Here is a 72089-nt window from a genome sequence, read left to right as displayed (position 1 = left end):
ATCAAAAGCACTTCTTGTATAAGAACTCAACATCTTTAGCTTTAACCAGTTGTTATATCCTATTGCCATTGCTTAATAGAGATCACAGAGTAAAGCACAGTAAGAACAAAGTTCTTAAAGATTGTTCATTCCAATGGGAGAGATGATATAATAAATTTTTTTCAATTTTTAGATTTGAATGGACAGCATGTCCTGCAGTTTCATTTTTCTGTGTGACCAGAAACAGAAGTGAGCTCAACAAGAAATTCAATAAAGTACAATCTAAACAGCATTACTAGAGTAGGACTTCTTAATCTTGTGTGTATGTGTGTATGTGCACATGGAGTGACAGACCTCTTTGGCAGTCCAGTGAAGTTTATTAACCCCTTTTTAGAAGCACAACTTAAAATGCATAAAATAAAATTTCAAAGGAAACCAATTATACAAGATGTCATTTTTTTCCATTCATGTTTATAGGTCTCCTAAAATCTGTCCATGCTTGGGGGTCCATGAACTGTTAGGAAGATCATAACTATAGACGTTTGTCTCTTGTTTAATAATCTCTAATAAACTCTCCACCCACAGCTTTTCATTTTCTGCCAAAGATTTCATTCAGCTTACCTGGAAGACAGGAAATTCAGTTTGGGCAATGTCTGCCTTTAGATTCTGTTGCTTCACAAGTGTACAAATAGATAAAGCAAACATTCTATGGTCTGAGCTTGAGTTTCTTCTTAAGACACTGGAGCCTAGAGAATGAGTAGGTATGTTAGAATATCTTAATGATTTGTTTTCTGAGATGTTTTTAGGAAGAGGAAGGGGACAAAGGGAGCCAAGATATATGAGGAAGACTTTTTTATAGACTTAGCATAAAGGGATACAGTTTCAAACAATTTATTCCTTAATCCAGTCTGAGTCAATCTATTCAACCCTACTAGATAAATCTTAATATGTTCCTATTTTCTAGGGAAAGAAATCCCTCAGCCGATGTCCCCCAAATTCTCTCCATTAGAAAAATATAATTAAAATCCCCAACAAAAGATCACCACCATGTACACTCAGCAAGTAGATGTCATAATTTCCATGATCTACCTCTTATGCTTAACTTGTGTATCTGTTGTTCCCTCCCTGGCAAATAGTATGCAAATTTCTTGAGGGAAGGAACAGTTTTATTTTTGTTTATTTGTATTTGTATCACTATCATCTAAATTATTGCTTTGCATAGTGCTTTGCACAGTTGCTACTTGATGAACATTTGTTGAATTTTTGAATTGTTACCTGAACTATACTTTACCTAGGTAATTTTGGGCAGAATTCCATTTCTGGGCCTCAAATTTTCATTTGTATATAAAGAGAAAGATACAGAAATAGAGACAGAATCACAGAGAGATTTGCCACATGAGAGGCAAAGAGAGAGAGATGGAGAGATAGAGAGAGGCAGAGACTCTGTGTTGCCTGAAAAAAAGTCACACTGTCTTTCAGAGTTCTCCAGTTGACATGGATATTGCATTTTGCAACTATGCAAGGCAACAGAGAGTCTGCTGCAATGAGGCTAAAAGCCTTCAAACCACAGTATTTATCAATTTCTTTTCTAAGTAAATAAAGTCTTTAAGAAATTTACTCCAGTCAAGATATTATTAGATAAAACCAAAGAACTGAAATTAGTTTTTGACCATAAGTTAGGCAGTACCAAGCTAGAAAAATTAAGAGAAAAGAACAAAGAAATCAAAAGAAGTTTGTAGGAACAAGTAACAAATGAGTTTTAAGAAGAGTTCAAAAGAATATGTCTTAGCATAGTCTATTATTCATTTATTGTAGTCTGGATCAAGAAAAGAATGCCTCATAGCCACCAAGTTGAAAATGTAGCTAATGTATGATGCATTATCTTTTCATTTCATTGCTTAGTTAATTTGGGCAAACACATGAGTGCTTCATCATTATCAATTCTATCTGTTTAATTTAAGAGTTTATTACATAGAATATCACATAAAATGATAAATACATTTCTTATAGAATTGTTATTGTTTAATTTTATATTTTTGTATCTTGTTTCCTCTTCCCCTCTCCTTTCTACCATTTGAGATCATAGCAAAGCTTATCATAATCATGAAAACTTCAACAATTTTCTACAAAAGCACTACATGAATCTAAATCTCTCATCCCCATCCCCAAATATTTTATGTCTGGAAGTGATTGGTTAATACAAGTAAGAATAGTAGACAATAAGGAGACCCAAGTTCATTTCACATTTATTTGTCTTACCTCTGGCAAAATCCAAATAGAAACTACAGTTTTCTATGGATCTCATATAAAGCAGACATATGCTTTCTCAGATATAAACTGATTCAGTTTTCCCAAGTAGAATCTCTTCTTGGATTGTTCTAGACTCCAGGATCCAATCCTTTCTTTGATTTTATCTTCCCCTTCCAAAGTAGCCCAAGATTTGTTTCATACTAACCTGTACCTAATGAACTTTATCTTGTTATTAGACTGATATTGTTTAAAGGAAAAGCAACATCAAATAGTTGGTGAAAATCTGGCTTCAGAGTTAGAAAAATCTAGATTCTCCTGTTTCTGACATATACTGACTATATGACCTTGGGCTAGATAGATAACTTGATAAATGGTGTACTTAGCATTTACTATGTGCCATTCCTTTTACTATAATCAGAATACAAATGGAAACAAAACAATCTGTCCTCTTAAAGAACCATATTGACATCATTCTTCCCCAATTGTCTTCCTCATACTTAAATCTTGTTCTGTTCTGATATTATGACTAAACATTGTGTAACAAAAAAAAATAGCCTATGATTAGTGTTAAGTGAATAACATAGAAATATAAAAGTACAAGAATAGCCAGGTGGCCCAATGGATAGAGCACCAGGCTTGAACTCATCTTCCTGAGTTCAAATCTGGCCTCAGAAATTTACTAGATATGTGACTCTGAGCAAGAACTTTAACCTTCTTTGCCTCAATTTTTTCATCTGTAAAATGACCTCAACAAGAAAATGGCAAATCATTTCAATATCTCTGCAAAGTAATCCCTAACTAAAGTCACAAAGAGTTTGACATGTCTGAAATTACTCAACAACATCATCTAGACTGGAAGTCATGGCAGGACTCTTAAGTAATGTAAATGTCATCTTGGAAAAGCCCTAAGAAGTAAATGACTGGAATGTGGGGTGTGTTTATCTAATAGCTAGATCCAAATATCCTTTTGGATAACTTTGTCACAGAATATGCCTGAATGTACATAAATATTAGTGTATTAGCCAAATACTAATTAAAAGCAAGGAACTCAGCCTTTCCATATTAAGTTTCTTTCCTCTAAGTGTAAAGTTATACATATTTATTTTATATTTCTAATGCTACAAATATAAAGCCATCTGTACTAACAGTTAAGTGACACAGTAAATAGAGCACCTGGCCTGGCATGAAAAAAATCTGAGTACACTTCCAATTTTGATGTCTTCTGAAAACTGTTTATTCATATCTTTTGACCATTTATCAATTGGCAAATGCCCTTTATTTTTCTAAATTCAGCTCATTTCCCTATATTTTTGAGAAATGAGGCCTTTCTCAAGAGAAACTTGCTATAAAAATTCCTCCCAGTTTCCTATTTTCCTTTTAATTTTGTCTACATTGATTTTGTTTATGTGAAACCTTCTTAATTTCATGTAATCAAAATTATCTCTTTTGCTTCCTGTGATCCTCTCTATCTCTGTTTGGTAACAAACTCTTCCCTTAGTCACAGAACTGACAGATACATTTTCTAATGTTTCCTTATTTTACTTAAATGATAATCTTTTATGTCTGCATCACTCACCCATTTTTATCTTATTTTGGTATATTGTATGAGATATGAGTCTATGCCTAGTTTCATAAAACTTCTTTCCTATTTTCCTAGCAGTTTTTCCCCCCAATAGTGAATTCTTGCCTCAGAAATTGAATCTTAGTATTTATCAAAACATTAGATTACTATGGGTTTTTTTTCAGTGCTGTGTATTGTATACCTAATCTACTCCATTGATCTATCACACTATTTCTTAGCCAGTACCAAAATGTTTTGATAAGTATGGCTTTGTAATACATTTTGAGATCTGGACTGCTAGGCCACTTTCCTTCACTTTCTTTTTCATTGATTCCTTTGATATTCTTGACTTTTGTTCTTCTAAATGAATTATTATTTTTTTCTATAAAATAATAAGCTCTATAAAATAATTCTTTGATTATATTGTTTTGAATAATCAAATTGTTTTGTGTAGAATTATCACTTTTATTGTACTGACTTAGCCTACCTACAAGCAATTGATAATTCTGCAATTGTTTAGATCTGTATTTATTTGTGAATAGAATGTTTTGCAATTGTGTTCACAAAGGCCCTTGGCAGTTAGATCAATATCTAACACCATATACCAATATAAGCTCTAAATGGATATATGAAAGATATAAAAAGTGCTTTTTCATATGTTCAATGTCTTCCTTACTATTCCTCTAAAACCTACCTGATATAAAACTATATCATTCCATTGGTTTTATCCAATTGGTATTGTACCCCATGGTTCTGATCTCTCACCTAAACATTTGCTGATCCATGCTGTGTACTGCTATCTCATAGGTGACTCAAACTTCTGGCTTTTATACAGAGAATTAGGATGTGTCAATCTATGAAAAATGAGTTGCAATGGTCTGTGCTGCTATACCATGATTATAGCTTGCTGTAAGGCAGATTTCACCATCTAGTTTGCTTCTGTGTCCAATTCATGCTAACCCCTTTGGGAAAGTCCTTTGCTTGTGTCTTAAGAATGAATTTTCCTAATTACACAAGTTACAAGCTTTGTAGTAGGTTTAGGAATGACTATCTCTGCTTAGAGTTCACAAGGAATGGAAGATCCTAAAGTACTTTCAGAGAAAGTAGCTGGTACAATGGCTAGAATGCTGAAGTCAGGAAAAACTGGGCTCAGATTTGATCTCAGATACTTTCAAGAAACTTAAACTCTTTTAGGAAAATCACTTAATCTCTATTTATTTCACTTTATTTTCTTATGTGTAAAAGGAGGATAATAATATCCTATCTTCCAGGGTTGACATGAGAACCAATTTTCCATTTCATATTCACCACTGTCACCATAAATTTGGATTTCATTCAAAAATGATTTCTTATCAAAAATATTTGTGCTTTACACATGTCCAAACTCATGTAGATTATCTTATTTTAAACTGTCACAACATGGTAATAAAATTAAATTTTACTTTTTCATCCTTATTGGTACCATGGTATGATAGAAAGAACACTAATACTCAAACAACAGGTCTTGTATTCAAATCTCTATTCTCCTATTTCTTACCAATTCCAACATTGTGAAAGTTCTTTATCTTCTCTTGGGCTCAATTACTTGGTCTGTAAAATTGCTGACACAGTTTAGGGTTTCTTAACATTTTTTTTTCTGTCATGGAACCCTTTGTCAACATGGTGAAATCCGTGAGTCCCTCCTCAGAATAATGTTTTAAAATACAGAACATGAAATACATAACCTTACAAAGTAAACTAATTATATTGAAAAACATTCTAACAATTTAAAGAAAAACCAAACAAATTCATGGACCCCAGGTTAAAAACATCTAGAAGATCATTTTCCCCTTTCTTTTCTTTTCCTCCCTCCCTCCCTCCCTTCCTTTCTCCTTCCTTTCCTCTCTCTTTTCTTCTTTCTTTCTTTCTTTTTTTCTTTAGGATCAGTTTGTGCAAGTCTTACCAGATTTTTTTTGGAAATCTGCTTGCTTATTATTTCTTATAACATATTCCACTACATTCATTTCCTTGATCAGATATTCCCCAATTGACGGGCATTCTCTCAAATTTTAATACTTTGCAACCACAAAAAGAGTTGATATAGATATTTTTGAAGCTGCAACAGAGTATGGATCTATTCTCTGCTGCTTGTGCTGATTTTGGCCTAACCATTAACACTAAGAAAACATGGATACTCCATCAGCCAATACCACACCACCAATGTGTGGAAGCTTCAGTTACAACAAATGGAACACTTTTGAATGCTGTGAATTACCTTGGCAGTATAATTTCCAGGGATGTACACACTGATAATAAGGTTGACATACATACTGACAGAGTTGCATAGTGTTTGAGAGGCTCCCAAGGAAAGTGTGGTAGAGAAGAGGTATTAGACTAATTACCAAACTAAAAGTCTACAGTGTCTTTGTGCTGACCTGTTGTATGCCTGTGAAACCTGGACAGTATAACAGCTCCATGACAGGAAACTAAATAACTTCCATTTGAATTATCTTAGGAAGATTCTGGAGATCACCTGGCAGGATTAGATATTAGACATTGAGGTCCTTTCTTAATCTAAACTGCCAAGCATTCAAACTCTACTGCAGAGAGCACAACTCCATTGGACTGGCCACATTGTTCAAATGTCAAATGTATACTTGTCACAAAGTCTATTTTATGGAAAATTCACTCAGACAAGTACTCATAAAGTGGTCAGAAAAAGTGATACAAGGACACTCTCAAGATCTCTCTTAAGAACTTTATATTTAATTATATGACATGGAAGACACTGGCACAGGATCACCCAACTTGGCATGCTTTTATCAGAATGCTCTATAAACAAAGCAGAATTGAATTAACTCAGAAGAAATGTGAGATGTGCAAAGTTAGACAATATATCCCAACTTTTCATAGGTACTATTTGTGTCTGACCTGTGGCAGAGCATTTTGAGCTCATATTGATCTGATTAGCCATGGTCAGATATATTAACTTGACTCTACCATATCATGCCAGTAGAGCCCCAGTCCAAGCAAACCAGGAGCAGGCTTGAATGAGCAACAGCAGCCACTGGTTCCTAGATCTCAGCCCACAAATGGTAAAGGGGTCAGACAACTAATCAGGAGATTATATGTTTCTCCTCTACTCACAAGAAGCAGGATTCTTGCTTTTCCCATACTTGGATCTGGGAAACAGTTCTGGGTGGGAGTGTAAGGGCAAGGAGTAGAACGCCAGAACTTCTAGCCAAAGTGAAGTGGGGACCTTCCTCCAAATTCTCGGGTAGAAAGTGTGCTTGGTGACTCACAGACCACGACATAGGCCAAGAAAGTAGAGAACACCTCTTTTTAGTTCATACCATCTTGGAAGAACTGAAAACTTACAGGTCCTTAGTAGTATCTCTGAAAACAGTTACACAAAATCCATGAAGCTTGGGGCACTATGCCCTCCATTCTGAAAGAAAAATCCTTCTTTAACAAAGAGTTAAAAAAACAAGTAATAGGCTGAGAAATTGAGCAAACAAAAAATTCTGATCATAGAAAGTGACAATGGTGATAAGGAAAATCAAAACATACACTCAGAAGAATTGATCTCAGGCCATGGAAGAGGTCAAAAGGATTTTGAAAATTAAGGAAGAGAAGTAGAAGAAAAATTGGAAACAGAAATGAGAAAGAAAAATGAGTCAATAGCTTAGTAAGAGAGACATAAAAAACATACAGAAGAAAATAACACCCTAACAAACAGGCTAGGTCAAACAGTAAAGCAGGTACAAAAAGTCAATGAGGAGAAAATTGCCTTAAAAGACAGAATTGGACAAATGAAAAGAAAAAAACAAATTCACTGAAGGTAAAATTCTTAAAATTGGACAAGTAGAAAAGGGGTACAAAAGCTCATTGAAGAAAATAATTCCTTAAAAATTAGAATTGAGCAAATGAAGCTAATGACTTCATGATAAATCAAAAAACAATAAAACAAAATAAAAAGAATAAAAAAATAGAAGACAATATGAAATATCTTATTGGTAGAATAACCATCCTGGAGAAATAGATCCAGGAGACATAATTTCAAAATCATTGGACTACCTGAAAGCTTTTATTTAAAAAAAAAAAAAAAGCCTAGACTTCATTTTTCAAGAAATTATCAAGGAAAAGTGTCTTCCTAGTCTAGAATCAGAAAATAAAATAGAAATTGAAGGAATTCACCAATTACCTCCTGAAAAAATCCCAAAATGAAAAGTCTTAAGAATATTACAATCAAATTCCAGAATTCCAGAATTTGCAGGTCAAGAAGAAAATAATGCAAACAACTAGAAAGAAACAATTCAAATATCATGAAGCCACATTCAGGGAAACACAAGATGCAGCAGCTTCTACATTAAAAAAAAAAAACAGAATGTTTGGAATATGATTTTTCAGAAGACAAAGGAACTAGTATTACAACCAAGAATCTTCCACCCAGCAAAAAATGAGTATTATCCTTCAAAGGGAAAATGTGTATTCTATGAAGGAGAGGACTTTTAAGCATTCTTGATGAATAGACTATAATTGAACAAAAATTTTGATTTTCAAATACAAGACTCAAGAAAAACACAAAAATGATAAACAGGAAAGGAAGATCATAAGATACTTAATTGGGTTACACTCTTTATATTTTTAAGTCATAAGAACTTTCTCATTATTTGGCCATTTAGAAAGAGGATATATAGAGAGGAGGCAAAGGTGTGAGTTGAACATAAAGGGATAATATCTTGAACTCAAAGTTTTAAAAATTAATGGTAAGAATTGTTTTCACATGAAACTGGGGGAAAATAAAGTACTAAGGAAAAAATTCCACTTAGTACAAGAAAACTTGATGTCTTTTTAAATTTTTTACTTATTTATTCTGACTAGACCCTGTTTGTACATAGTTGTTTGCATGCTGTTTTTCCCATTTATTGTGAAGTCCTTGACTTTGAGTACTTTCTTGTTGTTTTCCTTTGTATCCCAAATTCTTAGTATACTGTCTGCTATTTAATAGGTACTTAATGAATTCATCAAGATTAATCCAACTTTTTATCTCTTTGTTTTACGGATCTAGGCTAATGATTTAGAGTTTAATCTGATCAAATAAAACAATAACAGCCACAATCTACATTCTTGTGATGCTTTGGGTTTTGCAAAGCATTTTCTTCAGAACAATCTTATGAAGCAAATAGTGCAAGTATTGTTATTTCTATTTTTATTGGCCACAACACACTACCAAGAGAGGAAGGTACTGCTGACATATATACATAATAAAAGCAGAAATCTGAGCTATATAAACATAGAAAAATGAACTTTCCTCACTTTTTATTGTGATACCAATTTGTATATTGAGCCAGAGAAGATTTTTTGGAAAATCTAAGTAAGTAGAAGTTATTTGTAAGAGTTCAGTGATTTCTGCTCAATGATACATGTCAAAAAGAAAAGCCACTTCTTGATTTGTGTTAGAAGCATGTATTGGTTGTGATTAAAGAGTTGACAGCATATCCTAATCAGGAAGCAGTTCTTGCCATTATTCACTAGCCTTCTAGAGCTGAGATAGTGGTAGTGGCCCTGAAAAGATCAATTAATTCATGAATAAACTTGTATTAAGCACTTAATACAGAATACATATTGTGCTAGGCTTTGAGGATACAAAGGTGAGGGAGGGAAGTAAGAATGCCTTTATGGATCTTACATTCTATCTGATAACATGACCACATATAAGTATATAAAAATATGTGCAAGGTACTGTCCCTTTTAGTACTGCTTTTTCAAATGTGACGATTGGTGCTTTAAAAAAAAAAGCAGAAAAAAGTACTTTGCAAAAAGAAAAGAATTGAATTAAATGGTAAAGGATATAAAGCAACATATGGTGTTTCTTCTTTAGATCAATAGCTTTGTAGCTGAAAAACATACGAAAAGAACTTTAGTATAATAAAACTACTAAACTATATTTTATAAAGAAAAACAGTTTTCAAATAGGCTGTAAATGATTTGGACAAAGACAATAAATAGAAGAATTAATATAAAGGCTTGTTACCTTGTAAGGGATTTAAGATGATTTTTTTTTGGGGGGGGTACATAAACAATTTAATGGTTTAGAAAAGATAGAGCAAATTTTTATTTAAAAAAGTAATTAACTTTTGTTTATTAAATACATAAAATATGAGTATAAACAAAGGTCAAAACAAAAATCAAAATCTGGAAGACAAACATTTTTAGAAATGATTAATAGCTATACCTATAGAGAATAGTAGGGGATTATATCCCCCCCCACTTCTCCTTTGCATTTACAGCCAATCCTCAATATTTGCAAGTTTAATTATCATTAGTAACTTTACTTTTACTTTTGGAAAGGCAACACACCCATTCAAAAGAAAATTAAAGGTACCATATATAAGTTTATATTTGCAAGAAGGACAAAAGTATTCATAAGAGTTTTTCACATGTTCCAAAAAGTGTTAAAGTAACCTCTCAAATGTGCCATGAGGAAATAGAAAAGAAAAAAAAAGGAAAAGTAACTAAGTTTGTGGGTAAATTATATTGTGGTCACCTCCCACACATACTCATATATACACACACATTCTTGGGCAAGTAACTTTCAGGCAGGAGTTTCGAACTTGAAATAGGAACTCATTCCAAGGCATGTGCTTTTCACAGGACCATAATTCAACTGAAGAGCTGTAAGGGGAGGTTAGAGTTGGCAGGTTGCTCCTTTCCTTTTTGGACCTCAGGATTTTTCTGTCATCATAGTCTTTCTCCTTTTCCTTCCCACTCAGTGTTACCTTTTCATTTCCCTGCATTTATGGATTATTTCATGGTTAAGTTGGGGAAAGTGCATAATATCATAATTGATGTTTTGTTTTAAAGAATTTTATGTAGAATGCTATATTTTCAGCAATTTTTAGCAAAAGATTACAGCTTTAGGTGCTCTATTTTCCATAGGTTCAATGTCCTCTCTCCCATAAGTTCAATGTATTTTTTTGTGTGTGTTTATGTTTTTACTTTTGCACTGTTTTCTGGGAGTATTGCCTTAATAAAAATTGAAGATTGTAAACTAAAACATTATGAATTATATAGTTTCTTAGTGACTAAACCATGAAGAAGTGAGGGCTGTTGTTTTCAAAAGGGAGATTTAGTGAATTTTCATCTCATAAGTAAAAAATGAGTCACTGAATACCAATTTACCTTCTTGCATGGAGGGAGAACAGAGGAGAAAGTAGAAAAGCAACTCCATCCATCCATGTGTAAAAAAAACCAGAAGTAGGAGTTGACAAAAAGACTTCTGATGCTAGTTTGTGACTGACTAACTGAAGAATGAAGCTTATTGGAAGAGAGTGATTTCTGAAGTACTTGCTGCTCTCTTCTTTCATCACTGGTTTGAAACAGAAAAGCAGAAGAGAGAAAGACAAGTTTTTGTAAATCCTTTGATGTATAAGAAGGGATGTTGAGAACTTACTGGAAAATATAGACTCTTCATGAGTGAAGAGCTGGTTAAACCTGTCTGCCTTGCCAAGAAGCAACATGAACTACTTTGCTATGAGTTATATTCACTACAAGCTAATTAGAATTTTTAACATGCTGGAGAGGGAAGAGCTGTCTGTCCTTATATGAATTGTCCAGAGAGAGCTATCTTGATGAACTTTGAAGTTTTCCACTTCAAAGAGAATTTCTAGAAAATTCCACATTATAATACTTTTCCAATACTCTTTTGAGGATAATTATGAGTTAAAGTGATTGTCAGTGCTCCACTGGTTTAAGGATAGAAGAGGAAAGAATTTTCCCTGCTATAGAGTGACAAGTTTCAAAAGAGGAACAGATAGGAAAGAAATTTTTATGTGGTTTCAGATATCCCTGAATGGATGACTGAAATAAAGTCAGGGATCTAGAGTTGTAAGGAATCCTGAGCATATGAGTTTTCTGTAAGTGTGCACCCACTTACTCATACATAGTACATACAAACCCAGTTTTATATGTGAATTGTGATAAACTTATTATTCCTGTATTTTATTTAATAGATGAAAACTGTGATGTATTTTGCAATAAATGGTTATGTTTTAATTTTGAATTATCATCACTATGAGTGACTAGTTTGTATTAATGGAATTATATTGGTGGGGGCTCAATAGATGAAGTTGTAGTAACCCTCTTCCCAAATTGTGTTACACCCAATATTCTGAGATATTTGAGTATACCTTCATGGTGATGGTTCTCTCTAGGAATTTAGAACTCTTAGTGTGAGAGTACATTGAAGTCAATGAGGTTATTCAGACCAATTCCAATAGACTTATGATGGAGAGAGCCATCTGCACCCAGAGTGAGAATTGTAGAGACTAAATATGGATCACAGCATAGTATTTTCACCATTTTTGTTGTTGTTTGTTTGATTTTTTTCTTTCTTATTTTTTTCCTTTTTGATCTTATTTTTCTTGTGAAGCATGTTAATTGTGGAAATATGTATAGAAGAATTGCAAATGCTTAACATATATTGTATTACTTGCTGTCTAGAGGAGGAAGTGGGGGAAAGGGAGGGAAAAATCTGGAATTCAAGGTTTTGCAAGGATGAATGTTGAAAATTATCCATACATATATTTTGAAAATAAAAACCTTTATTTAAAAAAAAGAGAAAATAAATACACACACATACATACATATATGTTGTGATATGTATAAAACATGTCATGTACATATGTGAGTATATATACAAGTAATTGGAAGAATATTCATTGCTTTTGACTGGATTATATCAATAAAACAAAAAAAAAGCTAAAACTAAAAAAAAAGAAAAAGAAATATCAGATCAAAATGAGAAAAAAAAAAACAAACAACAACAAAAAAGTGAAAATGCTCTGCTTTGATCCACATTCATTCTCCAAAGTTCTTTTTCTAAATGCAGGTGGCACTTTCCATCCCAAGTCTATTGGAATTGCCTTAAATGATCTCATTATTGAAAAGAGTCAAGTTCATCACAGATGATCATCATATAATCTTATTGTTACTGTGTAATGTTCTTTTGGTCCTGCCAACTTCATGCAACATCTGTTCTTGTAAGTCTTTCCAGACTTTTCTGAAATCAACCTTTCTTTTTTTTTTTTCTATGATGTTTCTTTTTATTATTATTATTATAGCTTTTTATTTACAAAACATATGCATGGGTAATTTTTCAGCATTGACCCTTGCAAAACCTTCTGTTCTAACCCCCCCTCCCCTCAGATGTCAGGTAGAGCAAAAAATGTTAAGTATGTTAAAGTATATGTTAAACACAATACATACAGTTATCTTGCTGCACAAGAAAAATCAAACTTAGAAATAAGGTAAAAATAATCTAGAAGGAAAACAAAAATGTAAGCAAACAATAACATAAGGAGTAGAAATGCTATGTTGTGCTTCACACTCATTACCCATAGTTCTTTCGCTGGGTGTAGCTGGTTCTCTTCATTATTGAACAATTGGAACTGATTTGGTTCATCTCATTGTTGAAGAGATCCACATCCATCAGAATTGATCATCATATAGTATTTTTGTATAATGATCTCCTGGTTCTGCTCATTTCACTCAGCATCAGTTCATGTAAATCTCTCTAGGCCTTTCTGAAATCATCTTGCTGGTCATTTCTGACAGAACAATAATATTCCATAACTTATTCGGCCATTCTCCAATTGATGGGCATCCATTCAGTCTCCAGTTTCTAGCCACTACAAGAAGGACTCCCACAAACATTCTTGCACATACAGGTCCCTTTCCCTTCTTTAAGCTCTCTTTGGGATATAAGCCCAGTAGTAGCACTACTGAATTGAAGGATATGCACAGTTTGATAACTTTTTTGAGCACAGTTCCAAATTTCTCTCCAGAATGGTTGGATGCATTCACAGTTCCACCAACAATGTATCAGTGTCCCAGTTTTCCCACATCCCCTCCAACATTCATCATTATTTTTTTCTCTCACGTTAGCCAATCTGAGATGTGTGCAGTGGTATCTCAGAGATGTTTTAATTTGCATTTCTCTGATCAATAATGATTTTGAACACTTTTTCATATGACTAGAAGTAGTTTCAATATCATTTGACCATTTATCAATTGGAGAATGGCTTGATTTCTTATAAATTAGAGTCAGTTCTCTATATATTTTGGAGATGAGACCTTTATCAGAATCCTTTGACTGTAAAAATGTTTTCCCAGTTTATTGCTTACCTTCTAATCCTGTCCGTATTAGTTTTGTTTGTACAAAAACTTTTAAACTTGATATAATCAAAATTTTCTATTTTGTGATCAATAATGATCTCTAGTTCTTCTTTGGTCACAAATTCATTCCTCCTCCACAGGTCTGAGAGGTAAACTAGCCTATGTTCTTCTGATTTATTTATAATCTCATTCTTTATGTTTCTGCTATACTAATTTCCAATTTTCCCAGCATTTTTTATCTAACAATGAATTCTTATCTCAAAAGCTGGGGTCTTTGGGTTTGTCAAACACTAGATTATTATAGTTATTGACTATTTTGTCCTGTGAACCTAACCTATCCCACTGATCAACTAATCTATTCCTTAGCCAATACCAAATGGTTTTGGTGACCGCTGCTTTATAATATAGTTTTAGATCTGGTACAGCTATAGCTTTTCTTTTAGAGCAATAATATTACAATACATTCATATGCATTTATTCAGCCATTTCCCAACTGATGGGCATTCACTCAATTTCCAATTCCTTGCCACTACAAAAAGGGCTGCCACAAAGATTTTTTTCAAACTTGGTTGGATGTTAATTTTTAAGCGCCAGCAAGATATATAGGTAGAGAATATTCAGTAGGAAAATAATAGTGTGGAATCTTGGTTGGGTAGGAGGGATGGAATGTGACTAAAATATAGATTTGGGTGTTATATGCAAAGAAGTCATGAAAGTATATGGTATTACAGAAGGAGTAGAGAGAGGTGAAAGAGACTAATGACAGAGCCTTGGTGGATACTTACTGGTTGTCAGAAAGATAAAGTGATGAAAGAACTTGAAAAGGAGAAGCAGAAAATAGTAATGCCATAAACTTTTCAGAAGGAAACAGTTGGTGGTCAATAATATCAAATGATAAAAAGTCATTGTGGATGAGGACTTAGGAAAAAATCACTGATTTGGCAATTAGAATGTCATTAGTAACTTCAAAGAAAACAAAATTAGTAGAGTGATAGAATGAAAACCAGGTTGAAGAGGACTGAAGAGTAAATGGGGGATAATAAAGTAGAGGACACAATTTTAGAATGCTATATCTAGAATTTTGGCAATGAAAACTAAGGAGAAGAGAAATAGGGAAATAGCTTAATAGGTAACAAAACCAAAGGAAGATTCTTTGAGAATGCCTCTAAGTTAAAAGAAGAGGCATAACAGATAAGAAGAAATTAAAATTGGAAAAGAAGGAGAAAAGAAATAATAGAGTAAGAATTGAAAAGATATGGAAGAGAGCAAGGGTATAAGTGAAAAAGTTAGTTTTGATAATGAAAAGGACCATATAATTATCTATTAGAGAGGAAAAGAAGGGAAGAAAGGGGAAAAGAAAGGAAAGGGAAGGAAAGGGGATGGGGGGGAGGGAAGGATGCTATTAGGAAGTCCTGAAATATAGAGAAGCAAGATGGAAATTAATTTTGGATGAATGTAGTCTTTTTTCAATTAAGTAAGACCCGATTTCATCTTTTTAGAGTGGGAGCTAGAAGGAAAGCAGAATATTGAATCCTAGAATTGAGGTTTCAGGTGATGATGAGATCTGAGATATGATCATTGCCATGATCAACCAAGGAAGAGAGAGATTATGAGAGTTTAGGAAATTGGTGAATAGGAAGGGCAGGATGTAAGAAGGATTATCAGTATAAATATTTAAAAATAATTTTCTTCAATATTTTTAATATTTATTCCTTTCATTTTTCACTCACATAGAGAGTCATACCTTATAATAAAGAATAACAAAGGTGGTGGAGAGAAGTAGTTCAACAAACCAAATCAATACATCAATGAAGCCTGGGAGTACATGCAGTTTTCCAACATCTATAATTCCTACTCCCAGTCCCTTCCTTAACTAAAAAATACATGCCTCATATCTCTTATTCAAAGTTAAGCTTGGTCATTATAATTTTTCAAAACTCAGTTTTTGTTAATATTATTTTTTCTTTACATAATTGTAGATGGTTGTACATATTATCTTTTTGTATCAGGTCATACTTCTCTTTGTATCAGGTTATATAAGTCTTCTTATACTTATGTATATTGCTAAATTCATTTTTTTCTCATGAACTACAGCTCATTAAGCCATTCATTGATCAATAGAAATCTCCTTTAATTTCTAATTCTTTTCTGTCACTCATTCAGCAAGCATTTCTTAAATCCCTATAATAACTGTGCTAGGACTGTGGATACAAATATGGAAAAAGCTATCTTCATTAGCAAGCTTATATGATAATAAGGGAAATAATAAATACATATGCAATTATATACAAAACAACTCCAAAATGGTTAAATACAAATAGATGCAAACTAATTAAATACAAGGTAGTTTGGGCTGGGGAGAATCATCTATACTATTAAAATCACCAAAGAAGATGACCACAATTAAGGTGGAGAGAAAGAATGTAAATTAGATACTAATATAATAAGACAGGTTAAAAAGTAGGAATCTAATTTTTGTTTTCTTAAATTTTAACTGGGTACTATAATTAATTCTAATTTCAAAGAAAAGAGATTACTGAGTGAGTGGCAAGACATCTGGGAATATGCTTGATTGCTCTATTATGCTCTAGAAGCCAGAAAACATTAAAGGAGTATTCAAGAGAAGAGAAGGTAGAAAAAGATATAGCTCTTGGGAGAAAATCAACCAAGCTTTTATTAGTATTGGGGATTGTAAGAGTGGAGGAAGAAGAAAGCTTAGGATAAAAGGGAGTTCATTAACAACAGAGCAGAGATTGTATAAGACACAGTGGAGAAATCAGGCAAAGTTACATGTGGTGTGAAGGTAAGAGAAAAAGCTTGCCATTTGTGTGCCTCTATTCTAGATGAAGGGGGTGGTAAGAGTTTTTTAAAATGACATATTTTCTGCTTTTAAGAAGCACAGAAAAGAGATGTTTGCCTAAGCAGAAAAATAATGGGAGCAGAAAGTTGAGTTTTTTTCCACTATCAGGCATTTTGTTTACAAAATAGGCAGGAATTTATACATATATTGTCCCCAGGATCCTAATAGGTTTTTATATCATGGAACCTTTTTTGATAGGGTTCCAGGTGAAAATCTGCTCAGGTGGTTGCAGCATGGAAAGTCTAGAAGCTGCAGTAATAGGAGAGGGTCATAGAATCACAAGTATGTAGGATCATAGGTTCAGATTTGAAAAGAGTACCAGGGACCAATTAATCCAAAGTTCTTAACTTTTTATGTTATAGACCCCTTTGGCAGATAATCTGGTAAAGCCTATAGATCTCTTCTCCATCATATTTCATCAGATAAAAATATAATAAAAGACACAAATTATAATGAAATATATTTACTAAAATGTTACAAAACCAAGCTCACTAAGATGAGTTATATCTGATCTAGTCTCACTAACCACTTCATTCTACATTGTTGCTACTTGTACTTCAAGAGTGATTTGGGTTTAAGGGAGGGAGACAAGAAGGAAAAAAGGAAGGAAGGAGAGAAGGAAGAAAGGAAGGGAGGGAGGGAAGAAGAAAGAAGGGAGGAAAGAGAAGGAGGAAGGAAGGAAAAAGGGAGCAAAGAAAGAGAAAAAAGGAGGGGAGAGAGGGAGGGAAAAGGAAGGAGGGAGGAAGGAAGAAAGGAAACATGGAGGGATGGAAGTATGAAGAAGGGAAGGAAGGAAGAGAAGGAGAGAAAGAAGAGGGGAAGAAAGGAAAGGAGGGAGAGAGGGAGAGAGAAAAGAAAAAAGGAATGAAGGAGGGAAGGAAGAAAGGAGAAAAGAAGGGATGAGAAAAAGAGGGAGGGAAGGAAGGGGAAAGAAAAATAGGGAGTAAAGAGAGAGAGAGGAAGAGAGGCAAAAGGAGAAGAAAGGAGGGACAGAGTCAGACTGAAATTGTCATTAGAGGATAAAGAAGGAAAAGCTGTCTTATGAGAACTCCAATAGAATATAGCTCCTTGGGGGCATAGAGTGTTTGTTTTTCTTAAATTGACTCTTCTCTATCACCTTCCATTCTGAAAGGGATTTTTCCACCTTTGAATTCTTACTTAATTGAGCTGAAATAATTCTTGTTGATTTAAATAAGGAAAGCTTTGGAAAGAACTTTGCTATAGTAGTTCAACTTAATCATCTTTAAAATGAAGAAAGATAAATCCTGAAAAGTTATAAAAAATGTCCAATAGTACATGGGTAGTCAGGGGCAAGACCAAGATTAAAACCCAGGTCATCTAACTTCAAATTCAGCACTCTTTCCATTGTTATCATGTAGCCTCTTGAAGTAGATACCCAATTGCGATGGTCTGGTCTAGCTCCTCTGAAGGGCTCAGAATAAGTCCTTAAATGCAAAGGTCTGGACTAGCTCCTCTGAAGGGCTCAGAATAAGTCCTTGTCAGGATAAGCAAAAGTCCTTGCCCCATGTTGGGCGCCAATTTGTAATGTGCTGTCGTCTCCAGAGACTGCCGATTGCTCTCTGGGAGGAGATCTGCTGTGTTATTAACTGCCGCCAATTCTGACCTCTTGTAGAGACTCTTTCTCTTCCTCCAGAGAGCCGCCTCAAGTCTGGTCCAGACAAGACTCTCTATCTCTCGAGTGCCGCCCTCTTTTATCCTCCCAGAGAATGGGCGTGGAATAATGCAAGGGCTTCTGGGAAAAATTGCTTCAACCAATGAACTTGCTCCTCCTAAGCATGCAAGTTCTTCCCCAGGAGTTCACAGAAGTAAAACTCCCAGTAAAGGCTGGAACAAGAGAATTGTTAAGGACTTAGCACTTAGTAAGAACCTAATATCTCATTATCTCATTAGCAGTTAGTAAGAACCTAACACCCTTTCCACTTTTGCACTGCTCTAATTATTTGGAAATTTTTCCTTATATTAAGCTAAAATTTATGAATGTATAATTTATACTCATTTCATTATTATACACTTCTGAAACTTATTTGAAACATTGTTTTTTTAAAGATCTGCTTAATTTTATTTTACTTTTAAAATTATTATTTATTTATTTTAACATTCTTTTTTTTTCAATTAAGTTCCAAATTCTCTCCCTCCTTCCCAACTCTCCACCCATTGAGAAGATAAGAAAAATAATATAAATAATATATATAGACATGAAATCACACAAAACATATTTCCATATATATATATGTGAAACCACACAAAACATTTCCATATTTTTGTTATATAGCAAAAAGCAAAAAAAAAAAATTGAAGAAAGAAAAATTATACTTCAATTTGCATTCAGAGTTCATTAATTCTCCCTCTCTGGAGATGAATAGCATTTTATCATTGTGAGTTCTTTGGAATTGTTTTGAATCATTTTGTGGATTAGAGTAGCCAAATCTTTTATACTTAATCTCATTACAACATTGTTATTACTTTGCATAGCAACCTCCCAGTTTTCGCATTTTACTTTGCTTCAGTTCCTTTAGGTCTTACTATGTTTTCTTTTTCTTTTTTGGAAGCCATCCCTCTCATTTTTTCTTATATAGCACAATAATATCCCATCACAATTATATAACACAATTTATTCAATCATTCTGCATTTGATGTATATCCCCTCAATTTCTATTTCTTTGCCACCAAAAAAAAAAAAAAAAAAAAAAGAGTTGCTATATTTTTTGCACTTATAGGTACTTTTCCTTTTTCTTTAATCTCTTTGAAGTACATACAGACCTAGTGGGCATAGTGCTGGATTGAAGCTATAAACAGTTATGTAACTCTTAGGGCATAGTTTCAAATTGTTTTCCAAAATAAATGAACTAGTAAACTATTCCTCTAACAACTCATTAGTATATCTATTTTCCCTTATCTCTCCAACATTTGTCAGTTTTCATGGGTATGAAGTGGTACTTCAGAATTGTTTTGAAGTATATTTCTTTAATTAACAGTGATTTAGAATTATATTACATTAATTGCCATAGTAACCTATTATATGATAAACCCAAAGATCCAAACTTTTAGAATAAACTCATTACTTGACAAAAATTGCTGGAAAAATTGGAAAACCACATGGCAGAAACTAGATATAGACCAGCATCTCACATTGTTGACCAAGATAAGATCAAAATAGGTACATGATTTAGACGTAAAGGGTGATATCATAAGTAAATTAGGAGAGCATGGAATAGTTTACTTGTAAGATCTATAGATAAATAAAGAATATAGGGCCAAAGAAAATATAGAAACCATTATAAAATGTAAAATAGATAATTTTGATTATATTAAATTTAAAAATATATTTTGCACAGAATTATGAATATGGAAATATATTTAGAAGAATTGTGCATGTTTAACTTATATCATATTTCTTGCTGGATTAGAAAGGGGGGAAATGGGAAGAGAGGAAGAAAAATTTGGACACCAAGATTTGTAAAGGTGAATTGAATGTTGAAAATTATTTTTGCATGTTTGGAAAAGAATTTGAAAGACACTTAAAAAAAAAAAAAAAAAAAAGAATAGGCTTCCTATCAAAGGTTTTTTGCCACCTTTTTTTCTGATGTTTCTGATTGGAGACTTGAGTAGAGCAGACCTGATGACACCATCTTTGGAAAATCAGAATTTTCTAGTAGAAATGGATTGATACTACATCAAGATTTAACAGGAATTAGAATTCCCAATCACGTGTGAGTAGTTACAGAAGATTTCCTCTAATAAGAGATGAACCAGGTTCAGAAATTGCATTCCACAAATTCAGTGAACATAATTTAAATGCTGATAAGATATGGCTTTGGCTTGGTCATGGCTAGAAATGGTAATTTAAAAAAAACTTGCTAAGTTCATGACAGAGGTCATTTTTTATTTTCTGCGTTTTAAAAAGTGCTTTCTTATTAGGGGAGGGGAGAAAGAGTTGAATAATAAATTAATAAATTAATACCTAATAAATCTTTATTAATCAAAACAGTTGGATAGGCTCAAGGTATTCACACAAGAAGCTAAAGCTCTTTTTCCCTCCTTTCATTTATCAGTACCTCCATTCCTTTCCAAAGACCTTCACAACTTGAAAAGGTACTTTCTGTGAATCCAAATATGACTTTGTACAAACTATTAACCTCTTGGACCTGATTTCTCATTTCTATATCGAGGAAGTTGAAGTTAATTAAATATGTCACATTCTCAAGAATATATCACATATAATAATACATGCAAAATTCCCTTAATATTTTTCTTGCATCTGATTTGTTCAAATAGTCTTGGAGCACAGCACTAATTTAAAACAAAGTTTCAGGTTTGATCCCCTGTAAGAAGCAATAAGCTTCAGATAACAGAACTTGCCTATGAGCTTCAGATAGTGGAATTTGCCTATATGTTTTATCCTGACAATTAATGAAAATTCATTACCAATACTGTAAAAACTGCAAAGATATTCCCTTTAGATAGTGCATTAGTTGTGTCATAGTAATACACAGAAGTGAACTGGGAGTCAGAAAACTGGGTTCCGGTCCTGCTTCTGCCATTAGTTATGTAACTTTGATGTTTTATGTTTGAACCTGTTAATTGGGTAAGAATTTGATAACTACCAAATAGCTGGACCTTCTCCTGATTGCTCCCTAAAGTTATTTGTAGTTTTTAATTAGTTTAATATTTTCCTGAAACTTATGGTTGTGGCTTTCTACAAAGACCACTACAAGCACTCCTGGACGTTGGACAAATTCAATTCAATTAAACAAGCATTGGTTAAATGAGTTAACTGGTCATGGATTTAGAGTCAGGGGAAAATTCCTGTATTTAAATTCTAAATCTACTACTCATTATCTGGATAACTTTGGTCAAATAATCTAACTCTTATAGTCCTCAGCTTCCTGAGCTACAAAATGGACCAGATGACTTCTAAGGTTTCTTCCAGCTCTCTACCTATGACTCACTATGTGAAAGACTCTGTGCTACACTGTCAGGATGGGAGTCCAAACTGTCCTCAAGAAGCTTCTCAGTCTACAATATTTACCCATAGTTAAGAATAAGATAATTTGAAGAAGATAGTTCTAACAACTAAGAGAGAATGGGAAAGACTTCCCATGGGAAGGAACACATTTGCTCCCTGCTACATCACTATTGTATGAGAATATCAAGTATTTTCAGACTGAGGAAGTTTTGGTCTCCTTGTGATTATAAAATTATGTTGGTCAAACTTCCTAAGAGACAGTGAAAGTCTATTTTGATATCTATTCTTATATCTATTTCTCTTTTGGTTTGTGTGTCTGAGGTGTAAAATTAGGATCATCTAGTATTCTGAGCACATGGCACTGACTGAAGTATTATCACATGAGAAAAAACAAGCTGGTTTTATGTTTCCATTAAGGGTAGGTCAATGCTAACATTCTAGCCAGAAGAATTTAAGTTAGATGCTAATATTAAACAATGAGAATTGTTGTTGTTCAGTTATTTTCAGTGGTGTTTCACCTGTAGTGACCTAATTTGAATTTGGGTTTTCGGATTTTTGTTTTGTTTGTTTGTTTTGTTTTTTATTTTGCAAAGATACTGGAGTGGTTTGGTATTTCCTTTTCCAGTATGACAGATGAGCAAACTGAAGCAAATTTGGTGAAGTGACTTGATTTACCCAGAGCCACACAACTAGTAAATGTTTGAGGTCAAATTTGAACTCAGGTCTGACATTCTATCTGTTGCACCACTTGTCTGCCCTCCTTCCCTAAACCAGTAAAATACTGTCCTAATTATGGTGGTTAAGTGATTACATATTTATTTAAGAATAGCCTTTATCAACAGGATTCCATAAGAAAGCAAGGAATTGTGATTTCATTCTTTTCCTCTATTTGTCAAAAGTTTCCCCTCCCCCCAATTTTGCAACATGGCTTTTGAAACAACTCATTTGAAAATGATGGAGTGAAGGCAGGAATTCATTCACTTCTCCCCAAACTGCTTCAAATTCCTTTAAATAATGGCTCTAAACAAATCCTTAGAGGATCAGAACATTCAAAAAGAATATTTTCTAGCCTAAGGCAACTTAGAAACTCAGCAGAAAAGGTATGTGACGCCAGGATGAGCGGATAATCCTGATGCACGCCAGTGCAGTCTCAGCCCCAGTGCCAGCAATGTAAGACTGTTGCTGTAGCACACTAGAAATTACAGCTACAATGAGGTGGGGACACTCCTAACAATTCCAGGACAGAAATTGTGGTCAGATTCCTAGAAGGATCAATGAAAATAGTGGCACAAAACCTTTAAAGCTTGGGACAGAGCACCCTTCACCTTGGAAACAGAGCCCTACTTTCACAAAAAATTTAAAAGCCAAGTAATAGGCTATGAAAATGAACTGGCAACAGAAAAAGCTTCTGACTATAGAAAGTTACTATGGAGACCAAGGAAGATCAAAACACACTTTCAGAAACAGATGAAAAAGTCAAAGCTCCTACATGCAAAGCTTCCAAGAAAAATAAGAATTGGGCCCAGACTATGGAAGAGCTCAAAAGGGATTTTTAGTAAGAGAGATAAAGAAAAATTAGGGAAAAAATTGAGAACAGTGCAAAAGGAAATGTAAAAAGTTAATGAGGAGAAATGTGTCTTAAAAAGCAAAATTGGCCAAATAAAAAAAAGAAAGTACAAAAACTCACTGAGGAAAATAATTCCTTAAAAATTAGAATTGAGCAAATTAAAGCTTATGACTTTATAGGAAATCAAGATGCAATAAAACAAAACCAAAAAAGTGAACTATCTCATTGGAAAAACAACTAACCTGAAAAATAGATTAAGGAGTGATAATTTAAGAATTGTTGATCTACCTGAAAGTCAAGATAAAAAAAAAAGAGAGAGAGAGAGAGAGAGCCTGGACATCACCTTTCAAGAAATGATCAAGGAAAACTATCTTGATATTTTAGAACCAGAGAATGAAATAGAAATTGAAAGAATCTACCCATTACTTCCTGAAAGAGATCCCAAGATGAAAACTCCCAGAAATATTACAGCAAAATTCCAGAACAGACAAGTCAAGCATCCAGAAAGAAACAAGTCAAGTATAGTGGAGCCACAGTCTGGATAATGCAAGATTTATCAGCTTCTACATTAAAAAAGCCGGAGGGTTTGGATATGATATTTCATAGAACTCTGGAGCTAGGAATATGAATAAGAATCATTTATCCAGCAAAACTGAGTATAATCTTTCAGGGAAAAAAGTGGAAATTCAATTAAACAGAAAATTTCCATGCATTAGAACTGAATGGAAAATTTGATTTTCAAACACAGGACTCAGAATAAGCATAAGGGAGTAATTAGGAAAGTGATATCAAAGGGGACTTAATAAGGCTTATCTGTTTACATTCTACATGAGAGGATGATACTTGTAACTTATTAGAACTTGCTCATTATTATGGCAGTTAGAAGGAGTATATACAGACAGAAGGCACAAGTGTGAATTGAATATGAAGGGATAGTATCTTTTTTTTTTAATGAAATTAAGAGGCAAGAGAGGAATGTACCAGGAGAAAGGGAAAAGGATTGGAATGATGTAAATTATTTGCCATAAAAAGAGGCAAGAAAATGCTTTTACAATGGAGGGAAGGAGAAGGAGGAAAGAATGAGTGAATGAACCTTACTCTCCTCGGAATTGGCTCAAGGGGAAATAACATATACACTCAATATAGGAGGATGGAATGTAGGAAGCAGGGAGGATGATAAAAGAGAGAGCATATTAGGTGATGGAGTGGCCAGTAACAAAACATTTTTGAGAACAGATGATAGGGTGAAAGAAGAAAAGAAATAGAGTAAATGGAAGGAAATATAGTTAGTAATAGTAATTGTAAAAATAATTTTGAAGCAAGTTTCTCTGATAAATCCTCATTTCTCAAATGTAGAAGGAACCAAATTAAAGTTATAAAAAAATAAGAGCCATGCCTCAATTGATAAAAATATGATCTATGCTCAAGGGGCTATAAATTCATTCATATTCTTTGACCAAACAATATTACCACTTGACACAAATACTAAAAGAATTTTTTTTTAAAAGGAAAAGGACCTATATGTACAAAAATATTTATAGCAGCTCTTTTCAGGGCATAAAATTGGAGGTTTAGGAAATGCCCTTCAAATGGGAAATGCTGACTAAATTGAGGTTTATGATTAAAATGGAATGTTATTGTTTTATGGGATATGATGAGCAGGATGCTCTCGGAAAAAAAAACATGGAAAGCTCTCTATAAACTCAAGAAAAGTGAAATGTACTGTATACAAAGTAATAACAGTGTTCTGGGATGATTAACTATAAATGACTTTGCTATTCTCATCAGTACAATGATCCATGACTACTCTGAAGGATTTATGATGAAAAAATTCTATCCATAGCTAGAGAAGGAATTGATTGTGTTTGAATTCAGATTGAAGAATTTTCTCTCTCTCTCTCTCTTTCTCTCTCTCTCTTTCTTTCTCTCTCTCTCTCTCTCTCTAATTTTTCTTGACCTTTTCTGTTAGTTTTTTAAAGAGGAAGATTTATATTTTCTTTCACAATATGGCTTTTATAGAAATCTTTTGCATAACTTCACAGGTGGTTTCTTAATGGAGACTGAGGGTGGGGATAAGGGAAAGAATCTGGAACTCAAAAATTTTGAAAACAAATTAAAACTTTAAAAAGTTTTAAGTGTAACTGGGGAAAATATCGAATTAATAAATTACAAAAAAAGAAACAACTTTCTTCTGGGTGAGGGTGGTAACATTTTCTGGATATCTTAAAAACAAACTTTTTATGCAATTGAATTCATGGACTATCTGTTCTATATCATTTCAGTAGTTAATATGGTCCATTGAGTTACTTGTTAAAAATTAGTTTAAAATATGGGATTGTTTTCATGGCAACATAAATGCCAATATTATAGGTAAGAAAATCAGTTATATAGATTGTATCTGGGGAAGCAGAGAGTGATTGATATTGATACATTGCACAATACTCTTCCTTTGTAGTCATTCTTGTTTCTGGATTCTTCCTCAATGCATCCCCCTTACCCTCTCATGTTATCAGCAAAGCAATCTTGTCAGTTCTACTACCACAATATTTACCTTTTGCATGTCTTACATCTGTTCCTTCTCTTCATTTGCACAACTTCTACCCCGGGTCTGTTTGCCATCACCTTTTCTGATGAAATGTTGAATCTTCTAGTTGTTCTATCTCCACAAAGTTACATACCTAAAGGACAATGTGTAATGTTCGGGCTAGCTTTCTGGAGGATCTGGGGACCAACCTTGATCTTAGTGCAGAAATGCAGGAGGCAGGAGAGCCACCAGGAAGATGGCCAAAGATAGAAGATCTCTCTTCCAGTCCTTCTTAACCCTTGTATATCATTGTAATTTACATCATAACAGCATATTTAATATGTGTAAACTAGAGAACCATTACATCACCATACTAAGTACTAAGTATACTTGTAAACTACAGAAGCATTATCTCATTAATTCTACTGTTAACACCTTGTTTCAAGATATACTTCTCCATGGAGGAGCCACAATAAGGATTACCCAGGATCTAGCAGCGTCCACATTAAAGGATCAAAGGGCCTGGAATATGATATTCCGAAAAGCTAAGGAACTTGGTATGCAGCCAAAAATAACTTACCCAACAAAAATGAGCATCTTTTTCCAGGGAAGAAGATTGACATTCAACAAAATAAGTGAATTCCATCTATTCTTGATGAAAAAACTGGATCTACAGAGAAATGCAAATTAAGACAACTCTGAGATACCACTACACACCTGTCATATTGGCTAAGATGACAGGAACAAATAATGATGAATGTTGGAGGGGATGTGGGAAAACTGGGACACTGATACATTGTTGGCGGAGTTGTGAAAGAATCCAGCCATTCTGGAGAGCAATTTGGAACTATGCCCAAAAAGTTGTCAAACTGTGCATACCCTTTGACCCAGCATTGCTGTTATTGGGATTATATCCCAAAGAAATACTAAAGAACGGAAAGGGACCTGTATGTGCCAAAATGTTTGTAGCAGCTCTTTTTGTTGTAGCTAGAAACTGGAAGATGAATGGATGTCCATCAATTGGAGAATGGTTGGGTAAATTGTGGTATATGAAGGTTATGGAATATTATTGCTCTGTAAGAAATGACCAGCAGGAGGAATACAGAGAGGCTTGGAGAGACTTAAATCAACTGTTGCTGAGTGAAATGAGCAGAACCAGAAGATCACTATACACTTCAACAACAATACTGTATGAGGATGTATTCTGATGGAAGTGGAAATCTTCAACATAAAGAAGATCCAACTCACTTCCAGTTGATCAATGATGGACAGAAATAACTACACCCAGAGAATTAACACTGGGAAGCGAATGTAAATTGTTAGCACTACTGTCTATCTACCCAGGTTACTTATACCTTCCGAAGCTAATAATTAATGTGCAACAAGAAAATGGTATTTACACACATATATTGTATCTAGGTTATATTGTAACACATGTAAAATGTATGGGATTACCTGCCATCGGGGGGAGGGAGTGGAGGGAGGGAGGGGATAATTTGGAAAAATGAATAAAAAAAATAAAAAAAGAAAAAAAGAAAAAACTGGATCTAAACAAAAAGTTTGATCTCCAAATATAGACCTCAAGAGCAACCTAAAAAGATAAAAAGAAATCTTGAAAACTATATTTCTGCCATAAAGCTATAAAAAGAACACATGTATAATTTGTTCTAGAAATTAGAGGTAGAAAGGAAATTGTACCAGAAAAAGGATAAAGGGGTAGTATAACTTATTACATCTGAGAGAAAGAATCGAGGGGGATGAACATAGTGTGTATCATATTTTCATTAGAATTGGCTTAAAGAGAAAAATATAGACATTTGATTTATGGTGACACTCCTTCCACTTCACTGAAAAGTGGGAGGGGAAAAGTGAAAAGGGAAGGAGTAAGCTAAGGGGAAGGGAATACAGAAATTGTGAGGAAAGGGGGTAAAATAGGGGAAGGAACTCTAAGGTGGTCAAGAGATACTAAAAAGGAAGGGCTGTGAAAAGCAAGTGGTGCTCACAAATTTAATATTGGGGAGAGGGGTAAGAGAAGGAAAGGAGAAAAGCATAAGCAGGATTAACAAGATGGCAAGTAATACAGAATTAGTAAATTTAACCATAAATGTGTGGGGTAAACTCCCCCATAAAGAGGAAGTGGTTAACAGATTGGATTAAAAGCCAGAATCCTACAATATGTTGTTTACAGGAAACACACCTGAAGCAGGTGATACATAAAGAATAAAGGTAAAAGGTTGGAGCAGAATCTACTATGCTTCAGGTGAAGCTATTTTGCTATAGTTATTGATTATTTTGTCTTGTGAACATAACCTATTCCACTGATCAACTAATCTATTTCTTAGCCAATACAAAATGCTTAGCAATCTAGTGTTTAACAAACCCAAAGATCCCAACTTTTGGGATAAGAATTCATTATTTGACAAAAACTGCTGGGAAAACTGGAAATTAGTGTGGCAGAAACTAGGCATGGACCCACACTTAACACCACATACAAAGATAAGATCAAAATGGATCCATGATTTAGGCATAAAGAATGAGATCATAAATAAATCAGAAGAATATAGGATAGTTTACCTCTCAGACTTGTGGATGAGGAAGGAATTCATGACCAAAGACGAACATTATTATCATTATGGATCTCAAAATAAAAAAAAATTGATTATATCAAATTAAAAAGCTTTTGTACAAACAAAACTAATGCAAATAAGAAATGAAGTAATAGGGAAAACATTTTTACAGTCAAAGGTTCTGATAACGACCTTATTTCCAAAATATATAGAGAACTGTTTCTAATTTATAAGAAATCAAGCCATTCTCCAATTGAAAAATGGTCAAAGGATATGAACAGATAATTTTCAGATGATGAAATTAAAACTATTTCCATTCAGATGAAAGACCGTTCCAAATCACTATTGATCAGAGAAATGCAAATTAAGACAACTCTGAGATACCACTACACACCTGTCAGATTGGCTAAGATGACAGGAAAAAATAATGATGAATGTTGGAGGGGATGTGGGAAAATTGGGACATTGATGCATTGTTGGTGGAGTTGTGAACGAATCCAACCATTTTGGAGAGCAATCGGGAATTATGCCCAAAAAGTTATCAAACTGTGCATACCTTTTGATCCAGCAGTGCTACCACTGGGCTTATATCCCAAAGATATCTTAAAGATGGGAAAGGGACCTGTATGTGCCAAAATGTTTGTGGCAGCCCTTTTTGTAGTGGCTAGAAACCGGGAAATGAATGGATGTCCATCAATTGGAGAATGGTTGGGTAAATTGTGGTACATGAATGTTATGGAATATTATTCTGTAAGAAATGATTAGCAGGATGAATACAAAGAGGCTTGGAGAGACTTACATGAACTGATGCTGAGTGAAATGAATAGAACCAGGAGATCATTATACACTTTAACAACAGTACTGTATGAGGATTGATGGACATGGATATCTTCAACAAAGAGAAGATTTAATTCAGTTCCAATTGATCAATGATGGACAGAATCAGCTACACCCAGAGAAGGAATACTGGGAAATGAGTATAAACTGTTTGTATTTTTGTTTTTCTTTCCAGGTTATTTTTACCTTCTGAATCCAATTCTTCTTATGCAACAAGAAATTCGGTTCTGCACACATATATTGTATGTAGGATATACTATAACACATCTAATATGTATAAGATTGCCTGCCATCTAGGGGAAGGGGTGGAGGGAAGGAAGGGAAAAATTGAAAGAGAGTGAGTGCAAGGGATAATGTTGTAAAAAATTACCATGCAATGTACTGTCAAAAAAAGTTATAATTATAAAATTAATATATATGTATATTATAAATAAAAAAGGAAGGAAAAAAAGATATACTTCTTCTGAGTTCTGGCCCTCTACAACAATGTTGCTCCCCTGCTCAGAAATTTTCTTTTTTTAAATTAAATTAAATTTTTTTATTTTATTATTATTTTTTAATTTTATAATTATAAATTTTTTGACAGTATATATGCATGAGTAATTTTTTTATAACATTATCCCTTGTATTAATTTTTCCAAATTTTCCCCTCCCTCACTCTACTCCCTCCCCTAGATGACAGGCAATCCCATACATTTTACATGTGTTACAGTATAACCTAGATACAATATATGTGTGTAAATCCAATTTTCTTGTTGCACGTTAAGTATTGGATTCCGAAAGTATAAGCAACCTGGGTAGATAGACAGTAGTGCTAACAATTTACATTCACTTTCCAGTGTTCCTTCTCTGGGTGTAGTTGTTTCTGACCATCATTGATCAACTGGAAGTGAGTTGGATCTTCTTTATGTTGAAGATATCCACTTCCATCAGAATACGTCTTCATACAGCATTGTTGTTGAAGTGTACAGCGATCTTCTGGTTCTGTTCATTTCACTCAGCATCAGTTCAAGCAAGTCTCTCCAAACCTCTCTGAAATCATCCTGCTGGCCATTTCTTACAGAGCAATAATATTCCATAACCTTCATATACCATAATTTACCCAACCATCTTTAGTATTTCTTTGGGATATAAGCCCAATAGCAGAAATGCTGGATCAAAGAGTGTGCACAGTTTGATTACTTTTGGGGTATAGGTCCAAATTGCTCTCCAGAATGACCGGATTCTTTCACAGGTCCACCAACAATGTTTTAGTGTCCCAGTTTTCCCACATCCCTTCCAACATTCATCATTATTTGTTCCTGTCATCTTAGCCAATCTGACAGGTGTGTAGTGGTATCTCAGAGTTGTCTTAATTTGCATTTATCTGATCAGTAGTGATTTGGAATACTTTCATATGAGTGGATATAATTTCAATTTCATCATCTGAGAATTATCTGTTCATATCCTTTGACCATTTATCCATTGGAGAATGGTTTGATTTCCTATAAATTAGGGTCAGTTCTCTATATATTTTGGAAATGAGACCTTTATCAGAACCTTTAACTGTAAAAATATTTTCCCAATTTGTTACTTCCCTTCTAATCTTGTTTGCATTAGTTTTGTTTGTAATCTTTTTAGTTTGATGTAATCAAAATCTTCTATTTTGTGATCGATAATGATCTCTAGTTCTTCTCTGGTCATAAATTCCTTCCTCCTCCACAGGTCTGAGAGGTAGACTATTCTCTGTTCCTCTAATCTATGTTCTCATTCTTAATGCCTAAATCTTGGACCCATTTTGATCTTATCTTGGTATATGGTGTTAAGTGTGGATCCATATCTAATTTCTGCCATCTGCTCAGAAATTGTCAATGGCTCCCTATTACCTGTGTAGTAAAAGACATAATCCTAAGCATGGGATTTAGAGTAGAACATGTGAGTTGACAGGTAACAGGGAATTGTTGGGTGATAATACTCTTTCAGTGTAGATTGACTTGTTCTCTGCAATTTCCGTTTTTGAATTACCTAGAAGCTATCTGCAATATGGTTCTTGCTTCAAAATCTTCTCCTCTAGTTCTGTTTCATATGAGTTCTCTTCAAGCACTCACTCAGTATTGGATGGATTTGCTACATAACCTTTCATCTCTCTGACTTTATACAAACAGGTGGTCTCTCATGTTTGAAATGCAAATCCTGCCTACCTCTGACTTGTAGCATTCCTAGATGCCTTCCAAGTGCAGCTTAAGCACCTTCTTCCATTACTGACTTCCCCAATTGCTCATACTCTCTCCTCATTGAAATTACTTGTTAGTTATTTAATTGTGTGTTTGTTGTGTACCTTAGTAGAATATAAGCTTCTCAAAGGTTGGAACTTCTTCGTTTCTGTGATTTCCCGGCACCTTCTATATAATGTTTTGTGTATTATTTTAGTTCAGTTGTTCAGTCATATCTGACTCTATGACTCCATGGACCATACTGTCCGTGGAGTTTTCTTGACTAAGACACTAGAGTGCTTTGCCATTTCTTTCTCCAGTGGATTCAGGCAAATGGGGTTAAATGACTTGCACAGGATCACACAGGTAATAAGTGTCTAAGGCTGGATTTGAACTTGAATCTTCTTGATTCCAGGTCCAGCATTCTATCCTCTAAGCCATCTTACTGCTTCTGCCTTACACATAGTAGGTACTAAATAAATTTTTACTGAATTGACTGTCTACTTAGTTCCATAAGGTCCACCATGCCAGAAATTTCTTTTCTGAGCTTGTATTTCTTTTATTTCAGAGGAACAGTATACCAATTTAAAAAAAAATAAAAAAATAAAAACACTTTTTTTTTTTTTTTTTTTTTACATAAATGAAAAAAAGGCTGGGCTTGGATTCCATGGTAGCTTAAAGGTGTTTCTAAGTAGTTTTAAAGAGCATATATTGGAGAAGGCTTTGTGCTGGTATCACTGTGGTAGGTTTTCGTAAACTATTTTGTAATATATGTGAGAACAGAGAAGGTACTAGGTAAATGTGGTTGAGTGGAAGCAATTCCAGGAATCAGTGAATTCCCCTCTGGAATGGAATTAAGGCAAATAATGAATTACACCATAGTAGAGTTTTGACCATTTTTATTAAAAGCAGGTTTTACTTTTTTCACAGAATTAAGAAGGTCTTTTTTTTAATGAAAAGCTCAGTCTACTGCATTATTTCATAAGGCTAAATTTGCTTCAGTGAAACAATATCACTATTAAAAAGTATTTACAAAGTTAGCACCTCATGTATATAAATGCAGATAGCCTTGACACTCTGTCAATATATACAAACTACCTTTACACACACACACTTTCACGCATACATACACACACACACATGCACACATGCACACAAACACATGCACATATATTTACAGCTAATAAATAACATTTAAAGCCAAATTATATCTTGCATGTATAGACATTCTTAGAAGCTGGAGTTCTAGATGCTGTATACCAGTTAACTATAGGTTCTAACTTAAATTTATTTGTTTTTGCTTAAAAAAAATAAACTTCCCTCCAATTAATCAGTTAGTGGTGAAGGGGAATGCCAGCAGCAAATCACCCTGCTCTCTTATTTGTAGAGAATTCATCCCAAACCAATTCTTAACAATTTTAGCCTTAACCTACATTATTATTGAGGCCTGACTATGTTTCTGAGTAGAGACATAGACTCTATAGCCTTCAGAAGTGTCTCCATTCTAAGACATTCTGCATGTCACTTTTTTAAAACCTGCTATCCCATAAGCATAGTAAACACAAACTCTTAAGAGAAGGTCTATCTAGGTTCCAGGGAGAGGTTCACAGGATGAATCCTCCAGCAATAATTTCAATCTTTGATCCTTCTCTCTTATTGTAACACAAAAGTCTTTTTGAAAAAAAAAAGATATCTAATTTACAAATAACTTTATTAAATCTCTGCTGATGATTTGAAAACCTTTAGTGGTATTTGTAGTTGGTTATAGTGATACAGAAACATCATACAGAGCATTTTTCCTTTTTTTTTTTAAGAGCACTTTTTAATGTTTCTACTTATTGTAATTAGAAACAAACAATTTAGGGGAAATGAATTTTCAGAGACTTGTGTGAGGGCAGACCATAGAGACAATTTGGGATCCATCATCAGAACCAAGGAACACAGAGTGACTCATCTTTATTAAAGTTCTTATTTATTTCCAAAACACTGTTTGAGATGTGCTTGATTCAATCCATTTTTGGAAAGTGACTCTTATTTAATGCTTTCTACTCAGCCTCAAAATAAACAAAATCATCACATTCTGAAAATGTTTCACTTTTGTAAAAAAAAAAAAAAAACCAACAATAATACAATTAATTTGCCACCTTCCTTTTTCACTCAAATTCTAAGTGACATCAGAGGCTTTATGGGCTGTTTTAAAAAATGATTCACTTTATGGTCTAATGCTAAAATACAAAACTTGTTCAAATATATTTTTTATGGAGATGCATGTATATTTATGTGCGTGCACACACACATACATATATATATTCAAGATAAAGTAGATAACTCAGTAAATAATGAACTAATCAGACTTTTTGAGATGTCTTTTGAGTGTAGTATGAAGATGGATATCTGAGTTTTCATAAGTTTAGTGCTCTGTTAATTAACATTCTTAAGTCATTCTCTCTCAATGTTCACTTAGTCTTGGTTGTCTCATGAGCCAGATCCCTTCAAGAGTCTTTCAAAGAGGGAAGGGAGACTTTAGTCAGGCAAACAGGTGGGTCTGAACTGGTTGTGAGCAAACCACAAGAAACCGTTGGTTCTATTCCATGCAAATGTTAGAAATCTGCAAAATATATCACATGAGAAAATAGACTAGTACCATAGGGTGTAATTCATATTTGATCTCAGTGTGTCCAGATTTCATGCCTTTCCACAATATGGGTTGTCTTTTCAGCCAAGGTCAAGTGTTATTTGACCATTGTATTTTCTCAAATTAAACATATTGGCTTTGGTTTTAGGGATGGATTTTTTTGATGTTCTGAGACTGTCTTCTCTAATAACTAACAAGGAAAAAAGAGCTAATGATAATAATACAGCTGGCATCATAAATACTTGGATGAATCCATTTCCAAACACCCAAAGCATTAGGACTTAGTTTAAAATCCCACTTTCTTCACTTGCTTCATTCCTTGCAGAATAAGTGCAATTCTTCTTCCTTCAGGTTAATGGAGTTTCTGAAAAACAAAAGAAGGGGGAACTTAGAGCCATATTGAGTAGCAGAACCATAAATTTACAATGGGATAGTGAAAAGAGAGGATATAATCCAATCTTTTCATTTTAAAAACAAAAATTGAAGCCTAGAGATGGAGAGTTTAAGGCTACCCAAGTAATAACCTGTTTGATATTCCATTCAGGAAATATTTATTAAGTGCGATACATGAAAGACAGTGTGGAGTAATGGATTCAAAGATATTTCCTTTCAAGGTTTATTCTTGCTACGTCCCTTTCACACATCCCTGCCAAACTGATCTGCTGTCTATTCATTATCTATTCAATACATCATCACATTTCTATCTCTATGTTTTTACAAAGATGGTCCCTCATGTCCAGAGTGTTCTCTCTTCTCCCTACTGACTCTTAGAGTCCCTTACTTCTTTCAATGCAAGCTGTGATGCTATCCATTCCTATCCATGCCTAGCCAAAATACTTTGTGCATAGCAAGTCCTTGATAAATGAACTGAAGGGAGAAGACTACAATTAATGAGTGATTAGTCCAGAGCACAGAAAATAAAACAAAAAAAGGGCTTAAAATCCTTCAATAAAGTTCTTACTATCTTAGAGAAAAACATCCTAATAATTATACAAAATTTAGGCAACACTTAATATTTTTATATATGGATTAATGGTTAGTGTTTAATTCTCTGAGCTAGAAGATAAGACTTGTGGTGAGTCTATGATGAGATGGGGGTCAGTTTGTAGACAACCAGAAACTTAAAATACAAGATAATTTTATTTAGGCTTTCTGGGGAGAATTCAATTACTTCTAGTTCAAGTTTAGCTATATTGGTGGAGGTGTCTTGAATGTATCTAAAGCACAATGATCTAGAAACAAGAGTGATGCAATGGCCTCAGCAAGGCAATTCCTGATACTCTGTAAATAACTAGAAAATAGCATCATTTCACTTTTAGATTTAGTTAGATTATTACAGAAAATTTCACTTGATCTAATCATTTCTGCAAAGACACTAGTTTTCAGAAAATTAAGGAACCTGGCTAAGGTTATATAGTAATAATCTAAAGCAGATAGATACAATGTAAATAAAGCATGCTGGCTCTGGTGTCAACCACAATTCAAATCCCAGCTCTTTCAGTTATTACTTATGTAATCTGGGAAAAGTCATGCAAATTCTCTGAGTCTTAATTTCCTCATTTGTTAAATGAGAGGGTTTTAGACTAAATGTTCTGTCAGGTTTATCTCTATGATTTTTTGATCTACATACATATGATTTCAGTTGAAAGTAGAATTCAGATTTCCTGATTCCAAAACCTACTGGCTCATTCTGATATACAGTATAGCCTTTTCAACTAACATTTATTCACCATTATTTGTTTTTCTTCAATCACCTACAGATGTCTACTCTTATATTCAATTCTTGAGAGAAAAATATAAATGTGTGCATTGTGATTCATTTAAAGAAACTTACAGATGGGTGCATCTTTCTACAAATGACAAGTGGCTGATAAGTTTGAAGAATGATCTAGGACTGTTTAAAAGCAAACATCAAGTTACCTTTGACCTGTGATAAGTAGAATAAACAAGACAATGAACCCATTACCTTTGTTGAGTGAATGAATAAATCAATCAATGATATAGTATCAGTGACACATTCCCACTTTGAAGAAGAATGTAATTTATCTATTCAATTCAACAAGTTCATTGGCATTGCTATCAATCCATATTAATATAAGCTCTTTGACTCATATGATCTCATTAAAAGATAAATATGTCTATACGCAAATGGGGTAATCAAAACAATATATTTAACTTGTATACATTCTCTATATAAATGTAGAAAGAGAAGGAAATCAGGTGAATAGTGATCATTTTAGGGAAGGGCTATTATTTCCAATTGTGAGGGGATTGGTTTATGTCACATTTTCTATATTACCCCCTTATATCTCTGCTAAGAGTGTTAGAGCTAGCTCATATTGGCTTGTGTAGGTTAATTGTTAAGTTTTTAGCATGAGCATCTGTATATCAGAAATTGAAAAACCCTACAAATTAGGGCTTGATTTATTTTGTTGTTGATAATGATTACTGACTAGACTTAATAAAGTGATGGGGAAAATGTTAATAATTCAGACTAAACTTAAAAGTGTGTGGACTATATTTCCCCATTTAACAGTACATCTCTACCTGTGATCCATAAGATTAAAAAACTGGTAGGAGAATATGTAGGAAAAAGAAAATAGCCTCTGTCAGGAATTAAATAACATTGTTAGGAAAGGTGACACATTTGATCTATATTTTAAATGAAAAGTTCTTTCTGGAAAGATTCTATTGATGTAGATTGTATTAAGGATAAATAAGAGAAAAGCCAAAAAATTAATTTGAAATGGAACGAAAAGAGAAAACAAAGAACTTTCTATGGTTCCATGCTACTACTTGCACAATCTTTGGATATTCAGGAGAAGGGGTTCCAGGGTTATTCTTCTGTTTCTTGCATTAGGATTTGGGGAAAAAGCATCAAGTTTGATACTGCTAGTGATCTATGGTGCTGTGGAACTTTTTAACATGTTATTGAACTGGGACTAGGGTATTCCTAAGGTACCTTGAAACTGGTAAGGTAAAAGACATTAGTATTTTTTCTTAAAGACATCTATGAAAATGGTCCTAGAGAAGGATGATAGAACAAGAAAGAAAAGAAAGGGTGGAGTATAGCAGAGAAGGAAATGCTAAATATTCATAAGAATTTTTAGAACATCAGCAAATTAACAAACTACTGTCACCACTGAAAAGCTACGGTGTCTTTGAGAGTTCTAATGAAGAGAGAATTTCAGAAGGAGACTTGGTCAGAAATATGGGCATTGTTAGACAAAACTCCTTACAGATTATAAAACGTAAGGAAATTCTCAGTGATATATTTTGTGGAACTTACCAGACAGCCTTTTTGCTTAGAGGTTTGTCATAGCATTTCACAAATACCACAGGTTCTTTTCCTTTCTTCAGATGGGAGATTTTATCTCTAGAACAGAAGACTACCCTATGAAAGAAAAAGGAGATGAGGATATGTTATGAGACTCCCATCAATTCTATACAATGAAATAAATCAAAAACAGCCAAATCAGTTTCTGCAAACATTGCAACAATCAACAATCATGTAAACCTAAATCTTTTCCTCCCTTTATTGGAGTTTAATGCTTCTACTGATATTTAATGTGGCATGAACTGAGGGCCTCTCATTATCTTGATTGAGAATTGGGTTTCAGTCCTATATGAGAAACATTCTGGCTTGAGCAAGTAACTTTTAATTGTTTTCTTCCTGGTCACCACCTCCTGGATTCTCTGACTTCCTTCAAGTCCCAAATAAAACTCTACCTTCTACAAGAAGCCTCTCCTAAGCTTTCTTAATTCTAATGTGTTTCCTCTGTTGATTATTTACAAATTTATCCTGTGCATTTCTTTTTTTGTATATAATCATTTGCATGATGTCTCTTCCATTAAACCATGTGCTATCTGACATTAATACCTAGAATGTAGTAGGCATTTAATAAGTGTTTGTTAACTGACTTAAAAGCTCTGCAATCCACAAATTACAGAATGGGTATTGATTCATATTGGTAAAGGGAATTTTATCATCAGAAGTTCTCTCCTCTAAAGAAATCACAGATGTGAATTAAAAAAAAAACACAAACATTAAAATCTTACCACAAGTTTATGTGAAACTGAAATTGCTAGACATAATTATGCTACTCTAAAGTTTCCAAAAAGCTTTATGGAAAATTTTTTGCTAATTAGATGAAATCTTGTAAAAGATTTAGCTTCTACTCTAGCCATTCCAGATATAGGGGGACCTCATTGAATTCCACCTTTTCTAGGCAGAGTGTCTACAAGGAACCATATCACAGAAAAAGCAGGGAATTAGAGCTTCTGGATTTCTAACTCCAGTCTCCTGTTGATTTAATGTACCAAACTCATGCTGTGGAATCTGGCAGTATTCTCCCTTTCCCAGCATATTTGTGAAGGAATTGTTATGAGAAAGATTTCTAATGAAAATGGCTCCATTTAGAGCAATGCTAAATGCCTGCGTTCTAAGACCATAGAGAAAAAGCCAGGAGAATTTTTAGGAGTCTCACCCAGCTCCCTCATTTTGCAGATGAAGCATGGAAGTCTAGAAAGTCTAGATGACTTGCCTAAGATGACATGGCCAATGGATCTCAAAGCCAGAATTCAAAAGCAGGTCCCTTGACCATTAAGTTACTGTCCCAGGTCACCTTCAGGGCCAACTGCCTGTCTACCTAGAATGAATGCAAATTATGGAGTAGCTAATCCTTAACCCCCTTCCCTTTCCTACTAAAGTTAAAGGGAGCCCTAAATGAAGTCAGATAAGAGTAAATTTAGTTACTTTTTCTGAGTTTCTCCTGCTTTGACTCTGATTTTCTGGATGCCAAAGCCAGTGCTGCTCCACCAGTCAGACCAGCTGAAGAAAGAATCGCTTTTCCACTGCAGTTTCACCATGAGCAGCTCGCCAATATCTATCTCCGTGTAAATCAGGAAGGAGTAAGTCTGGTTGGTGGACATTTCAGGCCTGAGTAAAAATAATAAATGTCTATTACTATATTATTACATTATTGCAAAGATAAGAAATATATTTAAAGTAACAAAAAAGTTTCTAGTTATTGAAACAAGTACTTTGTATAAGCAGGAGGAAAAGGGCACAGAGCAGAGATTAAACATCTAATTTTTTGAAACAGAAATTGGGGTTTCTTGGGCTATTAATAACATTTGTTTTGCTCAGACTTGTAGTTGTACAAGGGAGCTCTCTAGGATTATTTATTTGTATATGAAACTATGAAACAAGTTTAATTTTTTTTAAAAGTTGCTACTTACAGGGTAATAGAGATTTCCTCACTCTCTGCTACCGTGCCATACAGAGAGATCAGTAACACCTGGTTGGTCTGAGTCACACTCTCAGTCCCAAGAAAATGTAACTTCACCTGATAGTGGAAGACTGAAAAGGAAGAAAACAGAGAATTACTGATTAAATATTCTTGAGGGTTCCACAGATAGAGAACTTGAAATCAGTCCAATTAAACCAAATAAACAAGTGATAATGAAACAGAAAATATTTATTAGCATGTCCATGAAATTCAGATCTGTTTGGATTATCTGGATAGATGATAAGGAGAACTTAAAGGAGAGGCAGCCATGGTATAGGGGTAAAAGGTTGGATTTGGAGTCAGATGACCTGGCTTAAACACTTTCTATCTTTAGGCCAGGTATTTATTTTCTCTAGCCTCAATTTCCTTTTTTGTATAATTAATGGGATGAATTAGATGACTCCACTGGTGCTCTTCCAGTTTTATGTTTATGATCTTTGAAAGCATGGGGCAAAGTTTAGAGAGGAAATTCCCCTATCAGGAAAATATTTTAAAAATGGATTTGATTAAGGAAATACTAAAATACAACATTTTTTTTGAGTTCTACATGAGTTTTGTGTAGGCTATTATACTAATGAGAAAGGGGGAAAGAAAGAGAGAGAGAGAGAGAGAGAGAGAGAGAGAGAGAGAGAGAGAGAGAGAGAGAGAGAGAAGAGACAGAGAGACAGAGACACAGAGAGAGGAAAAAAAGGGGAAAGAAAGAAAAAAGAGAGAGAGACAAGATTGAGAGACAGAGAAAGAGAGAGAGAGAGAATAGGCTTAATAATGGTTATCAAATATAGGAAGGAATGACAGATGAATAATAGCCAACTGGCTTTATGTTTCCATTGAGGAAGTGTGTTACCATTTCTCAGGAAAGGTTCTTCCTACCTTTGTAGGGCATCTGAGAACGGGTCTTCAGGTACATTTTGCTACTTCTCTTGGCTCTCACTTTGTTGATCTCATAGCCCATGTTGTTGCAACGATTCTTCCTACAGCTCAGGCAGAGCCCCTTCTCAAAAGCTTCCTTTGAACTGCAGCGGTAAGCCTTACTAGGGTTTTCTTCATTCAGAAGGGAGTCAATGAAGAGATGAATGGATCGTTCATGAGAACATTTCACCAGCTGATCCATATCTTGAAAAGAAAATCATAACCAAAAAAAGTACTCTTTGAAAAGAAATTCTCACTCTCTAGAAAGTCCATACATCATGTGATCCATTTGCATGTCTAGATTTCCGTGTGGTACTGAGTGAGATGACCCTAGAATCCCTCCATAGTTAGATGATGACATCTATCAACTTTCAGTGCTCAACTGGGATTCCAATTTTGGGAACATTCATAGAAGATACAAGGAGGGAAGTAAATTTTACAGAATTTGCCTTTCTTTTATAGAGAGTATTCCACCATTTTCATTAATCCATTTATTTATTTTGTTTCAGGGCATTCTAACAATACAGGTAGTGTATGGTAGTAGATAGAGTCCTGGGCTTAGTATCAGGAAAACCTAGATTCAAATCTTGCCTCTGAAACTTTCAACCTGTGCAACCCTGGGTAAGGCCATCCTCTAGTTGGATAAGGACTGAGGAACAGTAACAGAAAGAAGGTTGGACTTGTAGTTAGACAATGTGGGTTGAATCCTGGCTCTGTGACCTTGGACATGTTAATTCAACTTTCTACAGTCAATCCACTGTAACACAATCAACTCTGAATCTGAATTTTGGAGGCTAAAAGGACCTCAGCAGTCATCTAGTGCAGTTGAACAATGACCAATAGGCCTAATCTACAAAATAAGAGCTGGATTATAATCTGTGCAGGTAGTGTCTCCATATTGGGAGTTCCCTATATTAAAGATCCCACAGTTTCTTTGGTGAATGTTCCCAGAAGACTTAACAGACCATGGTATAGTTATACAATTCCATATAGAAGTGACAAACTCTGCCTTCTTCTTCTGAGTGTGGCAGAACCAAAATGAAAAGTAATTGGGAGATATTTAACAAACTAAATTAAAAAATACAATACAATATAATGTTAATCTGTGGTTTTCCAAGTCAATATGTATTAGAGTTTTACATCATTGCTCTAGAGCATTCCAGAAGCAATAAGAGTCTTTCCCTGCAGTAATAGCATCCATGGAGGTGATTACAGGCATTATTAATTTTGTTTTATAGGTAAGTAAACTGAGATTAAGATCAGGTAAGTGACTTGTTTGAGGGTATATAATCAGTTGTTGCAGCTTAAGAGAGGCCATGAGATGGGAGTCCAGAAAAAGGATATTGTTAAAAACAAACAAACAAACAAACTCTGCTGATGAATGGCTATTGGGATTAACTAACGGAGTAGGGAAATGAGTGAAAATCAGAATTCTATTCCTGCTTTGCCACTGTGATCCCTACCAGCTTGTCTATGATTCCACACTGTGCAGAATTCAATTAAATTCAATTAAAACTCTCATTTGACCATATTAAATATCTGGGTTGATAAATGAGCAATTGTCAAGAAGCTATCTCATCTCATGTGGATAACAATGAAACTCACTTTCTGGGGATATGGAGAATGCTATTGTCACCAAGGCAAAAAATAAAAATAAAACAAAACAAACCAAAAAAGATAAGCTTAACCTCCTTTTGGTTGACATTTACCTCCCAGACCTTTTGTTGCAATTTGGTTAATAGCATCAAAAAGATTACACCCCGGTTGAAAGAAGCCTCCATTAGGATAAATGTCAACATGTCCCACTGGCTTCTGGATTCCAATACTTCGGCCAGGTGATCCTCGAGTGAAGGTATGCAATACATCTACAAAATCAGCATCATCAGGAGAAAGGCGACTGGTGGCTTCAGCATATTCAAAATTAGGTCCAGCAGGATCTAAGCCTAAATAAAATAAAACCAAGAGTCACCAGCTACTCAAATTTGTTTCCCCCCCATAAGATTACTTTATTTTATAAGTTAAGTCAACACTGAATCTGAGAATTAAAATTTAAATGGCAGCAATGTAGTATAGTAAATGGACCTGGGCCAGAATCCTGCCTGTCAAGGGTCTTCAGGCAAGTCAATGAGCCAGTTTAAGATTCAGTTTTCTCATTTAGAACCAGTTGATGCACAGTTGATAGAACACTGGACCTAGAAGACCCAAGTACAGCTCTTGTCTCATACACATAATAGTTGTGTAACTCTAGGTAAATCATTCAACTTCTGTTTGCCTCAGTTTCCTCAACTGTAAAATTGGGATATTAACTGCACCTTCCTCATAAGGTTTGTAAAGATCAAATGAGATAATATTTGTGAAAATTGCTTAATACAGTGCATAGCACGTAGTAGGTGCTAAATAGATGCTTCTTTCCTTCTTCCCCTTTGCCACTAATCATGCCCCAAATATGATAGTACATATTTCATCTCTGTGATTTTGCACAACTGGCTCTTTTACCTCCCCATCCTCCATTTCCAGGCCTGGAACACCATTCCCTTCTCAGACCTGTATCTTTCAGAAATAATATCTTCCTTCAAATTTCCACTTAGGTCCTACTTTTTATTGAAGTATTTTCTTAATTCTTATAGTTTCAATACTTTCTTTTCTGTACACATGTTATATCACACAAATGAACTGTCCTTTTTAAGTGCTCAATAAGTTATATTTAAAAATAGAATTTATCTATCATTTATCCTTATAGCAGGATGGTTTATAGCATCAGAAAAGACTACATTCTAGTTGAAAGAAATCTTCATCAACATGCCCCACTGGCTTTTGGATTCCAATACTTTGGCCAGGGTATCCTCAAATGAAGATGGGTAATACATCTACAAAATCAACATCATCTGGAAAAAGGCGACTGGTTACTTAATCTTACCCACAATTTAAAACTCAATTCAAATGTCACCTCTTCCAATCTTCTTCCCTGTCCCCAATTTAAAAAAAAAAACCAAAAACTTTTGTTTTCATTCCTCCTTTGATATTTTGGTTAGCTTTTGTTCTCTGACCATGTTAGAATCATCCACAATGGAAAATAAAGAAAAGACAATATGTCCCATATTCATCTATCTAAAATAGCCCTGTTGTAATGGAGTGTTTCTGCCCAATCCTTAACATGTCCTTACCATCTCAAATCCCCAGATAATATGATCATGGCCTACACATTACTCTGATTCTCCTAGGGAACTTGAGGCTCAATCAATCCTGTCTCCTTACCAGTAATTCTGTTAACTTTTTTATTCATCAGACTTCCTGCAATGCCAGCAGCATGAGCGCCAAGGCTGTAGCCCAAGAGATGAACGTTGTCCCATGGGTAGTTGAACTGTTCCTTTAGAAAAAGAAGGGGAAAATATGAATTCCAGAGCTATTGGTATAATCACAAAGTCAAAAGAAACATGGAATGAACAGCCAGGTGAATTGTGAACATGTGAACAGTGAAGGAAAAAATGAGGATTACTCCAAATGAATTCTATTCTTTTAAATTTTATATGTTACACATAAAAGAGACAAAAGCTGCTCTAGTTAGGTAGAACTTAATTCTTTTCCCTGAGTTGTCCAAATTCGACACTTGTATTATCAGCTTTGAACTTTCCTTTTTTTTTTTTTTTTTCTCTCTCTTTAACTGGCTTTCTCCCAGAGTCCTTTACCTCTTCACTTCTTCTATTTAGACGAATTCCTAACAATGGTCCAATCTTTAACTTTACAGAGGAGGAAACTGAGGCCTAGGGAGGGCTAGACTCCAAGTACCCAAGTCTTCTGACCCCTAACCTTTCATTCTCTTCCATGCTGCATGGATTCTCTCTCTTTTTTTTTTAAATTAATTTTATAATTATAACATTTTTTTGACAGTACATATGCATAGGTAATTTACATTATCCCTTGTCCTCCATTCTGTTCTGAATTTTTCCCTTCCTTCCCTCCACCCCCTCCCCTAGATGGCAGGCATTCCCATACATATTAAATATCTTATAGTATATCCAAGGTACAATATATATGTGCAGAACCGAATTTTGTTGTTGTTGTTGCAAAGGAAGAATTGTATTCGGAAGGTAAAAATAATCTGGGAAGAAAAACAAAAAAAAAAAAATTGCTCACAGTTCACACTCATTTCCCAGTGTTCCTTTTCTGGGTGTAGCTGATTCTGTCCATCATTGATCAATTGGAATTGGATTAGCTCTTCTCTGTGTTGAAGATTTCCACTATGGATTCTCTTGACCTCAATTTCCCACCCTGACTGGTTCCATCCCACCCTAGGCTTTTCCAGAGTGTTGGCATGTTGTTGTCCCCAAAGTGCTTAGGATAGAAATGTTGCCAAAGACCAGCTCTCAGTTAACTTTGTGAAGGAAAACAAAATGGCCCTCTTGCCCTTTCAAAGGGAATTTGAATTTTGACTATGGAATTTTAAGCATAAAGTCAATGAATAGGATGTGGGTTGAGAGGGGGAGGTTCTTCCCCATGTCCCTGAAATGACTCTGTGTAGGTGGTGCCTATTGTACCTACTTGCTCTCAACAAATGTGCACACTGGACAGTGCAGGGGAGGACAGAACTACGTTTTTATCAAATAGTTTCACAAGGATAAATAATGACCGAAAACTTGAACTTTTTAGAGAGATTTAAATTGTTCTTGAGGAATATACATACAAGTCAAAAAAGAGGAATACTGACCAGGATTCAACTCTGGAATCCATGGCCAAAAGAACTCTACTACATGCTATATTGTTTTACATGTACTTACCGCCAGCCAGTTGATAAATCTGGCGACATCTTTTCCTACCAGCTTTGTGTAGCTGGCAGATATTGGATAATGCTGCTGGGCTCTCATCAACCAATCGACTACAATGACATTGGAGTCTGGTTCTCTCTTGAACAGAGCCCCTACAAGTTTCGGCACCCAGCTCTCATACATTCCTGTCACCTGGAAAAGAAAACAAAGATGACATATTAACATGATATTTTTGAAAAATATCAAACTACAGTCTGCTACAAAAAATAGTGATTCAAGCTATGCATGGTCCATATGGTCCACTGGGATTTACCCAGAGTCAAAAGATGCAAAAGATTCCTATCACATTGAGTGGACTCCCAGTGAAAGATTTCTGGGAAGATGAGGATAATGGTAGGACAATTAGTTCTGGGGAGGTTTCAGTTTGGAAGAAGTACTGAAATCAAGGAACCTTGTGACTCCATATACCCTGGCAAAAAAACTCTCACAAGACAGATTAAGCCAGATAAGTGACCAACAAGCCTCGGACCCATCAATGAGTTAAGGGAATATCTACCCGGATCATGTGAAGATTTCCCCCAGTGGAATGGATAAAAATAATTTGTTCCAGTGGCTATGGAGGCTGCTGACGCAGGTGCTGTGGAGTGCTTAGAGCTTGGTCAGACATCAAAGATGCCAAGGTCACCCATTGCATCCTGGACCATTGCCATTATTCTTGACTTCTGTCCTGTCAGTGGACTTTGATGACTCAGGAAGAGAGAGGGAAGATGATGACTTTGTACAACTCTGCCTCATTTAAACCCAATTCATGTGCAAGTCAAGACATTACCTGCGATGTCACTGGTCCGCTCTGAAAACTTAGGATGACAACAACCACTATCACCAAAAACAATGAAATAATAGCTCCCTCATAATGTAATATAAAGAAAAGGGAGAATTAGCAACAGGGAAATCCATCACTTATTAATTAAATAAATGTAATCAGGATCTTTAGTTCAGTCCAATAAAGATTTTTAAGTGCTTACTGTGAGCAGACACTGCATGGAGTATTGGGAATGCTAAAATAAATACACAATGGAGAGAGGGAATGAAATAAATATTGATATAGCACCTACTAGGTGTCAGTTAACATGCTAAGCACTTTTTACAAATATAACCTCATAACAACTCTATAAAATTGATAGCTATTATTTCTATTTTACATTTGAAAAATCTAATGCAAATTAAGGTTAAATGAGTGGCCCACTGTCACATAACTAGTAAGTGCCTGAAACTAAATTTGAACTCAGGTCTACCTGACTTTAGGCCAAGAACTCTATCCACTGCACCACTAACTGCTTGTGGACTTTATATTCTAGTGGAGAGTTAAGACATATGATTATAGTATGAGAAAAATCGGGAATTGGGGAACAAGAGAAACTTAACATAGCAGAGCATTTTCACAGAAGGGATAACACCCTGCATTGTAACTCTAAAACATTCTAAAGGTATAGACAAGAAAGGAGTATATTCCAGATTTGTGCAAGTACAGAGAGCCAGGGGATGGTTATTTCCAGTCTAGATAGAATTAACTTGTTTGTGAGAGGAAGATACAAAATAGGATTAGAATTGTATGTAGGAATCTATTGAGTTAGGCTTGACATTCCTGACAAAGGAATACAGATAATCACTCTGTGTCAAGCACATTGTGCTCTCCTGGTTTGTTTAGAAGGTCTTTTTTCCCAGGTAAATCTTAATTCAGCCTTAATTAGAATAATCCTCCTGAGCCCAAATAAATGATATCTGATTCCATTATATTGTCCTCAAAATTGGTTTAATTCACTTTGTATCAGTAACCTTCTAATTGGGAATACTTTATTCTATTATTTTATTCATTTCTACAATTTTTAGTGTGACTAAATTCTCCATTTTTTTTTGGTCCCATCCAAATCTACACACAGTAAGACTAGGTTAATCTGTTATGTACCAAGTTCAGCTTAATTCAGTGTAAGTGAGCACCCATTAAGGAAATCATCCTTAAAAGCCATTTCAAAAGTTACTCCCTCAAAACAAAGAGATATCTGGCAGTGTAGGAAACAGGTAGAACAGTGATCTCTAACTCCAAAACAAAGGGAATCCATTGGCATCAGTTGGTGCCTTATTTGACTGGCTTCTATCATGTTAAAATAGCTCTTATTTTTCCTGGGACACCATCTTCTTAAAGTAATCAAGAAATTGAATGCTAGAACCATCTCTGCCACTAAATGAACCTGAAGCAAGTTCCATCATCTCTCTGAATCTCAATTTTCTCATCTGTAAAATGAAGGTAACAAAACATGTTATACTTCACACAAATAGATTTAGAGCAAGAAGAGACATTGTAAGGCATTTACAGATACAATATAGATCCCCTTCTTTTAAAGATGAGGAAAGTGAGGTCCAAATGAGATAAAAGAACTGTGATTGGTTATATAACCTAATGTTATTTTAGGAAGCAATAGAAATTTTACTAAAGATTCTCTTAGCATTCTGCTGCTTAATCTTTGCATTTCCTCTGAGTGAGCACGTTGGGCTGCTTAGACATAGTTAAATAGGTCTGCCCTCCTCTCATTGTCAGCATCTTCTTCTCAGATGGTGCAGTGGTACCCTCAGCAGCAGCAGCCATTCAGGAGGGGGTGATGTCACTGGTAGAATGCAAGGTTAATCACTTCCAAAGGGAATGAGACCCTCCTCCTTCACAATGAGGTCCCTGTATTTTGGTGCTTGTCGGGCAGAATCCAGGCAAGTGGCAGGGCTCCAATACAGCTGCTTCTAAAGAGCTTCTGTGCTTGGTTATGTGTGTGCTACATACTAAACATTCTTTCAGCTTCTGCATGAGAGAGCTGACAAAATCCCTTCACTTTCCTACTTTGCACAGAAAGCAGTTTTCCTTTGTGCAAGCATCAGATCTGGCAGGAGAATCCTGTCTGCTCCTGACCTCAGGTGCAACAGTTTCCTTGAAACTATCAACCTTTTCAGATTAGGTAAAACTAATAGAAGATAAACTCTCAAGAAATCTCCTTTGCTCAAATTGTTTGATATAGACAAATTTACCAGTGGAATGGGTTGCATTGCAGACAGAGCAACAGGTTTGGAATCAGGAAGATGATATTTACTAGTTGTGTGACCCTGGGCAAGACATTGAACTCTTTTTACAACTCCATTGTCTTTGCTAAAGAAAACTCCAAAAGGGGCCATGGAGAGCCAGACGTGACTGAACAACAAAATTAATGGAATAATAATCCAATCTCAAGTTAATATAGTCATACAGGCAGGACTCGTTGCTGTTTTTCAATCTTGTGTGTCCCCATTTAGGGTTTTCTGAGCAAAAATACCAGAATGGTTTGCCATTCTCTAGTTCATTTTACAGGTGAGAAAGCTGAGATAAATAGGGTTAAATGACATATAGCTAGTAAGTGTTTGAAGTCACAGTTGAACTCCGGAAGATTCATCTTCATGACTCTAGGCTTGATACTGTCCACTGTGTGCAACCTAACACACAGTAAACATTTAATATGCATTTTTTTGATCAACTGACTAAACTTCTGCCTTAATCCACTGGCTAAGTAAATGGCAAATCATTTGTCAAATCTTTGCCAAGTCCCCATGAATAGCATGGTCCAGAGGATCATAAAGAGTCTGATATATCTGAACAACAATCTCTATATTATTATTATTTTTTTGCAATCTCTTTGTTTTACAGATGCAGATGCCAAGGGACAGTGAGTAAGTGATTCCTGTCTCCCAGACCAGTGCTCACTTATTTGGATAAATATTAAAAGCAGAGCTCCTGTCAATTCAATTGAATGAATTCTTAAACATCAGAGGTTCATTCATCTTCTGTCTAAAACTATTTCAAGGTAAATATTTATTTTTGATAAGCTAATATTTTATAATATAAATACAGTTTATCTTAACAATATGTTTTAAGGTAGGATAATGAACCCACAATATTTATGCGCTATATTGACCATGCTCCTTTGGTCACATAATATTCATTACAATTACATTTCATTTGTGTTTATAGGAAAGATTCTTAAGTGCCATAGTGAAAGAAAATGTGACTGGACCCACATTTGTTCATTCATCTGGCTCTATTTTCCTCATAATCTTTTTTAGTATCAATTTCAAGGACCATAACCCTTGAAATTATGGAGGGATTGCCTCATAACTTGAAAAACAAAGATCATCACTTAAAAATCGTTTTAAATGGGCAATGAAAAGAGCAGGTGTCTTGAATTAGCAAAAAGCAAACAAACAAATATTTGAATCTGATAAATTAAAGTGTATATTCCATGTTGAATAAGCAAATGTATGAACATGCAAAAAGTAAAATTAGCACATATCAGAGTTCTCACAAAACAATTTGTTTTGTTCTGTTTTTGTTTTAAGGCAATAAAGAATTCTGCAAAAGCATTGGCCAAATATAAGCCCAATACTTGAATTTCATGATTGTTCACTTTTGACCCTGGGGTTGTAGCAGCTCAGTAGAGCTCTTTTCTCTAGACCTGCTATCTTACCGTCCATCCATGAATCACCACGAAGGTTTTGCTGCTATGATTGAAGTTACATCCAGCCACAGAATTAATGTCCCCAGGAACAAGGTGGCACCTATCCTCAGTGATTTCTTCTGGAGTCCTTAGGGCAAACTTACTTTCAATATCTTTAAAATCATCATTTTCTCTTTTTCCTGTTAGTGGAAAAAAAGAAGGGTTAGCATTGTGTTTGGAAGGATCATGATATGAGTCTATAGACAAAAAATGATTACTAATGGTTTCATCCTTTGCTCAAAGTAGCTATGGTAGCTCCCTATTGTCTACTCAGAAGAAGTTGGTGGCGTAATAGACAGAGTGCTTAGTCTAGAATTAGGAAGACCAAGGTTCAAGTCCAGCTTCATATAATTTGCCAGTTATATGACAAGTGGGCATGTTACTCAATCCCTTAGCAGTTCTCCAATCAATCAGAAACCATTCATTAAGAACCTATTTTGTGCCAAGCACTCTGATAAGAGTCTATGTGGCAGAGAAGGTACTGACCAAAATGAACTAAATTTCCTATACTAAATGAAATATGAGATCTGTTTTCTCTCTCTAATATATACATAAGCAAAATATACCACTGCAAAGATTCTGAAAAGGAGCAGTAAAACTTCTGGTCTGAAGTTTATAACCTGAGATTTAAAGCCTAAAGACAGAACCAATATATATATCTAAAGGGAAATCACAGACTTCTTTATTATTTGTTGGCAAATTACTTCTTTTTATTTTTTGCTAATCTGTTTTCCAAGAAGTTAACAATAACTATATGATCAGCATCCACTACCATTCCTAAACTTTAGCCAGTATAGTGACTTTGGAATTCTAGTGAAGATTATGTCAATTCCCATTTATTTTTCTAATAAGAACAAAAGAATACTTGTTAATTTAATCCATAATGAGGCTTGTAAAGATAAACCTGACAGATATCTGATAACAGAAACTCAAAGATTACCCAGGGATCTTAACAAATTTATCTCAGTGTTATCTCAGGGAAGTCCAGTGTTTTCAGTTGTAATAATCTATTACCCAGATCTAATATTCCAATAAGTAGTTCATGATCAGCACTAAATTTCCAACTGAAAACTGAAAACAGCATTTAGCATTCAGGATAAAAAACCAAATTTGGCAAAGAGATACCCACATGGCAAAAGCTGGACTTTAAAGAGGAGTCTGTTCTAAACCCTGGTGAAAAGCCAATCTTTAATATAATCTTTATTCCAATAAAGGCCCAAGCAACATACTTGAAATTAAAAAGTCAACAAAACATTTATTAATCTCTTTCTGCTCACCTTGTAAGAAAACTTAATTTCCAAGTCCCATGGAAATGAGTCTCCCATAAGATGAGGAAAGAGGGTTGGTCTTGAGTTAGAAAGACTTGATTCAAGGTAGGCTTCTACCTACCTATCAGGTGTGTCTAAGGGCAAATCATTTGACTTCATAGAGGTCTTAGAATTGTCTCTAAGGCTGTTAGTTACAAGAGTGTGGCAGACAAGAGTCCTCACCTAATCAGAGGATTTGCTTAATTGAATTCAGACATCAGGAAAATGATGAGCACTGCTAGGATATATTTTGGTTGGGAGATAATTCAGTAGTCTCCCTAAATAAGTTATCAATATCCAAATGAAGGGCATGTTCTCATGACAACTAGCCCTCTACCTTTGTGTAGGCTTTCTGAACTTAAGCAACATGTGTTATTTCATCTTTGTATCTTCCCAAGCTATGAACATTGTGCTCTGCAAACAAAAATAGTCCATAATTTTCCATGTGTTAGGAGAACATTCCCTGAATTCTGGATCTCATGATTTAGATTTGAGTCTCCTTCCTCCAAACCAAAATAGATCCACGCTTACCTGCTTTCCTTAATTCAGTTGCTTGGTTGTTCTTGAAAAGAACCAGTGACATCACAAGGGTGATACCTTGACTTTGAAATGAATTGGACTTGAGTATACAACAAACCTATTAGGTGTAAGGCTCTGTGGTAAGCACTGGAATACAATAACTGTAGAGATAGGAAGCTTAGATATTTTTGTTTGAACAGTATTTTTTGGCCAAATTCCATATTCCAATTATCTGCAGTTAGAAAGTGCTTTGAAAAGCCTGAAATTCAATTGCAATACACAACCGCCCCATTTTTGCTTGGCCTAAAGGTGGGGCTTCTGTTTAATTCATCATCTTATGGAAGAGATCTGGAACTTCCTATTGTGTAGTGATTACAATGAAGATTCAAACTTAAGCAAAGTATGAGAGAAGAAAACAGGGAGAGAAGGAAGGATAAGCTAATAAATTAATGCTTTTAATCATAAAATTATAGATGTAAAGCTGAAAGGCATTTTAGAAGTTATCTATTACATCCTCCACATTTTACAAATGGGAAAATTGAGATTTTTAAATGACTTGTCCAAGTTCATACTGAATGACAGAAATAGATCTTGAACCCAGGTCCTTTTAGTTCAAAGGAGAAAGCTTCCTATATCCCTATATCTTCTATATACCAATAAGTTCTTTAGTAGCTGGATTAATTCTGCCACCAACTAATTGTGTAACCTTAAGCCAATAACTTCACTGATCTGGTCCTCAGTCTCCAACTGGGAGAGTTGGACAAGTCAATATTTAATTTTCCTTCCAGCTGAGACTCAGATCAAGAATAAGGTCCTTCTATGATGTCTTTCTAGCTGCCTTCTGTAATAAGGACCAGCAGAGCAAAATATTGGGGTCAAGAAGTTTATTGATAATCTGATCCCAAATTTTCTTGGACTACTTAACATTCAACTTCTTACAAAGAAAACACTGAGGAATCCATTTACAGGATCTCTAAAGAGAGAGAGCATTCATTGGGCATGATTGAAAATCTGACTTTTTAGTGCCTGACATTAGGGCTGCTTCAGGCCTACAACATTCCTGGTTTCCTAAAAAAAGTAGTTGTGGTTACCAGCCTGAAGTCAGGAGGACCTGAGTTCAAATGTGATCTCAGCTGTGTGACTTTAGGGAAGTCACTTGACCCCTATTGCCTCAGAAGAAAAAAAAAAAGTAGTTCTTGTGGGGTTAAGAATAATAATGAAGAAAAAATGCTTATTTATAGCCAGACAATAATTCAAAGATAAGAAATAGGGTTGATGTATAAATCTAAATAACTAGGAAGATTTAAAAAGGTAAAAACTAACTTATAGGATCTCAGTATAAAAACTACAAGAAATAGTGACAATTATTTGGTCCAATACCCTAATTTTACAGATAAAAAATTTGAGACCAGAGATGTGGATCATCAGAGGTACCATTCCAACAGTTCCATTTCTCCTTAACTCCACATTCAACAATCTTTCTACAAGGACAGGGGTGCTAACTTGAGGCCCATAAATTTGTTTTTGTTTGTTTTTTAATATTTCTGATAATCGTATTTCAATAAAATTTCTTTCCTTTGTAATTTTATGTGCTTTATTTTATGAATTTAAAAACATTATCCTGAGAAAGTTTCAATATTGGACCACCACAGAAAAAAGGTTAAAATTTCTGAACTAGAGTAGGAAATCAGTCACTGCTAGCCATCCAAGTCATGGATGGCTTAGATAGGCTAAATTTTTTTCAGTGAACAAAAGAAATGTAAATGGCTAAAATAACCACTTATCTGCAGTCTTTGGATATAAAGGTCATTTAAAATGCAATTTCTTCTTGGGTAGCTGTGTCCTCTCTGAGGAGGAATAAAGTATTTAAACAATAAGCATTCTTTAAAATTTGCTATGACTGAAATTTATAATCATTTACCCAGACTATGTTCACTAGCTGCCAAAGTAATAAAATGGATAACCTCAAATAAGTGGATAACTGGGGGAAGGCAGAGAAATCATTCCAAATAGGCATTTGATGAAATTGGTCTCTTGAATTCAACATTATCTCAAGGCAGCAAGAGTCTAAATTAAATCTGTTTTAATATTGATTATTCTTTTTTTTTTTCCAGAAAAAATAGCAAAGATTTACTGGAAAGCAATGAGAAGAGTAAGTTTTTCACCACTTAAATCCTTAACAAGTTGAATTACTTAAAGCTACATTTCTTACATCACTGGAGAAGAGGAATGGGGAAAAGACTGCATTTAGATAAGGATTTTAAATATTACTGTATTTAGGTAATGAAAAAGAAAGTATTCATTCTAATGCTTCCTCAGTGTCCAGATTAAATAGAATAAACAAGTTGTTTTAAAAATCCAAACCATATATCTATATATAGATATACAGATATAAATATATATTTCACTTGGATTTTTAAACCATTTCCTGTGTGTGTGTGTGTGTGTGTGTGTGTGTGTGTGTGTGTGTGTGTATTCATGCACATATACACATTACACAAATAGCTCTGTTAAGTATGGATTTTTGTGACTGAAAAACCTAAACTCTTTTGTATTGATTATCAGATCACCCACCATCTGAAAAAACTTAGATGAAAGTAGAGGAGAAAAAATTGGGAAGAGTCTCATCAATAAAAACTGAAATCCAAATCCATTTGTTCTTTTGGGTTTATAAACCCAAAGAAAATTAGAAGTTGTTTATATGAAAATGAAAAACAAATCTAGAAAGTTAAAATGCTTTTGTCAAAAATATGGGCAGAATACTAATTAGTTTGATTCTGAAAGGTACTACCCCTACTTGTCTGTATATAATCAAAAAAGTCATGCAGGGAGGGGAGACATATAAAACTAGGAGTAGAGGATTGTATTTATATATAGCTCTTGAACTCCACTGCAATGTAGCTAAATCAATCTATTCACCCTTCTTGGAGAGTCATGGCAAAGTGGGAAAGTAGATTTGGAGTTGGAGGGCATGGGTTTGAAATTTGGTTCTTAAAACCTGTGCAATCTTGGGCAAATAATATAATTTTCTCTTGGCCTCAGTTTTCTTATTTCTAAAATGAGAAGGTTGTTCTCATTTAACTAAGATTGTTCATCCATCCTTTATCCAATTGGAATTGAACTCAGTAATTCAAGATTGCTTCCAAAAGCTAGGTCCGTCTGTTATAATTTAGGGAAAGAGGCCAATATTAAAACAAAATTTTCTTGTGTAAATCTTCACACAGAAGGTTTCATACTCTCTCTTTAGTGGCAGACACTTACTTCACCACCATGATGAACAAGAGTTCAGTGGCTCATAGATTTATTCTTAGACTGTAACCTCCTTTGGGGGGGGGAGTTGTTTTGTATCCTTATTGTATCCTCATTGTTTCCTTTTATCTACAACATAGTGGGCACATAATAGCAATAGTTGAGCAAAAATGAATTTGTTGGCCTGTCTCAACAAGCCCCAGGTGACTTATGCCTACATATGACAACTAAGATAATTAAGTATACCTAGAAAGATTAGTTATTCAAGATTTTGTACTCCTGCTAATTATATCTAATTAGCTACATTAGTAGTTAGACATGGCCTATACATTGACTATAGATTTTGACCCAATGTGGGGTCTCATAACTGAATGTGGGGGTTGTGAAATTGTCATTTATTGTCAGTAAATGTTTGATTTCTATACTTATTTTGTACACCCATATCCCCAGGGTTATGTAAAAATTTCTCAGACAAAAAAGAGGTCTCAAACAAAACACAAAATCGTAGTCAAGCAAATTCAAATTTGTTAAAAAAAAAAATGCTGACCAGGAATGAGGAGATAAACTAACTAGGGAAATTTGTGACCCTGAACAAGTAATTTTTCTTTTTTTGACATCAAGTTCTTCATCTGTAAAAAAAAACACAAACAGTTTCCTTCAGGATAATGGGAAGCAAACTGAAGGTAAAGGCAAAAAACTAGGCTTTGAATCCCAGCTTGACCATTTCCTACTTGTGTGAATGTGAGAAATCAACCTGCTTTTCTGGCCCTCAGTTTCTTCATTTGTAAAGCAAGAGAGTTGGACCCCCATTGGAACTCTAAGGTTCCTTTCAATCTTGAGTTCAGTGAACTGATGAATCCTTCTGGAAGGGCTCTCCCCACTCTAAAATTCTGTGAACATTTTTGAGATAAACTAGAACACCAGAATGTATTTCAAAAGCCTTCTAAATATGCCTCCTACTTTGGAAAGGGAAGCACAGTGCAAATGCAAGCATAAAAAGGAAAAGCAAGCCCACATTTAAAGAATTTTTGACAAAGATTTGTTGTTCAGTTGGGTCTGACTCTTTGAGATCCCATTTGGGATTTTCTTGGCAAAGATACTAGAGTGGTTGTCCATTTTCTTCTTCAGCTCATTTTACAGAAAAGGGAAACTAAGGGAAATAGAGTTAAGTGACTTCCCCAAGTCACCTAGTTAGTAAAAGTGTAAGGCTGAATTTGAACTCAGGAAGATTAGTCATTTTGATTCCAAGACAACTGCTCTTCCACTGTGCATTTCACTCCCTTCACTCAAAAAAAAAAAAAAATTACAGCTAAGTTAAAATGTCTCCTTTGAACAAAGGGAGTTCTGCACATTAAAATAAACTATAACTGCTGTATATCAACACTCTAAAAACTTTGTGCCGACAAGAATCTTGAAGTTATGGACCGAGAATGTTGCCATCTTTCTGGCTGGCTAAACTATTTGTCCTCTGATGTCTTTCTTCTCAAAGTCCTGCAAAGAAGTAGTAGTACTTTAAACATAATTAGCGAGCATTACCTCAGATTTCAAAGGATCCTTCCCCTTTCACGATGAGGTCCAAAGACATTTGGCTAGCTTTCATATTGAGTGTCTGAATTCCTTAAACATTAAGGTAAATCACAGACTGAATTTGTAGAATAAAGTATATGTTTAGAATTGGAGGGGGAAGATAAGCTTTTTATTTTAAATAAATAAGCTTTGTAAGGTTGTAAAGTTAAGAGAACCCAAACAAAAGTTTTACAGAATTAGGAATGGATCCTTCTCTATATAGTCAATTTTCTTTCATGTTAAAAAAAAAAAGGAATATGCAGGACTGTGATTGAAGGGAAAGGGCAAATTTCTGTCTCTATCATTACTCTGTCTCTTCCTCTTTCACTTCTCTCCTTTTGGATTTAATTATATTCCCTCTCTCTGGGTCTCAGTTTCTTCCCCTGTCAAATGCAGAGTTAAATTTAAGTTAATCTGGAATCTGGAATCTGGAGTCTATCACCTATTATCTAATTAATCATTTGTTCAATTATCTAGCAAGCAAGAGAGGTAGCCTGGAGCAGCGAGTGGATAGGACAGTCTTAAAGTCAGGAAGACTTTGGTTAAGACCTGTCTCAGACAAATACTAGTTTTGTGACATAAGGTAAAAATCCATCAACAATACAGTGCCCCAGGCAACTATCTAAGATGGAAGTTCTTAATTTGGGGTCTGGGAACTAACTTTCAAAAATTTAACACTATTTCAACATAATTCTTTTGTAATCATCTATATTTTATTTTAGGCATTTACAAACATTCTAAGAAGGGAATTGAAGGTTTCATCAGATAGCCATAAAGAAAATCAAGAAGAAACTCTATTGCTAAACAAGTAACTGAAGATGAGGTGGCAGTTGAAGGAGTTTCCATACTGGGAGTTTCTTGAAGCAGTGAAGTCACAGGTCTGCCTAACCTCTTTCCTCCTCCCCACCCCACCCCCAAATGTAAAGAGAACATATCAAAAATATGTGAACATCTGCAAGAAATCCATTCCCCTCTTAAGTGACCTAGATCCTCTAACTACAAATGCAGACGTTACACTGAAAAAGTCATAGTGACTAGAAAGCTGTAGACATCTAGGTGGTGCAGTGGATCCAGCTTTGATTCTGAAATCAGGAAAACAAGTTTTCCTTCATGAGTTCAAATTCAGTCTCAGCAGTTTACTAGTTGTGTGACCCTGGGCAAGCCACTTAACCCTGATTGCTTCAGTTCCTCATCTGTTAAAATAAGCTGGAAAAAGGAAATGACAACTCCAATATCTTTGCCAAGAAAACCCCATTAAAAAATGGAATCACAAAGAGTTGGACGCCACTGAAAGCTATGAATGCTGAAAACAACAAGATTAAGCCTTTATTAAGTACTGCGTCCTTGCCCCTTTTGCAAACTACTTTTAATTATATCTATGGAAGGAGTGTGACAGGCAAGGCTAATGGAGTCATTAAGGGGTTGGGAGACCCAGCCTGGAGAAGCGCTGTCATCCCCTCTGGAACAGACCGGCTTCGAATTTGAATCCACAAAAGAATTAAATGATCATAACTAGAATACACATTGAAAGTTCCAATGTCCTTCAGCAAACTCTTAGCCAATCCCTCATTTCACATAGGGGTCCCTGGAGCAGTGAAGGACTTGCTCTCAGCATTTTGGTCTTTTCAGTAAAGTTAACAGCTGAAATGAGAGTTTATTGTACACACTTACTTTTCAAATATATATGGGGGGAGGGATTTGTGGTGTTGCTAAATCTTTTATTTTATGGTTGTAAAATTCTGATTCAATCCAGTTTGTTATCCCATATCTTTTCTAGTGTTTTTCTCCAGGGAAACTCCAAAAAGCGAGATCTTTATATGAGATCTTGTATTATATATTGAACAGAACCTCTCCTGGTTTTAAACATGAAAATGAGCGTAAAATGGGAATAAATTCTCCCCAAATCTAATCGCCTCCTTCCTCTTTAATAAGAGTGACTTCCCAATATCAAAATAAGTCAAATGTTCCAACACAGCCATTCTCTCTTTCCTTGTTCCTCTCTTACGCATTCATACACACATGCAGAGAAAGACATAGAGAGACAGAGACACAGAGAGAGCACATTCTAAACCCAGTCTAGCTGAACTGGATGTCAGAATTTAATTGCAGCACGTGGCATCCCATAGGGGGTAAAAAGATTCTCCACAGAGTAGGAGCTAAGGAATTGCGAAGTATGCTTCTCTCCCTCTGCCTTTTTTCCAGAATAATTCTCTAATTGCCCAGGTTGTGTAGCTCTATTATGATCAAAGCCTTGAACCGGGAAGAAACACTCCCCACCACTCTCAGTGTCTACCTCCGGATAATTTAAAACTTGTCGTCCTGCCGCTCTCTAGGAATAGTAAAAGCGTTCTGACTTGGTCGCGTCCCCACCCAAGCTCTGAAACCATTTTTGTGGCTCGGATAGCCAACTGGAGCCCACGTGGCACGGGAGCTCTAGCCCACCGAGTAGCCTCCTGCGCAGAACTAGCAAGCACCTTTGGCTTTGGAAGCTTGGGACGACTCTCTAAGTGGCGGCGGCAGAGCACCCCTATGATCGTGTTTTTCTTGGCCTGCTGTTATTTTTTCCTAACAGCATCATAAGCTTTTGGGTTTGGGGATACTTCTATGAAAACTTCCCGTGCACCATCTCTATTTGCAACCCAAAACTAAAGTATGGATTTTCTGCGCAGGATTCCCTTCCTCCACCTCCACCCCCCAGTCCACATGGAGTTTGGAGAGCGCGCCAGTGCCAGCTTCTCTTAGAAATGCAGGCATCCTTCCCTGATTCGCCGCGCAGAAACTCCTCATTCTTTTCCCCGCCCCTCGGCTCTTCTGGGAAGACAGCCCTTCCCTCTCGCCCAGCCGCCAGAACTGAGCAGTGCTAAACTGAACCGCCGCCGCCAGCTACTACTAGGGTCACCTTGGCTGGCGTTCCTTTCATTCTTGCGCTCCCGGGGCTACTGGGTTACCGCTGCTCACCACCATCCGGGGCCCTTCCCCTCCCACGACCCGCCCCTCACACTCCCCTAGATCATCGCTGGCCGGTGCTCTTCTCGAGCGGCTGTTGAGTAAGGCTTCTGACCCTTAAGCACCAGGAGCTGCAAAAGCCGGGGCGCAGTGGTCGCGCGGAAACCCGGAGCGATGGTAAAAAGAATAAATTAGATCCACCGAGTGTAGTCCCTCAGCCGCCGAGAAAAAATCTCCACTACCTACCTCTGCTTCCAGGCGCCCGTCTCCCCAAGGGGCTACCAGTGTCCTAGCAAACTCCGTTCTGCCCCGTACCCCGCTTCCATCACCACTTCCCTGGTGTGCATCAGGCTCGCCTTTCTATCCTCTCTGTCTCTCTCCCCCCCTGTCTCTCACTCCCGCAGCCCGGCAAAGTTGCAAGCGAAGTTGGGTCTGCCCGGGAAGGATCCCGGCCTGGAGATGAAACTTACTGTTTGAGGCGGCAAGGGCCAGACTCTGGAAGCACAAACCCAGGACGATCAGAAGCAGCGCTTTGCCCTCCATCTCCGCACTCTCCTCTCTCAGCTGGCGCTGGACTGCACTGGCTGGGCTGGGGGAGGGCTGGGGAAGCCTCGGTGCTGGGCAGAGCAAAGTTGCCCTTTAAAGTGGGGAAGGGCTCCCGAGTCAGGAGTCTGACACTGTTGCTACTCCGGGGCTTCTTATGTGACTGGAAATATGCAAATAAACCTCATCACCTATTGGCTATAAAATCATAAGTTGGGGGGAGGGCCCTAAATCCACTTCCAAATATTTGAGCAAACTGTAATACGAATCAACCCTGCCAGCAAGAAGAGGGGGAAAGGGCAGGAAGAGAAATCTGTTTTCTGTGCTCATTTGCCCCTTGCTTTTCCTCAGGTGGCCGATTCCCTAGGGCATTACATAATTATTAATAAAAGAGGAATATATATGCACATATACACATATGCGTATGAATATACTGAATTGGGTTCATAAGGTGTTTTTTAAAATAATTACTGCTGTGAAAGATTGTACTATTAAGCTATGGTAAGTAAGGGGTCTTTGTCCTGAGCAAGGGGAATCTTTGGTCAATACTGAGCTTTTTAACATTCATTCTACCTCCCTCCTCACCCTCATACAATTCTCTGGGATTCAGTGGTGACTGTGACAGGGAAATAAGTTGGCTTGTAGACTGCACTTAGGCACGTTAATGAGAACGAAGCATCCAACTCCTCTTGAACAAGACTGAGTCTCATTTGTTTGTCTTTTGTCCTCTTAAAATGCTGGACCATCAGCAATCCCTCAGGGTATCCAAGAATTAGATTTTGTTCTCAAAAGGCTGAATGTAGATGTCGCCTAACACCAATTCACTGAATTTGGAAATGGGGAAAAAACCTTAGAGATCATTTTGTACTAACTCCTCATTTTACCTATAAGGAAACCCAGGTACAGAGTTCAGAACTGATTTGCCCCAGGTACAGACACAGAGAATCTAGGTTTCAACCTGTTTCCTTGCACTTTTTACATTATTTTCTCCACTAGACCACACCATTTGCTGTTAAAATTTAGAAGAATAAACACAGCCTGGACTTAATATTTTGCTAAATTTTTCCCCAAAGAGCTCAAAATGATTTAAATCGTTTCTTTTAGTTTTCTCAATCTTTAAGGTTTTTGGTATTTTTTTTTAATGTTGAGGATAATAACATCTACTTAGATTTTAAAAAGATACTAATTCCTCTTCAAATGGAGAAACAAACCCACAATCTAAAATTTTTCAATCCCATGATCCAACTATATCTGTTCACTAGAACCCTTGGCTCTAGACCAAAAATTCCTCATTCTTTATACAAAGGCTATTGTTTGCATTTCTAAGTTACCAAAATGAAAAGCCTCTTCTAGAAGGTGTATACTGTACATTTGAAAAAGTTTATGCTGCTAGTTGTCACCCAACAAATGAACTAACTATACACTGATAGTATCTAAATATCAACCTTTCTTTAGATTTTGTAAATGTGAGTATCAAGCATGTTATTTTCAGCTAAAACCACATATACTCATTGAATCCAATTCTTGTATTGGACATGAATCTTGAAATGTATTTAGCAGCAAATATCTCACTAGAAAATTCCAACACCATCACAATGGGATGGGGGGGGGAGGAAGTTGGTAGTGAAAGGGAAGGAATCAGAGGAAATTTGCTTGAGATTGACTAAAGTTAGCTTTAATGTTTATTCCTTTCTCTTATTTCTTAGAAAAAAAAAGGAATATTGTATTTATTGTTTTAAATAAGATTATTTGTAAAGCAGACTACTAACCTTATAACCAGCTTTATTATTATTATATAAAAAGTGTTAAAACACATTATTACTCTAAGAAAAAAATTAAAAACATAAACAGTTTTGTAATGGCCCTTAATTTACTAATTTGGTATCAATTAATTGGCCTAATTTTCCCTGGAAGAATGAACTCACAGAAACTTCTATCTCTTTGAGATTAAAACTAAAGGAAAAAGAACATTACTAACTCTCTCTTCTCCAGGGCATAAATGGTTGACAGGTGGGTGTGGAGGATAAGCTGCTCTCCAATTGGCTGTTCTCTCTATGCCCATCACATGCCTAAACACAACTTGAATGCCTTTGCTCACATGATAGCCAAGCTGTTCCTGCAGTGGGTTAAAGATGTGTCTGTCCCAAGTTTTGCAAGGTTATTTGGAGGATGATAGCAAAAGGGGTTTGACTTTTTGTAAAAGACATTTCATTTGTGGCAATATCTTCTTCCAAGTGAAAGACACCCTCCAGCCAGAGGCCCAGGCTTTTATGATGTCTCTTAATATTACCCTGGAATCAGCCTTGCTTTCTTATAGGACAGAATAAAATAAAATTTACATGCTTTATGAAATAGATCAGTGACTTTTAGAACTTTAATGGTGGAGACATTTTTATGATCCATAGAATCATAAAGATAGCAAGTAAGTATCTCTGGAGCATTCCTTGAGAAAAGAACAAGGTGTATGGCACATCAATCATTTTTTGTCATTGCAGTTGCGAAGCTGGAGAAAGATAAGTAGGTCCCCAAATGAGTGTTTTCTTCATATGTATACTTTAGGGGTAAGAGATGACACTGTTGTAATCTGTTATGAACTATATCTACGTCCCTCAAGTCTCTAGGATGCCCAGAGAGGGAGTATCTTTTCTACTGACATGACTGGAGCCTACACTGGCTATATTTCTTTCTCCTATTAGAGACCAGTTATTAATGTCACAGTTCCATTTAACCACTGAACATCAATTAGTTTTTAACAAATCGATATTTGCTTTGAAGACAGCACAAACAAAATATATTTTCCTCAATACTTGAGAAACATATTCTTTTCTACACAATTGGGATGAATAATTTCATTCAGTTTCTATATAAACATTGGCCCCCAACTTCATGTCCAAAGTTGCATTACTTCTGGTTGGGTCTTCCTTTTAACTACTACAGAATATAAATTCTGAAGGTCACTCCTATATTTTACTCCTTGCTCCACTGGCTGTGAAACCCACACTCTGGAATACCAGGATAACAAAGCATCCTTTTCACCTTCAAAACACGAGGTCAGATCTCTGATCTCCCTTACCTACAACTGAAAAGAATAAATGCAGAGATCAAGGACCAAGGCTATTTTAAACCTTAGAGGAGTCAAGATCCCAAGGTCTCTCTTTTACCAGACTCCAAAAGTGAAGGCCAAAAAAATAACAATAACAGAATATAATACAAATATAATTACAGTAATAATGTTTAGCATTTATATAGCACCTATATCTACTAGGCACTATGCCAATTTTTACAAATATTATCATATTTGATCTTTACAATAATCCTTCCTTATTCTAGGAATCTATTCATTATGCCACCTAATTAGACTAAGTCTGATGGATCTTTTTGAGTGTCTCAAATCAGAATCTCTTCTTCATAAACTGTTTAGCTATCTGGGACTGGGTTACAGAATATCCATAAATCCTACATCATCTTTCCAAGGTACATCAGCAAAGCTTTCCTGCAAGCAAGGTCCATACATTTCCAACTAAAATATTTTGTTCTAAATAAAAAACATAATAAAAAATAATTTTTATTGGGGTGAAGTGACTTGCTCAGGGTAGCAAATGTTAAATACCATCTAGATGCACAAAATAAAGGGAATTTTTTAAATTGACCTAAAATTTCAAGAGATTAAGAATTAGGAAAAAATAACTCTGGAAATAAATTCAGAGGGACAAAGGTCCTTCAGAGTTCATCTAATTTAAATGTCTTTATATAAAAATAAGGAAAACAAACCCCAGAGAGGTTAAGTTCCTTTATTCATGATTACACATATGAGATGCTCAGAAAGAAACAGCACCTCTGGGGTGAGGGCTTGCTAAAACACTTTCAATCACCTTTGGTATCCATTTGATTCACTCAACTCTCACCCATGGCTCTAAGAAACTGTAGTATGCACAGCTGCCACACTCCAGTAAAAAGAGTCTCAGCAGGCACTACTAAACCAGGTTGCGGATAACTGAAGGATCTCAAATGCAACAGTGAGTTGAGGGGTTATCTACAGCAAATATATGAAGACTTTTCCTGAGGAATGGGCAGATGAAAACAATTTGTTCTAACAGCCATGAAGGCAGCTGAAGCAGGTACTGTAGAACACTTAGAACTTGGTCAGACATCAAAGACGCCAAGGTCATGCACTGCATGCTGAGTCATCTCCAGTCATCCCAACTTTAATCTTACCATTGATCTTAGATGGTCTCTCTAGTAGAGAAAGAAGTTGAAGACTTTGTGCAACTGTGCCTCAATTAAATCCAATTCACACGAGTCAAGATATTACTCCGTGATGTCTTTAGTCTTTTTCAAAAATGAAGGGCAAGCACTACTATATATATATATATAATGAATGGCAGTGCAAGAATTAGAACTCCAAGATCCCTAACTCTAGTTCCATTATCCAATATCATTCTAGAGCAACAACTCATTCGGAAAGGAACAGCCTAAACTGTTTAATATTTAAGAGATACTCCCTGAGGCACACAAATATAAAGTGATTTTCTCAGATCAAAGTAAGTATCAGAGATTAGATTTGAATGCCCATATTCCTGGCCCAAATTCAGATTGATATACCCTCTTCCTTGAGGTCTCAAAAAAAATCTAGGAGAGGTATAGCTCTGTGGTTTCACTGGCATAAGGAATTGGCAGGTAAGGAAACTTCCTCAAACAATGCAGATGAGCACCTTCTCTGCAATTTATCTTTTTAGAGAGTTGCCAAGAGATTTGAAAAACTATCCCTTGCTCACAGTCATACAGCCTTTGTCAGAGTTAGGACTCAAATCCAGATCCTCTTGATTATAAGACCAGCTCCCTATCTACTCTAAACTACTCACCATACTGGTTCTCAAAAAAAATTAGATGAATAAGTAAATATGTCTAAAAATAAAATCATAAAGGAGAAAAATTTCAAAACCTTTTTCGAAAAAAAATTAAAATTTTTATAAATAATAAAATACAGAAGATATTTTTAAAAATTTAAGTATCCCACTTAGTCCAGAAATTTGTGAAGACTAAGTATCCATGCAAGTCAAACCTGAAAGTAGACAGTCATTTGAATAAGAGGCTAAGGGGTCAGTAGGCTTGGGTTGCCCTCAGAATAGTCTGCAATTAGACCCTGTCTACTGGTGCATGAGATTGGAACTGCTGGGTTGGAATGCTGATGAATGGATTTGGCTATTCATTCAGGCCTTCATGTTTCTTTGGTACCAATGTAGCTAAAACAGCTAGAGGTCTGCCTGGAGAGTTCAGCATGCATAAAGAACTGTTCTACAAAAGTTCCAAGGAGCTGGATTATGTGAAGATTTAACTGCAAGCAAAATCTAGCTCAAGTTGAATGCACCAGCCTGAGTCGTAATGTTTGATCATCATTATAACTGACTAGAATTCAGTGAAAGAATGCTTGGGTAAGTGAGCAAGTATGGATTTTGGGGATGGTTGTTCCAAACAAATGGTGGGACTGAGGGAGAATTTTAAGAATGTTATATAGATAATCCAGACAAATTCTTAAGATTTACTATAATCTTGCTGAGGTTGGGAGCACTCAGGGGAAAACACCAACACTTTTTAAGCCAGTCATGAGACCCACAGTCTGAATAATGAAAGTAGTGTTTTAAATAAGAAAAAGAACAGAAAAATGACAAGAATGTTAAAAAAATGTTGACAGCAAATTACCAAGCTAGTTTATATATTCATATATACTTAATTAATAGTCCAGGATGTGACAGAGAGATAAAAAGGGGTCACAAAGAAAATCCATCTATCCATACAGCCATTTTGTAGGTGACTAATTTCTTTGGGGAAGAAGTAGGGAAAAGTTGCTTTGAGACAGCTAGGTAGAACTTGGGGTAGAAGACCAGGACTGGAGCCTAATACAATAGCTGTATGACCCTAGGGAAGTTTTTTAATCTCTCTCCCCCTTATTTCACTCTTTGATAAAAGAGAACTAATTATATCACCTGCTTCCCAGGGATTATTGTGAAGCTCAAATGAGAAAGTTTCTACAATGCTTAGTAGGCTATATATTTCACATATAGCATCCACTTAATGTATTGCTTTTTTCCTTTCTCCATACCCCATATAAGTCATAGTTACTTGGGGAGAAGTATACATTTCTATGGATTTAGGGATCTATGATTTAATTTCCTTGGTTTGTGGAAATAGAGTACAGATTGTTCTACAATCTAAAGAATCAATCCTTTATGTTAACTTAGAATCTTGGTCAAGCAGAATATGAACTCAGATCTTCCTAACATCCAAATGTGTTCAGTATTGTTCCATATTACCTTTTAGAAATATATATTATATATGTACATATATATATATATATACATATATATATATATACTCTTCTGTCCTTTTTTACGTGTATGAATATATATATAATCAAATAAGTGATACAGTGGTTAGAGTGCCAGACCTGGAGTCAGGACTATCTGAGTTCAAATCTCAGATGCTTACTATTTATGTGATCCTTAGTAAGTCACTTAACCCTGTTTGCCTCTGTTTCCTCATTTGTATAATAATCTGGAGAAGGAAATGGCAAATCCCTCTAGTATCTTTATAAGAAAACCCCAAAATGGGTTGTGAAAAACTAGATATGACTGAAGCAGCTTAACAACAAGGAATATATAGGGATAGAGATTTACGTTTTGTGCCTTATTAAAGCCAGAAAAATGACAAGTGTATTTGTTGCATCTCCACTAGCCCCTAATTCCTTTTAAGGACAAGGCCTTTATCTTGTTCTTTCTTGTTCTTCTGTAGCAACACCCTCCACCCTCAGCTAGCCAATGCCTTGAACTTCAGAGATTTTCTCTAAGTGTTTGTTGAATGAATGCTCCCGAATTTAGATCAAACATGATATTTTTTCTCTTCCTTAAGTATTGTAATGCAAGGAGGAAAGAAGAGTTTCTTGATCTTGGAAGGGCAATCATACACATGCAAAAAATTTTTGTGATGATGTCCAAATAAAGAACATTTACCTTTAGTCTCCTAGCTACAGTTCAGGCTCCCCCTGCTGGCTTCCAAATGATACTGTAACATCTCTAAAGAATTACACCTCGTTCAAGAGGCTCTCTCCAACTCTTGTATTATTTGCTATATAATTTTAAATATACATCCCTTATCTTCTTAATTGGAATTCAAGTTTCTTTATGGTAGAAATGGCACAATATTCTTTTCTATCTACACAGATATAACTCAATGCAATGCAGGTAGCAATTAACAGGAAATGAGGATAATCAATTAATAGAAAAGACCTTAGAAGTCTTCTTGTCCAACCTCTCATTTTACAAAAGAATAAACTGAGGCCTAGAGATGTTAAGTGACTTGTCTAAGATCACATGGATAATAAATGACAAGTAGAAAGGGTAAAATTTTAAAAAACAACTAACTGAAGTTAAAGTTATACGTATAAACTTATTTTTCCCAGAAGTTTTGAAATGATTCTTTTACCTTTTTAAAGGGCAATATAGAATCTATCTTAATACTTATTCCAGTGCTTTAGGCTGTGGGGAGGTGACTTTGGGTTTTTTAAGTCTCTGACTATTGAGCATATCCCAGCACATTCTTCTACCTCAGTTCTCCTATTCCCATATACTCTCTTTCCTTATGCAAAAAAGAAGCAACTAGATCTTACCTTTCCATTTTTGACCAGTCCTTGCAATGACTTGCTTAAGGTTTTTATTACTCAATTATTGGAATATATTGCAATGCATGATAGGAGGATTGATAAGTAGAGTTTTTTTTTCCTTTTCAATTAGAATTAATGCATAACTAAAACTAATTGTAATCATACTGGATTATTTTGGAATTCACAAGATCATTCCCAACTCTAGGAGTATATTCTGTGACATTGGTAGAGGAGATTCTTCTCTTTGTCAGCAATGAAATCAAGTGCAGGAGTACTAGTCAATCAGAGAGAGGCCTGCAGAGTTTCATACTCTGGCTGCACAAATGCTTGGGAGCAAAAAACCTCTATTCTCCAAAATCATTAGCATCATGTTCAGCTAAGGGGACTAAAAACTTATCAGTTTTGTATTGTTTTCCCCTCAGTCATCAGAAAAGAATGTCTTCTGCTTTTCTGAATATTCTTTCCATGGTCAAAAACTAATAAGACATCCCAATTTCCATCTTCAATGTCTTTGAAGGCCAAAAGATCTCTATGTGATCTTGTGTAACTTACTTAAATTGTTCTGTCTTCCTCAGTTTCCTCATTCAGAAAATGAGGATAAAAACAGCACTTATCTCCTAGGATTATTATAAAGACAAAATAAGATAATATTTGTAAAGAAGGTTTTTGCAAACTTTAAAGTCCTATGGAGCAAAATGCTAATTATTATAGCTGTTATTAAATGGATGGGATTATCCAAATAATTCCCAACATTACTAATCACAATTAAAGTTGGAGACAAGGGTGATAGGGTAAAGGTTACATTCTTTAGGTCTCCCAGTTATGCCTTCTCTTTTAGAGTAAGGATGGGGATAGGGTTCCAATCCACCTAATGCATCTATAAAGATTTTCTTAGGAATAAGTAAGGCATAAAATTGCCTTAGTTATATCGACAAGGCAATTTACAGACAAGAAAACTTAGAGACAAATAAGTAACAGGGCCATTGACAAGGGCTAATCCTATGCAAAAGCAAACAAGTAGATCTTATATTTCCATCTATGACCAGTCCTTGCAATGACAGGATATTGCTTCAGCTTTTATTACTGAATTATTTGAATATATTGCCTTAAGTGATAGGAGGACTTGATAAATAGAGCTTTTCTTTTCAACCAGAATTAATAAATAACTAAAGTTATTTATCTTACTAAGTTATTTACTTACTATGCTATCTTACTAAGTTTTTTTTGGAATTCAGGTTCAGTTTTAGAATTGTAGGACCCAGAGACATCTTTCAATCTCCCTTTGTGGTTGTACTGAGGAGGAAAGTCACCTTCACTGTGTTGCCATCCTTTCCTTTAGTCCCCTTCCACCATTGAAACTCTATCCTTCTATTAAATTTCCTTACACTGTATAAGAATTCTTCATTACCACTGATGTAGCTAGAACTCTGAATATACTTACAGCATCATCCAATACAAATACTGAGTGAGTACCCAGCACTCTCAAACCCCTCACTAGAAGTTGAGTGCCACTTGCTTCTGATGACTCCTCCCCAAAGACACTTGCCAGTTCTGAGACAGCTTTCTTCTCTTCCTCTAGCCCCAGGGCATGGCCTGCCTCTTCCCTTGGCCTCTAGCCATTGCCACCACATGAATGCCACAAAAGGATTCCAGCTGGAGTTAATTTCCTGGGACCAAGTTTCATTAGGGATTTAACACTGGCAGGAGGTCCCATGTGTTCCCACAGGTCCTATAAAATAGAACACACAGGGGAACTTCATTACTGAGATGGCATTAGAATCATAAGCCTTTATGAAGAGTCTTTTGGGATAGAATTAGCAGGACCTCAGGATTTAACAGCTATGCAGAGGATTTCCATTTAGAAATATTCATGGGAGACAATAGATGAACAGTCTATCAATTGCTTTTCCCTACTATTCACAGAAAAGCTTAATCTGAAGAATCTTGCACTTTACAAGCCACTGAGTTGGACTTTGATATTTGGCAAAACTTTAGCATGCATTCTTAAAAGAATGGTTGATGAGGAGGTCTAAAATCACTGGATGATCACAACAACCAACATGGCAAGCCATGCCTGAATAAACTTGTTTCTTTTTTGAGAAAATTACCAAACTGATAATTAGAAGAGAACTATAGATATGGTTTATCTAGGTTTTAGCAAAACATTTGATAAACTCTTCCATGCTGGTCTTGAGGAGAATTGATAAAATCTTAATAATATGATTTTATAGCTTCAGAACTGATCCAAAGGCCAGACTAAAAGAATATTCATTAATAGTTTCCTCCAGTAGATTGTAAAATCCTTGAAGACAGGACTTTCTTTTGGCTCTTTTGTGTCTTCAACTTTTGTATAGTGCCTGGAACATAGTAGATGCTTTAAGAAATTTAATAAATTGATTGGTTTGTTGATTAATAGTTCAAGGTCAACTCAGAAGAAGACTTTTTTTTTCCAGTAAAATTCCCCAGGCATCAATTTCCTTGTGCTGCCTTGGATCAAAGTATAAATAACAAATTCTTCCAACTTACATATAACATAAAGATGGGGGAACAAGGAAGTGAGATAGCACATTAAATGACAGAGGTCTTATCCTAGAAGATTTAAATAAATTAGAACACTGGACTACAATCTAATAAAATTTGATAAGAATAAAGTAAAGTTTCAAAAATCCATTTTACAAATACAATTAAGGGAGAAGAATGTTTTGACAGTTGTTTATCTGATAAAAGATCTGGAAACCTCAGTGGAATACAAATTCAAGAAGAATCAGTTGTGTGATGTGGCAGTCAGAAAAGATAATGAAATGCAGAGTAGCTTTAAAATCAAAGCAGATCTGCTCCTAGATCAGAGAAACTATCTCATAAGATTGTTGTGAAGATCAAATGAGACAACAAATAAAAAGCATCTTACATACCTCATAGTTTTATATAAATGCTAGCTGTCATAGAGCCACTTTTCCCTGGTCAAAGCAACTCTTGGGTCATTATATTTGATTTCTGGTGTCATATGTTAAGAAGAACATTTATCATCTTGGAAGGATTCAAAGAAAATAACCAAGATGTTGAAGAGCTTCAATAAGATGCCATTTGAATGAAAATTTGGATGAAATTTGGTGTGTTTAGATAGTCAATCAGTCAATCAATAAACATTAATCTAATGCCTATAGGGTAGCTATGTGTCAAACTTGGTAAAGTAGAAAGCATGGAATAAGGAAGACTCATCTTCTTGAGTTCAAATTTGGCTTCTGACGCTATCTATATGATCTTGGGCATGTCACTCTACCCTGTTTGCCTCCGTTTACTCATCTATAAAATGAACAAGAGAAGGAAATGACAAAGTACTTCATGATTTTTGTCAAGAAAAACCTCAAATTGGATTAAGAAATGTCAGACACTACTGGCAAGTAACTGAAAAACTAACAACAACGATAAAATGCCTAGTGTATATCAGGCATTATATTAAGTGCTGGGGATATAAGGGAAGATGTCGCTGCCTTGAAGGTTTTAGACTTGTTCTATTTTGATCCAAAGAGCAGAAATAGGATCAGTTGGTGGAAACTGTAGAAAAGCAAATTTAGACTCTCTATAAAGGATAAGCTTTTCTTTAAAAAAAAAAAAGGAGAGAAGAAAGTATACCTTAGGACCTCACTGGTTATTCCTTATTAAACATTTTTCAGTAGGAGGTATATGACCACACATCAGGTATGTTGTAATGGGAGTTCTTTTGAATATATAGGGGGAAGAGGAAGAGAATAAGCATTTATATAGTACCAATATTGTGCTACTGAGCTAAGCACAAATATTACCTCAATTGATCCTCTCAATAATCCTGAGAAATAGGGATTATTATTACCTCCATTTTATCTATGAGAAAACTGAAGATAAAAGTAGTTAATTTGCTTTCCTAGTTTATACAGCTGGTAAGTATCTAAGGTCAAATTTGAACTCAGGTCTTCCTGATTCCAGGCCCAATGATCTACACTGTAGCTATCACCTAATTGCTTAAAGATTGAACTTTGTCTATATTGAAGTCCTGCCATTATAAAATCCTATGATTCTATCAACTGTACTTTTGCAAAGAGATATGCCCTCTAGGGTCAAAGGGACTAATAGAGACCAAAGCAATAAGGGCACAGTGCTAATCACAGTTTTTTAACCACTTAAGCAATTAACCTAATTGTTAGCATTCTAAAAGTGACCTCTTTGTTCAAAGAGCAACAAGTTGACATTATAGGAAGAAATGAGCTAGAAGAACTAACTAAAAGACCCTATGAAGGAATCTGTATCTAGAGAATGAACTGATAAATAGATGTATAGAAATATTTTACATGTGTGTGTGTGTGTGTGTGTGTGTGTGTGTGTGTGTGTGAGTGTGTGTATAATGGTAGAAATCTTGGGGGAAGGAAGAAAAAAAGGAAAAAAAAGAAATATATAATAACTTTATTATATTTTAAAAATAGCAATTATATGTAATAGATTTGCAAATTTACATGCAATTATCTTTTTTTTCTACCATGTTTTGAGAATGCTTATTTTTTAAATAAAAATAAAAAAAATAAAAAAGAACTTCTATATTTAGATCTCTTGCAAACTCCTTATTCTCCCCCCACTTCTCCACTCACACAAAACCCCACTCTACTTGATCCTTGTTTGATTA

General features: G+C 35.2%; 1 protein-coding gene across 1 annotated transcript; it reads right to left on the bottom strand.

Moving 5' to 3' along the window:
• Positions 1-32364: 32364 nt before the first annotated feature.
• LPL (lipoprotein lipase) lies at positions 32365-60379 on the bottom strand. Its single transcript, XM_074287447.1, has 10 exons — positions 59706-60379; positions 49619-49788; positions 45093-45272; positions 43573-43684; positions 42027-42260; positions 40279-40521; positions 39359-39479; positions 38874-39056; positions 37407-37511; positions 32365-34481 (listed from the first exon to the last, which is right to left on the bottom strand). Coding segments are annotated over exons 1-10 (1422 nt in total). The 5' UTR covers positions 59779-60379; the 3' UTR covers positions 32365-34480.
• Positions 60380-72089: the final 11710 nt, after the last annotated feature.

This window comes from Sminthopsis crassicaudata, chromosome 2 (genome assembly GCF_048593235.1).
Source record: "Sminthopsis crassicaudata isolate SCR6 chromosome 2, ASM4859323v1, whole genome shotgun sequence".
Classification (NCBI taxonomy): domain Eukaryota; kingdom Metazoa; phylum Chordata; class Mammalia; order Dasyuromorphia; family Dasyuridae; genus Sminthopsis; species Sminthopsis crassicaudata.
This window is presented reverse-complemented; position numbering and strand designations above follow the sequence as displayed.

Bases quoted from the DNA above. Each gene is read 5' to 3' on its own strand.
- LPL (XM_074287447.1), bottom strand. From the start codon at position 59,778: ATGGAGGGCAAAGCGCTGCTTCTGATCGTCCTGGGTTTGTGCTTCCAG. The intron at 42,261-43,572 runs GTAAGGAGACAG...TATTTTATTTAG, and splicing joins AAAAGTTAACAGAATTACTG to GCTTAGATCCTGCTGGACCT. The intron at 39,480-40,278 runs GTAGGAAGAACC...CTTCCTTTTCAG, and splicing joins TTCTCAGATGCCCTACAAAG to TCTTCCACTATCAGGTGAAG.